This window comes from Stegostoma tigrinum, chromosome 5 (genome assembly GCF_030684315.1).
Source record: "Stegostoma tigrinum isolate sSteTig4 chromosome 5, sSteTig4.hap1, whole genome shotgun sequence".
NCBI classification, from domain to species: Eukaryota; Metazoa; Chordata; class Chondrichthyes; order Orectolobiformes; family Stegostomatidae; genus Stegostoma; species Stegostoma tigrinum.
Genome location: NC_081358.1, coordinates 120,431,616 through 120,503,704, shown reverse-complemented (window position 1 = coordinate 120,503,704; position 72,089 = coordinate 120,431,616). Strand labels below are relative to the sequence as shown.

The following is a 72,089-nucleotide window of genomic DNA, read 5'->3' as shown; positions in this document are numbered from 1 at the left end:
GCTTGTGAAGGAACATCAACTCATATTCCGCTTGGGAACCCTGCAGCCCAATGGTATCAATGTGGATTTCACAAGCTTCAAAATCTCCCCTCCCCACTACCGCATCCCAAATCCAGCCCAGCGCGTCCCCGCCTCCCTAATCTGTCCTTCCTCCCACCTATCCCCTCCTCCCACCTCTAGTCCCAAGCCCATTTCCTACCTACTGACCTCATCCCGCCCCCTTGACCTGCCCATCCTCCCTGGACTGACCTATCTCCTCCTGACCTCCCCACCTACACTCACCTTTACTGGCTCCATCCCCGCATCTTTGACTTGCCTGTCTCCTCTCCACCTATCTTCTCCTCTATCCATCTTCTTTCCAGCTCCCCTCTCTCCCTATTTATTTCAGAACCCCCTTCCCCTCCCCCATTTCTGAAGAAGGCCCTGGGCCCGAAACGTCAGCCTTCCTGCTCCTCTGATGCTGCTTGGCCTGCTGCGCTCATCCAGCTCTACACCTTGTTATTTCAGATTCTCCAGCATCGGCAGTTCCTATTATGTCTGTCGCTTCAAGAGTTTATTTTGTCCTTTAATTTTGAAGAGAGGTTGTAAAGCAAAAGCACCGAACTGTCCACTGAGGACAATTTGAGTGAATAGCTTGGCAGACCTTGGTTTTTTTTTAATAGGTTAAATGGGTATGGCCAGCTCTCTCTCTGGGTTTTGTTTCTTTCCAGTAACATCAGAAACCTTGGGGTCTCAAAAGAGTTGGAAGCTTCAGTGAATGTCTCCTTGTTGCTACTTTCTCTGAATTTTCTCTTGATGCTTTTTCCTCCTGGATTGGAGAACTGCCTGTGAGAATCTGTGTCTGAATTTGCCTTTTTGCCAAGGGTTGTGTTTATGGGATGTTACTAAATTGAAACAACTAATTAATAATAGTCACTATCTCTATTATATGGTTAAGTTTTTCAATTGTTGAGTTATTCTAAATTTCTCTTTCTTTTGTTTGTATTTTAAATATAATGTGTAAATAAATTGCATTTAGCTTGATGTTGAGTAGTTATGATCAGGCACTTCGTGTCTGGCACCTTAAAAATAATAAAAAAGTTAGGGCCTTAAAATATATTGAGGGGGCTGGTCTGTCCATAACATATCAAAGTGGCAAATGGAATTCAATCTGGAGAAGTGTGAGGGTGATGTGTTTGAAGAGCTTTAACAAGATGACAGAATTAACAATAAGTGGGAGGATTGTAACAGCTGCTGAAGAAGTGAGGGTCCTTAGTAGTGAATGTCCAGAGGTCTCTGAAGGTAACAGGAGAGGTTGACAAGGTGATTAAGGAGGTAAATGGATTTTTTTCCCTTTATTAGCTGATGTAAAGAATATAAAAGTAATGGAATTGCTCTAGACCCGTATACCTCATTAGCTAGATCACAATCAGAGCACTATGTGTTGTTCTGGTCACCTCATCCCAGGAAGGATGTGATTGCACTAGAGAGGGGACACAGGAGACTACTCTGGCTGTTGACAGGACAGGAAGCATACAGTTGTCAGGGAAAGCTCAACAGACTGAGGATTTTCTCCTTGGAACAGATAAGGCTGAAGGGAGATTTGATTGATATGTACAAAACAGCGAGGGGCCTGGAGAGAGTGGACAGGAAAAAATTATTTCCCTCACAAGAAGGCTGGGTGACTTAGAAACAGGGGTTTAAAAGTAACTGGTAGAAGTGTTAGTGAGGAGATGAAGAAGCATGTTTTGACCTAGAGGGTGGCTAGGGTTTGGAACCCACTGCCCATAAAGATAGTTGATGCGAAGCCCTCAAATCATTTAATTGGTGTCTGGAGAGAAGCCAGAGATCCTGTCTCATCCAGGGATACAGACCAAGTGCTAGGAAGTGGGATAAAATGGGATGGTTTGTCTTTCAATTACACAAATACAATGACAGAATAACCCCCTTCTGTGCCACAAATATTTATATATTTCTAAACATTTGCAGAGGAGGAATGAGCATGGATATGGGAGAGGGTGTGGGCGAGGCAGTAATTAATTGTTCCCTAGTGTTGTATGAGGCAGTTGCTGCCTGAAAGAGTGAATAGACATCAGGGATATAAAGGATTATTCCTCCAAGGAGTTAATCAATATTGTCAAGTGTTCAGTTTGAGTTGACCTAATGCTTAAAACCTTGTTGCTAACAAGAAAGTGCATTGACTCTTAAGCTGAGCCTGATGTCCCATAAGACACAATTATTTACCTTCGATAAAATGTAACCAGTTAATCAATACTATGTTATAAACCTTTGTGGTTTGTTGAGTTTGACCTTCTCTTCTGCCAAAGACTAAGTGTATGTAACCTTCCCCAAATGGTATCTACAGTTTCGACCGACATCAATCAGAAGGATTGGGGTCAATGAACTCACCCAAGGTAGCTACCTGCAGGCTGCGCTGGATTCTGCAAAGGCTATGGGCACTGAAACATTCAGGCAATAGGACTGAAAACCTGTGCTCCAGTACTTGCCACTTCATTAGCCAAGCTCTTCCAGTGCAGTTCAACACTGGTGTCTACCGACAGTGTGGAAAATTGCCCGGGTGTGTCCTCTGCGCACAAAGCAGGACAAATACACCCCGGGCAATTACTGCCCTATCAGTCTGTGCTCAATCGTCAGTAATGGGATGGAAGCTGTCATCAACAGTGCTGTCAAGCAGCATCTGCTCAATAATGCTCAGTGATGCCCAGTTTGGGTTCTGCCAGGGCCACTCAGCTCCTGACCTCATTACAGCCTTGGTTCAAACATGGACAAACATGAATTTCAGAGGTGAGGTGAGAGTGACAGCCCTTGACATTGACTGTGTGTGGCATTAAGGATACTGAGCAAAGCTGGAATCAATCGGGGATAAACTCTCTGACTGTTAGAGTCATATATGGCACATAGGAAGATGGTTGCGGATATTGGAGGTCAACTCCAGAACATCTCTGCTGGAGTTCCTCAGGGTAGTGCCCTAAGGCCCAACCATCTTCAGCTGCTTCATCAATGACCTTCCCTCCATCGTAAGGGCAAAAGTGGGGATGTTCACCGATGATTGCTCAATATTCAGCACCATTTGTGATTCCTCAGATGCTGAAGCAGTCCACAGCCAAATGATCATAAGATCATAAGATTTCGGAGCAGAATAAGGCCATTCAGCCATCAAGTCTGCTCTACCTTTCAATCATGGACCAGGTAAGCTTGGCAGTTTCCTTCCCTTAAGGATGTTAGTGAACCTGATGGGATTTTCCAACAATTGAGATTCATGGTCATCAATAAATTCTTAATTCCAGATGCTTATTGAATTCAAATGTCACCATCTGCCATAGCGGGATTCAAACATCGGTCCCCAGAACATTAGATAATAAAATGTGAGGCTGGATGAACACAGCAGGCCGAGCAGCATCTCAGGAGCTCTCGATTAACAGCCCAGCAATAACACCACTAGGCCACTGCCTCCCCCTGTCATACCCACCACCAAATCACCATAACTTTAATGATCAACCTCCACTAGTCAGACCTAGTTTATATATTTTCTCCCTTTCAGTACTCCACCCCCACCCTCCATCGTTTACTCATTCCTCCACACCCTGTTCAGCATGCAACTGGTTTCTGAAGAAGGGTCTCTGGACCTGAAATGTTAACTCTGCTTTCTCTCCCCTTAGATGCTGCCAGTTTTTCCAGCCATTCCTGGTTTTGTTTCTGATTTCCAGCATCCGTGATACTTTGATCTTTATTGTTTGTTGATTAATGGGGTGAAGAGTGTATGATCAGGGAGATATTCAGCAAGATGGATCAATTGTGGAAAGGATTTTGAGAGACAGGAGAAGGAGCATCAAGCATCCACCTGCACGATACCTGAACTGAGAAGTTGTATGCTTGTATCGGGACAGATATTGCCCGAGGAAGGAAAAGCCAAAAAAATTGGGTTGTTTAGCTGATGAGAAGGTTTGACAATGTAAATTTAGAGAAAATGCTTCCACTTATTTCTAAAGCCACAAAAGCCACTAATAAACCCATTCATGGATTCTGGAAAATCTTTGTTTGCCTGAAGGTGCCTGTACAGTCAGGGAGAAGTTGAGCACAAGGTTTCATTTCGAAAACCATGATCTCATACGTGAGATATTTAGAACTGTAGATGCTGGAGTCAAAGGTAATGCAGTGTGTTGCTGAAGGAACACAACAGGCCAGGTAGCATCAGAGGAGCAAGAAAGCTAATTTCGGGTCAGGACTGTTCTTCAGAAATGGCCTGCTGTGTTCCTCTGACTCCACACTGTGTTATCTCAGATGTAAGTCTGGTTAATTTTTACTGGGTGGGGGTGATCCCCATGCTGCTATTTGCTTCAGACTTGGACAACCTACCGAAAGCACATTGAAGAACCATCTCACATGTTAACATTCACTGCTCAGACCTAAAGGAGTTGGGATGTTATTGTTGAGGTTGTACAGGACACTGGTGAGTACTGTATCCAGTTCTGGTTGCCCAGTTGAAGAAGGATGTTATCACGCTGGAGCGGGGTTCAGAAAAAATTTACCAGGATGTTGCAGGGCATGAAAAGTGAGTTATAAGGAGAGGCTGGATAGGCTGGGACCTCTTTCACATGGAGGAGTGATGTCATAAAGGTTTATAAAATCATGAGGGGTATGGATAAGGTGAATGGCAGTTGTCTTTTTCTTTAGGATTGGGAATTTCAAAAGTAGCAGGTATATTTTTAAGGTGAGAGGTGAAAGATTGTTTAAAAAATCATGGGGGGCAACTTGTTTACACAGAATGTTGTTTGTGTGTGGAATAAACATCCAGAGGAAGTGGTGGATGCAGGTACTGTCACAAAAGTTAAAAGATATTTGGATACGTCCCTGAAAAAGTAATGTTTGGGGGGATACGGACCAGGAGCAGGCAGGTGGGAGTAGTTTAGTTTGGGATTATGGTCAGCATGGACTGGTTGGACTGAAGGGTCTTTTTCTGTGCTGTATGATTCAATAACTCTTATGACTCTACAGTGCCTTACAAGGTCCTCCAAATCAAGTGGCAAGAGAGTGGTCCAACAGGAGTGTCCAGCCCCAAGCCAACACACCAAGCATTGAGCAGCTCATCACTGCAAAGTGGGTTTGCTGGGCAGAGTGTACGTTTGTGACTGAAATCAGACTCGTGAAGAGATTGCTATATTCAGAATTCAGTCACTGCAGGAATGAATGATCCAGCAGATTTCAATCTGAGAGTGAAGCACCTGGAACTAATGCAAACAGTCATTTGCGTTCTCCCTTGTGATTTTCTCCAGCAAATCTGCTGAATGATTCATTGCAGACTTATGAGCATACCCTCCATCCCTCCCAACAAAAATGTACTTTTCACATTGATAGATCAGCAGAGTGGATGAATAATTAAATATCCTCTCACTCCCTGTCGCTAACACTCAAGGCAACATTGAGCAATTCTCTCCACATGAAACTGCACAAAACAAGCATCTTTATGTGGGAAGCAAAGCTGCAGGACTCTTTTGAGTCTTAATATTTTCTCCATGTTTGCAGTGTTCTGGGCTGACCACAAGCAAGGTTCCCTAAAACCACAATTAAACGGGTGCCAATTTAAAACTAAGATGAAGAGGAACTTTTCATCTTAGAGAGCTGCCAGACTTTGGAAATCCATGCCACAGAGAGTTGTGGGGCGGAGACTTTGTGTACATTTAAGGCTGAGAGAGATTCTTGTTCAGTTGGGAATTTTGGGCTATGGGAAAAGGGCAGGAAAACGGCTGTGAGGAACGTTGGATTAGCCATGAACCTAATGAATAGCAAAGGAGGCGTTGGGACTGAATAGCTTACTCCTGTTCCTATTTCTCATGGTCTTAATACATAATGTTTCCAGGTGGGATACCCTAAACTGTTAAGACCCCAGATGAAGAGAAGTAAACTGACTCCCATTCCTTATTCAGCCGCCCTCTCAGTTACAAGGTTAATATAGAAAAATCCTCTCCCTCCTTTCTTCTAAAGCCAAAAGGGGCTGTATTTCAAAAGAAGCCAGTTTAACTAGGTTCAAGTCAATAAAAGGAGTGAGTTTATTAATTATTAGAAGCAAGTGGAAAAAGAACTATAGAAAATCAGAACGGCAGTAGGCCCTTCGGCCCTTCCAGGCTGCTCTACCATTCAATATGATCATGGTTGATCTTCCAATTCAGTCTCTTGTTCCCACTTTCTCCCTTTGATCTTTTTAGCCCTAAGAACTCCTTCTTGAAACATTCAATGTTTTGGCCTCAACCAATTTCTGTGGCAGAGAATTCCACAGGCTCACCACTGTCTGGGTGAAGACATTTCTCATCATCTCAGTCCTAGATGGATTACCCCATTCCTAAGACTGTGATTCCTGGTCTGGGCTTTCTGCTCATCAGGAACGTCTTCCCTACATTTACCATGTCCTGTCCTGTCCTATTCGAATTTGATAGGTTTCTATGAGATTTCCTGAGTCTTCTAAACTCTAGAGAATATAGTCCTAACTGATCCATCAGTCTTGCCATCCCAGGAATCAGTCTGGTAAATCTTCGTTACACATCCTTCATCACCAGAATATCCTTCCTCAGATAGCCACACAATTTTCCAAGGTGGTCCGACCAAATATTGATGCAAAACACATACCCACAGGTTAGAAATAAGAGGTGATATCAAAATGTTACAGCCAGGAAAATAGTTGTGGTGAAGTTTCTGAAGTATTTGTGAAGAGCAGATAAGAAGACGTTGTGTTCATTTCTGGATTGCAGCAATACCATTGACATTAGCAAGTGAACAATCAGTTTCGGAGGTTTTGTAAGTTATTGAACTGCTTTTGTCTAGGCATTGGACCCACCCAGGATTTTCATCCTCCCACCATTGAATTTACACTTGCAACCATTTTCTCTCTGTAGCAGTCCCTTTTTTATATATATAAAAAAACACTATTTGGAATTGCAGACCAAAAATGACTGGGTAATTTTGGGGTTCTGACTCATCCTTGTATGAAAGGCTGTAGGCCCACAAGATGCCAAATCAAAAGGATTTTACAGGCCTCCCTCATTCTGCAAGAGGCGTCAATTTTCCTCCATATTCCTGCAAGGGATGTGGGTGCCATGATGTTTATCACCCCTTGAACTGATTGGCTGTCTAGATCATTTCAAAGGACAGCTAAGACTGAATGACACTGCTGTGGGTCAGGAATCATATATAGGCCTGACAAGGTGAGGACTGTGTTTTAATGATAACGGTTGTGTTAGATGTACAAAATTATCTTTTGATTCCAGTTCTTATTGAACTGAATCTATCATGGTAAGGTTCAAACCCATGCCTCCAGCACACCAGCTCTGCATTATGCCTTCCTTACATTTACTCCGTCCTGTCCAATTAGAATTTGATAGGCTTCTATGAGATTTCCTGAGTCTTCTCAACTCCAGAGAATATAATCCTGACTGATCCAATCTCTCTTCATACATCAGTCTTGCCATCCCAGGAATCAGTTTGGTAAATCTTTATTATACTCCCTCCAACACCAGAGTATCCTTCCTCAGATAGCCACACAATTTTCCAAGGTGGAAAATTCCACAATTTTCAGCGACCATGAGAGAATAGAAAATAGAATTGTTTATTATACTAGTAAACTCAAACCTACTGCACCAGACATCTTTCAGAAATCATTTGTGACTTGCTTTCCATCCTTGCTTTCAAATTCGTTGCTGGCCTCACCACCTTCCTACCTCTGTAATGTCCCCCAAATCCAGCCCTAAGGAAGGGTCCTAATCTGAAACATTGATTTCCATGTTCCTCTGACCTGCTGTGTTCCTGCAGCTCCACAATGCATTGAAAAGGACAAAGCTCACAGGTCCCAGCATTTACCTTATTCTGGCCTCTTGCCCATCCCTTATTTTTATTGCTTTGGCCTGGGCAGCTGCACCAATAGGTGTTGACTTGGATTTGTGTTTTCTTCAATTCTTTCACAAGATGTGAGACTCACTGACTGGGCCTGTATTGTTTGCCCAAACCTAAAAGTGATGGTGAGCTGTCTCCTTTAATTACTGCAGTCCCCTATGGATGGTCCAGGATTTAGACCCAGCTTGGATTCTAACTAAAGCAGTAGAGAATGAGTGGGTTGTCTTATGAGAAAGTATTGGATAATTTGAATTTGCTTCCACTGGAGTTTAGAGAAGTGAGAGAGATGATGTCATTAAAGCTTATACGATCCTGACTGGATGTGGAAAGAATGTTTTTTTTGTGGTTTCAAACAGGAGGATGCTGTTTTAAAATTAAGGATTGCCTTTAAGGAGAGGGATGAGGGTTTTTTTTATTTCAGTGTTGTGTGACTCTGGCATGGCTTCAGAAGCTGGAGAAGGCAAGATCACTGAATATTTTTAAGGTGAACATCAGGTAGGGAAATCAAGGATTAACAGGGATAGGTGGGAATGTGGAATTTAGGAGCACAAACAGGTCAGTCATAATCTTATTTAATAGTGGAACAGCTTTGAAGAGCATATGGTCTACTTTTGCTAATTTGTATGTTAAATTCTGGAATTCCCAATCTCAATCTCTCTCTCTCCTTCTTAAGATTCACCTCCTTGCCCAAGGTCACCTGCTCTGATATCACTCTTTGATCACTCTTCTCTTGTGCCTTTGGGCAACTTCTTTTTTTCACTCTTAAGAACTGGGCATTGCTGGCTGGCCAATATTTATCGCCTGTCCCTAACTGCCCTTGAGAAGGTACTGCTTTTTTTTGTACTGCTTTTCTGAACTGCTGCAGCCTACCTTCTATGGGTTGACCCACAACATCCTGAGGAGGGCATTTCAGGATTTTGACCCAGTGACATTGAAGGAATGACAATATATTTCTGTTTCAGAATAGAGAAAAGCTTGGGCATTAACTTGCAAGTGGTAGTATCCTCCTGCTTTGTTTCTGCTGTTCTCCTTCTAGATGGTAGTGGTTTGGAAGATGCTGTCAAAGGATCTTCATTGAATTTCTGCAGCACATTTTGTAATTAGTACACGTTGCTGCTACTGAGAATCGTTGATGGATCTAGTGGATATTTGTGGATGTGATGCCAATCAAGTGGGTTGCTTTTTCCTGAACAGTGTCAAGCTTCTTCAGCGTAGTTGGGGCTGTACCCATCCAGACAAGGGGGGAATATTCCATTACACTCCTGACTTCTTGTGCCTGCAGATGATGGACAGGCTTTGGGAATCAGGAGGTGTGTTACTAGCCACAGTATTCTTAGCATCTAACCCACCCTTGTAGCCACTGTGTTTATGTGGTGAGTCCAATGAGTTTCTGGACAATGGTAACTCCAAGGATGTTGACAGTGGGGGATCCTGTGATGACAATATTCCTTAAATGTCAAAGGATCGGGGTTACATTGTCTCTTACAGGTGAAAAGAACATAACATGGGAACATAAGAACCAGGAGCAGGAGTAGGCCATCTGGCCCCTCGAGCCTGCCCTGCCATTCAATAAGATCATGGCTGATCTTTTTGAGACTCAGCTCCATATACCTGTCCATTCACCATAATCCTTAATTACTTTGCTGTTCAAAAATTCATCTAGCCTTGCCTTAAAAGCATTCAGTGAGGTAGCTTCAACCGCTTCACTGGGCAGGAATTCCACAGATTCACAACCTTTGTGTGAGGAAGTTCCTCCTGACTTCAGTCCTACATCTCCTTCCCTTTATTTTAAGGCTATGCCCCCTGGTCCTCGTTTCACCTGCTAGTGGAAACAACCCCCCTGCCTCTACCTTATCTATTCCCTTCATAATCTTATATGTTTCTATAAGATCTGCAGTGTGCTGCAATTTTTTACCATTTAAAACATAGTCCATTTTGCTGTTATTCCCACCAAAATGGATGACTTCACACTTATCAACACTGTACTCCATCTGCCAGACCTTTGCCCACTCACTTAGACTGTCTATATCCCTCTGCAGATTTTTAGTGTCTTCTGCACACTTTGCTCCACCACTCACCTTAGTGTCATCTGCAAATTTTGACACACCACACTTAGTCCCCCAACTCCAAATCATTAATGTAAATTGTAAACAGTTGCGGTCCCAACATTGATCCCTGAGGCACACCACTAGCCACTGACTGCCAACCAGAAAAACACCCATTTACCCCGACTCTTTGCTTTCTACTGGCCAACCAACCCTCTATCCATGCCAATACATTACCTTTAATATCATGCAACTTTATCTTATGTAGTAGCCTTTGGTTTGGCACCTTGCCAAATGTCTCCTGGAAATCCAGATACGCCACATCCACAGGTTCCCCACTGTCCACCATGCAAGTAATGTCCTCACAGCTTTAAATTGAGGGGTGAAAGATATAGGACAGATGTCAGAGGTAGTTTCTTTACTCAGAGAGTAGTAAGGGAATGGAATGCTTTGCCTGCAACGGTAGTAGATTCGCCAACTTTAGGTACATTTAAGTCGTCATTGGACAGGCATATGGACGTACATGGAATAGTGTAGGTTAGATGGGCTTGAGATCGGTATGACAGGTCGGCACAACGTCGAGGGCTGAAGGGCCTGTACTGTGCTGTAATGTTCTATGTTCTATGCTGTCAATCAGGAACAAAACAAAGTCTCTAGAAAAGCTCAGCAGTTCTGGCAGTGTCTGTGAAAGAAAAAACAGAGTTAACGTTTCGGGTACAGTGACCCATTCTGAGGAATGGTCACTGGACCAGAAATGTAAGGTGTACAAAATGATCAGAGGTATACATAGAGTGGATAGCCAGAGGCTTTTTCCTAGCGTGAAGATAACTGTTACAACGGGGCATAGTTTTAAAGTGAGTGGAGGTAGATATAGGGGAGACGTCAGTGGTATGCTCTTTACTCAGAGAGTGGTAGGGGCATGAAATGCATTGCTGGAGAGGGTAATGGAGCCAACCTCATTAGGGGCATTTAAGCGGCTATTAGATAGGCATACAGACGATAATATAAGATAGGGGTGGATGTTGGATAGATCTTAGGTTTAGGGTAAAAGTTCGGCACAACATTGTGCGCAGAAGGGCCTGTACTGTTCTATGTTCTATGTTCTAATTCCACCAAATTAGTTAAACATGACCTGCCCCTCGTGAACCCATGCTGGGTGTTTCCAATGGGACAATTTATATCCAGATGTCTTTCTATTTCTTCCTTAATGATAGATTCAAGCATTTTCCCCACGACCGAAGTTAAGCTAACTAGCCTATAGTAACCTGCTTTTTGTCAACTTCCTTTTTTAAACAGTGGCATCACATTGGCTGTTTTCTAATCTGCGGGAACCACCCCAGAGTCCATTGAATTTTGGTAAATAAGTACGAGTGCATTTGCTATTGCCCCCATCACCTCTTCTAGTACCCTAGGATGCATTTCATCAGGGCCAGGAGACTTGTCTATCTTTAGCCCCATTAGCTTGACCAGCAATGCTTCACCTGTGATGGTCTCAGTCTAGTATTTGTGTGGTATAAATGTTACTTGTCACTTGTCAACCAAGACTAGATATTGTCCAGATCTTGTTGCAATTGAACATGGATTATTTCAGTATCTGAGGAGTCGTGAATGATGCAGAACGTAGTGTAATCTTTGGTGAACAGCCCCACTCTAACCTTATGACAGAGGGAAGATCATTGATGAAGCAGCTGAAGATGGTTGGGCCGAGGACACTACTTGGAGGAACTCCTGCAGAGATGTCCTGGAGCTGAGAAGGTTGACCTCCAGCAACCACGACCAACTTCCTATGTGTCAGGTATGAGTTTCACCAGCAGGTAGTTTGCCCCATGATACCCATTGATTCCTGTTTTCCTAGAGGTCTGCAATACCACACTCAATCAAATGCAGCCTTGATGTCAAGGGCTGTTGCTCTCATTCTCACTTTTGGAATTTAGCTCTTTTGTCTATGTCTGAGCCAAGGCTATAATGAGGTCAGGGGCTGAGTGGCCTTGGTTGAACCCAAAGTGAGTATCACTGAGCAGGTTATTACTGAGCAGGTGCTGCTTGATGGCACTAGTCCAAATATGTGCAGGTTAGGTGGATTGGCCATGCTAAATTGCTGTGGTGCCCAGGGATGTGCGGGCTGAGTAGATTAACCATAGGAAATACAGGGTTATAGTGATCAGTGTGTGGGGAAGGGGATGGGGGGGAATTGGTAGTTGGGTGGGATACTCTTTGGAGAGTCAGTGTGGACTTGATGGGCCAACCAGCCTGCTTCCACACTGGTAGGCATTCTATGATTCTGCTGATGATACTTTCCATCAATTTACTGATAATCGAGAATATACTGATGGGTCATAATTGGCTGGATTGGATTTGTCCTTTCTTTGTGTACAGGACATACTTGTGTAATTTTCCACATTGTCAGGCAGATGCCAGTGTCGTAACTGTACTGGAACAGCTTGGCTGGGGAACAGCAAGTTCTGGAGCACAAGAGTTCAGTAATATTTTGAGAATGTTGTCAGGGCCTACAGCATTTGCAGTATCCAGTGTCTCCAATTGTTTCTTGGTCTAAGACCATAAGGCCGAGTGGAAGTAAGGCCATTTGGCCCATCAGGTCCACTCCGCCATTTAAATCATGGCTGATGGGCATTTCAACTCTCCTTCCCTGCACTCTCCCCGTAGCCCTTGATTCCTTGTGAGATCAAGAATTTGTCGATCTTTGCCTTGAAGGCATCCAACGGCCCGGCCTCCCCTGCACTCCATGGCAATGAATTCCACAAGCCCACCACTCTCTGGCTGAAAAAATGTCGTCCTATTTCAGTTTTAAATTTACCCCCTCTAATTTTAAGGCTGTGCCCACAGGTCCTAGTCTCCCCGCCTCACGGAAACAACTTCCTAGCGTCCACTCCTTCTAAACCATACATTATCTCGTAACTTTCTATTAGATCTCCCCTCAACCTTCTAAACTCTAATGAGTACAATCCCAGGATCCTTAGCTGTTCATCACACGTTAAACCTACCATTCCAGGGATCATCTGTGTGAATCTCCACTGGACACGCTACAGGGCTAGTATGTCCTTCCTGAGGTGTTGGGCCCAAAATTGGACACAGTATTCTAAATGGGGCCCAACGAAGGCTTTATAAAGCCTCAGAAGCACATCGCTGCTTTTATATTCCAACCCTCTTGGGACAAACGACAACATTTCTTAATTACGGACTCTTCCTGCAAGTTAACCTTTAGAGAATCCTGGACCAACACTCCCAGATCCGTTTGTACTTCTGCTTTGCGAATTTTCTCACCATTTAGAAAATAGTCCATGCCTGCATTCTTTTTTCCAAAGTGCAAAACCTCACATTTACTCACATTGAATTATATCAGTCATTTCCTGGACCACTCTCCTAAACCGTCTAAATCTTTCTGCAGCTTCCCCACCTCTTCAGTACTACCTGCCTGTCCACCTATCTTCGTATCATCGGCAAACTTCGCCAGAATGCCCCTGGTCCCTTCACCCAAGTCATTAATATATAAGGTGAACAGCTGCGACCCCAACACTGAACTCAGCGGGACACCACTCGTCACTGGTTGCCATTCCAAAAAAGAGCCTTTTATCCCAACTCTTTGCCTTCTGTCAGATCTGCCTTCAGCCAATCCTCAGTCCAAGCCAGTAGCTCACCTCGAACACCATGGGCCCTCACCTTGCTCAGCAGCCTCCCATGAGGCACCATATCAAAGGTCTTTTGGAAGTCTAGATAGATAACATCTACTGGGTTTCCCTGGTCTAACATATTTGTTACTTCTTCAAAGAATTCTAACAGGTTTGTCAGGCACGACCTCCCCTTACTAAATCCATGCTGACTTGTTCTAATCTGACCCTGCACTTCCAGGAATTTAGAAATCTCATCCTTGACAATGGATTCCAAAATTTTACCAACTACCGAGGTTAGGCTAATCGGCCTAAAATTTTCCATCTTTTGCCTTGATCCTTTCTTAAACAGGGGGGGTTACAACAGCAATTTTCCAATCATCTGGGACTTTCCCTGACTCCAGTGACTTTTGAAAGATCACGACCAAAGCCTCCACTATTTCCTCAGCCACCTCCCTCAGAACTCTAGGATGTAGCCCATCGGGGCCAGGAGATTTATCAATTTTTAGACCTTTTAGCTTTTCTAGCACTTTCTCTTTTGTAATGCCTACCGTACTCAACTCTGCCCCCTGGCTCTCCCTAATTGTTGGCATACTACTCATGTCTTCCACTGTGAAGACTGACGCAAAGTACTTATTCAGTTCTTCAGCTATTTCCTTATCTCCCATCACGAGCCTTCCAGCATCAATTTGGAGCGGCCCAATATCTACTTTTGCCTCTCGTTTGTCTCTTATGTATTGAAAGAAGCTTTTACTATCATTTCTAATATTACTAGCTAGCCTACCTTCATATTTGATCCTCTCCTTCCTTAATGCTCTCTTTGTTTTTGTAGCTTTCCCAATCTTCTGATTTCCCAGTGCTCTTGTCACTTTATAGGCTGTCTCTTTTTCTTTGATATATTTCCTGACTTCCTTTGTCATCCATGGCTGTCTAATCCCACCCCGGATAATCTTTCTTTTCTTTGGGATGAACCTCTGTACTGTGTCCTCAATTACACCCAGAAACTCCTGCCAATGTTGGTCTACTGTCTTCCCCGCTAGGCTCTGCTTCCAGTCGATTTTCGTCAATTCCTCTCTCATGCCCCTGTAATTACCTTTATTTAACTGTAACACCATTACATCTGATTTTACCTTCTCTCTTTCAAATTGCAGACTGAACTCTACCATATTATGATCATTGCCTCCTAAGTGTTCCCTTACTTTAAGGTTTTTTATAAAGTCTAGCTCATTACATCGCACTAAGTTCAGAATAGCCTGCTTCCTTGTGGGCTCCATCACAAGCTGTTCCAAAAAGCCATCCTGCAAACATTCCATGAATTCCTTTTCTTTGGATCCACCTGCAACATTATTCACCCAATCCACCTGGAGTGAGTCAAAAATGGTTGAAGACTGGTATCTATGATGCTGGGGACCACTGGAGGAGACCGAGGTGGATCATCCACTCAACACTACTGGCTGAAGATTGTTACAAAGGCTTCAGCCTTGTCCCTTGCACTGATGTGTTGGGGTCATCCATCACTGAGGATGGGGATATTTGTAGAGCTTTCTCCTCTAGTGAGTTGTTTAATTGTCCACCACCATTCACAACTGGATGTGCCAGGGCTGTGGAGCTTAGACCTGAACGGTTGGTTGTGGGATTGCTTGCTGCTTTCACTGTTTGGGGTGCAAGTAGTCCTCTTCAGGTAGGCCCGGTGCTGCTCCTGGCATGCCCTCCTGCACTCTCCATTGAACCAGGGTTGATCCCCTGGCTTGATGGTAATGGTTGAGTGGGGGAATATGCCGGGCCATGAGGTTACAGATTGTGCTAGAGTACAATTCTGCTGCTGTTGATGGCCCTCAGCATCTCATGGATGCACAGCCTTGAGTAGCTAGATCTGAGCGAAGTCTGTCCCATTTCACATGGTGATAGTGCCACACAACATGATGGAGGTTGTTATGAATGTGAAGGTGTGACTTCGTCTCCACAAGGGCTGTGCGATGGTCACCCTTACTGATACTGTCATGGACAGATGCATTTTTGACTCACTCCCAGTTGAAGACACTGGATATTGCAAATGCTGTAGGCCCTGACATCATTTTCAAAATATCACTGAAGTCTTGCGCTCCAGGATGAGGTCAAGTATGCGTTCTCCCTCTTGTTGGTTCCCTCACCGCCTACTGCAGACCCAGTCTAGCAGCTGTACCCGGTAGGACCTGACCAGCTCAATTAGTAGTACCGCTGCTGAGCTGCTCTTGGTGGTGGGCATTGAAATCCCCACCCAGAGTGCATTTTGTGCTCTAAGCAAGGCTTCATGGGGTCCAGAGTCAATGTTGATGATTCCCAGAACAACACTGTATATCACTGTGCTGCCACCTCTGCTGGGTCTGACCTGGACATATCCAAGGACGGTGATGGTGGTGTTGGGGTCATTGTCTGTAAGTGAGAATGACTATGTCAGGCTGTTTCTTGACCAGTCTGTGAGACAGCTCTCCCAATTTTGGCTGATGCTGGAGAATCTGAGATATCAAGGTGTAGAGCTGGATGAACACAGTAGGCCAAGCAGCATCAGAGGAGCTGGAAAGCTGATGTTTTGGGTCTGGACCCTTCTTCAGAGAGAACTTCTTTTTGTTTTTCCAGCAACTTCTGGTTTTGTTCCTGCTTTATATCATCTGCAGATCTTTTGGCGTTTGAGAGTCAATCACTTTGCTGTGGGTCTGGAGTCATATGTAGGCCAGACTAGATGACGATGCCAGGTTTCATTCCCTGAAGGACATTAGTGAACCAGATGGGTGTTTTGGACAATCAACCGTTGTTTCATAGTCATCAGTAGATTCTTAATTACAGATTTTTAAAATTCAGAATCAAATCCTAGCATCTGCTCTGGCAGGATTTGAACCTGGGTCCCCAAAACATTCGCCAGTGTATAAATATTTGAACTCTGTATTTTTTCTATCTTGAAGCACAGAGGAAGAAGATATATGGGAACACCACCCCCTGCAAGTTTCCCTCCAAGCCACCCACCATATTTGGAAACATCCTTCAGTGTCCCTGGGTCAAAATTCTGCAATTCCCTCCCCATAAGGGCATGGACTGCAGTATTTCAAGAAGGCAGCTCACCAACACCTTCTCAAGTGCAACGAGGAACTAGCAATAAATGCTGGCCCAGCCAGCGTTCCTTTAACGGATTTGAACAAGATGCATTTTCTATGAGGAACAGTTCTCAGTGAAAGAATTGAAAAAAAGTACATTCTGCACAAAAATATACGTTTAAAAACTTGTCCTTTTTTTCCAGCGGGTGGGAAGACGCCTCTGTTGTCGGAGCTCATGTGCAGTGTAAACTGCTGCGTTTGCAGCAAGGTCTGGGAGTTCTGCAGAGCGGAAACTGGGAATTAACACTCAGGCGACTGGGAACACACGAAATGGGTAAGGGATAAGTCCGGATCTGATGCTGAACTGAGAAACGGCGCCCTCTACCGCCTTCCCTGCACTTCACTCTCTCTCTCTCTCTCTCTATGTGTGTGCGTGTGAATGTAAAACTTAAAACCTATTTTCTTAATTCACACGGTGGCAGAAGTTTAACGAAACAGGATTGGAGCAAAAAAAAGCAAATTGGGGATTTAAAATAAATCACCCAGGCGTCAAGCAGTTTGTAGGAAGGTTCTGAGATTGGTCTGTGTTTCTTGTGTGTGTGTTGGATGGGTTTGAGAGAAGTTAATCCTGAGTTAGAGAGATGGGCCACGGCACGGAGCAGGCTGGAGAATGAATCAGTCACTGGGTCTGACGAGTCCCAAACTGCTCGAATAAGAACCCAGACTGCTCAGGAATTCCTTCTGTTTACAGGGAAATATTTTCGAAGTTTGGCAAGTTCGCAGGGAAAGTTGTGCCTCTGAAACCCAGCGTTCCCCCTCAAGGGCTCCTGGTGAGTTATGTGTTCTACAGCCGTATGCGAATCACCTGGAGATAACCAGGTCTCAGTGTGTATCAGAAAGAAAGTGTAACCCCACCTGAGAGAGAGAGAGAGAGAGAGAGACGGAGACTGTAACCCCAGCTCAGAGAGAGACAGAGACTGTAATCCCAGCAAAGAGAGAGAGAGAGAGAGAAACTGTATTCCTGGCACAGAGGCTTAGAGAAATATCGGATTCCCAGCAGAGATAGAAAGACTGGATTTCCAGCACAGAGGAACTCTAATCCCAGCACAGACATACAGAGAGCTGTATTCCCAACACAGAGACTGGATTCCCTACGCAAAGATACAGAGAAAGATTGTATTCCCAGCAGAGACAGGTGACTGTATCCCTTGCGCAGAGACACAGATTGTATTCCCAGCACAGAGACAGAGACAGTATTCTCAGCATAGAGACTATACTCCCAGCATGATGACACAGACAGACTGTACTCCCAGCACTCTCTCACACACACACACACACACACACACACACACAGATTGTAGTCCAGTAGCGCGCAGAGACTGTACTCACAGCAAGGCGACACAGAGAGACTGTATTCCCAGCACAGAGACTGTATTCCCAGCAGAGACCTACACAAAGGTACTGTACCCCCAGCAGAGACAGAGAAGTGACAATGGCTAATAGATACTAATTCCAGGATAGTGTTCAATTAGACAGAGCGAGAGAGAGAGAGAGAGAGAGAGACTATAAAGCGTCCCATGAACCGGGGGAGGGGAGGTATGAATGCCGCTAAGAAATAGAGAGAAGGCTGCCAGGTCAGTCAGGAGAACTCCTCAGTCTATCTGTGTGTGTGTGTGCACATGTGGGGGACAGTGTGTGAGACACGGAATACATGCATCAACCCGATCAGTTTGATGGGCCGGAGCTCGACCTGATCACCCACAGAGAGGGAGGAGCGAGCGAGGGAGGTAGGAAACTGTGTGTGTGAGAGAGAGGGACAGCGAAAAAAGACGGGAGAGTGTGCAAATCAGGGAATAAAGGGGCGGCGGAGAGAGGGAGGTGTGAGTGTTGGATAGACTGCAGTCAGAGAGAGGGAGGGAGAAGGGTGAAAGAGTATGGGGGAGAGAGTACGTGTGTGAGAATTAAGGAAGAAAGAGAGAGCGGGGAGTGGGGTAGAAAGGCAGAGGAGGAAGGGAAAGAAGAAAACAGTCAGGGAAGGAGGAGTGAGAGACAGTGTGTGCGAGAGGAGAAAACACACAGAGTGGGGAGGGCTAAGAAAATATACGGGGAAGTAGGGAGGAGAGGGAGAATGTGCGAGAGAAAACAGAGAAGGGGAGAAAGGGAAAAGAGTAGGAAATAGGGAAGAGAGTGTATGACAGAGGAGAAAATAGAGGAGGGGAGAGAGAAGAGGAGAAAATAACCAGAGAAGGGGGGAAGGGGAGAGAGAGGGAGAGAGAGATGATGTGAAAGAGAGGAAATAGGGAATCGGAGAGGAGACAGAGTCTGTGTGAGTGGAGGAGAAGTGAAGGAAGGGGGAGGGGAGAGAGTGTGTGAGTTGAGAAGTGAAGGAAGCGGGGAGAGAGTCTGTGTGAGTGGAGGAGAGAAGGAAGGGGGAGGGGAGAGAGTGTGTGAGTTGAGAAGAGAAAGAAGCGGGGAGGAGAGAGCGAGTGTGTGAGTGGAGGAGAGAAGGAAGGGGGAGGGGAGAGAGTGTGTGAGTTGAGAAGAGAAGGAAGCGGGGAGGAGAGAGCGAGTGTGTGAGTGGAGGAGAGAAGGAAGCAGGGACGAGAGAAGAGGGAGAGGCAGAGTGTGGGAGAGGAGGAGGAGGAGGAGGAGAGGCTGGGGCACTGGGGGTCTGTGAAGTTAGTGCGGGCTGGGGTTGGCTGCAGTGGGTCTCTCCGGGGCTCTGTGTGTGTGTGTGTCTTGGGGTGGGGGGGGTGGGGGGGTGTGGGTGCTGTAGGTCTAATGCGGTCCAGCACAGAGCCACGGTCACACACTGTGCTGCCCTGAAGATGTAACATGGCGTTAGCTGGCGCCGTGTGCCTGTTCCTGCTGCTGCTGTGCCACGGGCTGGCCGAGCGGTCTGGCCGCTGGGAGAGGAGCGGAGCGTCGGTATCCGAGGGGCCGAAGCGGCTGCCTCACCCTTTGCTCTACTTCGACCCCCGCGACGTGAGCAGCCTGCGCCAGAAGTCCCACAGCAGCGGCCATTCGGCCATCACCCGGGCTATCAGGAACGCTGTTGGCACCATGTTGGGCAAACCCAGCTTCTACCTTCCCCCCAGTGACCACCTCAGCTTCTCTGCCAAGTGGAACGAGGTCTATGGCAACAACCTCGGGGTGCTGTCCCTCTATTGCCTTCTCTACCCAGAGGACCAGGCAGCTCTAGATTTCACCCTGGACTACATGGACCGGATGGCGAGCTACCCTCAGTGGCAGGTCAGGGTGGCACCCAACGACGAGGTGCCAGTCGCCCACTCCCTGACTGGCTTTGCCACGGCTTTTGACTTTCTCTACCCATCCCTGGACGCAGCCCGGAGGCAGAGCTACGTGGAGAAAATCCATGGGGTCACCAAGGAGCTGTACGAATTCTCCAAGTACCGAGCCTGGGGAAAGCACTATCTACATAACCACCAGGCGACCAACATTGTGGCTCTACTGGTGGGCGCTCTGGTGCTGAGCCCGCACCGGCCCCAGACTGCCCTGCTGTGCAAGCAGATCGCCGTCGATGTGATGGAGAAGACCATGTTCCTGCTCGACCACATTGTGGACGGCTCCCTGGACGAAGGCGTTGCCTACGGCAGCTACACTGCCCGTTCCATCACCCAGTACGTGGCCCTGGCTCTGCGTCACTTCCACCTCAACCACACTGGGAGCCCCTGGCTGAAGCAGCATTTCTGGTTCTATTATGCCACCCTGTTGCCTGGCTTCCAGAGGACTGTGGGCATCGCCGATTCCAACTACAACTGGTTCTATGGCCCAGAGAGCCAGCTCGCTTTTCTGGACAGGTTTGTGCTCACTTGCTGCTCACTAAACCCCTTCACGTGCCCCCCGATGCCAAGTCAAAGTAGAAAGCGGGTTGAGTAGGGGCTGGGATTTACAGAATTGCCATGGTACCAATGGATGGCATTCAGCTTGTCACAGCCGTACCAGTTCTACCACTGAATGCTAATTTCCTAACTTTTTCCATATCCCTACACACCATACCTATCCAAATAATCATTGAATGCCTCAACTGAACCAGCCTCCACCACATTTCCAGGCAGCACATTCCAAACTGTGTGGAGCAGATTTTGATTTTTGCTTCATTTACACATCACTTTAAACTATCGGTCTCTTACAAGCAGGAGCAAATCTCCTCTCAATCTCCATCTCTCCTCAAAAGTCCCAACTTCTTCAGTCTCTATCCTCATCTCTGAAAACATCAGAATCGAGATTGATAGATTATCAACATACTGCAGATGCTGGAAGTCTGAAATACAAACAGGTATAAATATATATATTTCTTTAAATAGAAAGCCAGAAAGTCTAGCAGCATCTACAGAGACATAAACAGACTTAAGTTTTCAGGTCTGATATGAGTCTTTTTCATTTCCGAAGAAGAGTCATATTGGACTCAAAATGTTACCAGTTTCCCCATTCACAGATACTGCTGGACCTGCCGGGTCTCTCATTCAGTTCTGTTGATATTCCAAAAATTCGTATTAGTGGGCAAAATCTATGAAAGGCGAAAGGCCCACACTGAGAGAGATGGAGTTAGAATACTGTTCATAGAGTCATAGAGATGTACAGCATGGAAACAGACCCTTCGGTCAAACTTGTCCATACCGACCAGATACTCTGAATTAATTGAGTCCCATTTACTAGCATTTTGCCCTCTTTGGTGCTGCTGAGATGCTGCTTGGCCTGCTGGGTTCATCCAGCTCCACACTTTGTTATCTTGGATTCTCTAGCATCTGCAGTCCCCATTATCACTCCTTCTAAACACTTCCTATTTGTATACCATCCAGATGCCTGCAATCTGTTGTAATTGTATCAGCCTCTATCACCACCTCTGACAGTTGAGTCGATCCATGCCCCCTTCCCCTGTGTGAAAACATTGCACCCCTAGTTACCTTTTAAATCTTTGAGTTCTCACTTTCAACCTGTCCCCTCACGGTTTGGGCTCCGCTACTGTGGGAAAAAGACCCTGGCTGTTCAAATAAAAACCGAAAAAAAAAACTGTGGATGCTGTAAATCAGGAACAAAAGCAGAAGTTGCTGGAAAAGCTCAGTCGGTCTGGAAGCATCTGTGAAGAGAAAGTCAGAGCTAATGTTTCAGCTCCAGTGAGGGCTCAGTTCTGAGGAAGGGTTACCGGACCTGAAATGTTAACTCTGATTTTTTTTCTTCACAGATGCTGCCGGAGCCATTGAGCTTTTCCAGCGAATTCTGTTTGTCCACCCTGTCCATGCCCCTCATGATTCTAAAAGGTCACCCCTCAGCGCTCCAGGGAAAATAGCCCCAGCCTATTCAGCCTCTCCGTGATGCTCAAACCCTCCAACCCTGCTAACATCCTTGTAAATCTTTTCAAGTTTCATATCTTTCCTATAGCGAGGAGACCAGAACTGAACGCAGTATTCTAAAATGAGCCTAACCAATGTCCTGTACACCCGCAATATGACTTCCCAACTCCTCCACTCAAGCCAACAACACACAAATTCAGGGCAGGCATAGGCCACACAGCCTTCAAACCTGTCCAGTCCTTCAATAAAATCATGTGATCTCAGATCTGCGTTCCTGCTTGCCTGCAACAACTTGAAGGATGGCACAGGCTGGAGCTGAATGATCTCCTCTGTTTCCCATTTCCAGCTGTTTTCACCTTCAAACTTATCCATTTCAGATCCTTTTAGTGAAACCACAATCACTGTGTTTTCAATTTGTATGAAGAGAAGCCACGTGATTATCCTGAATCCCAAAATATTTCTATTTAAAGTTATTCAGAGCTCAGCCTGGCATTTTCTGACTAATTGACACATTTTCATTCATGTTTTATTATTGGCTGCGTGGTTGTGTTGAGATTATCTAATGGGAATGGTTTTAGGAAAAACAAAGCATGTTTGTAGCTTCTTCAGAAGTTGCTTTGAGCTTGTGGGATGTGTTGAAGCAGTGGGAGTGCTTGACAGCACGACTAAAGGAAGGGAATGTAATCTTAAATTTGAAAGTTGGATTTGGCTAGATTCAAAATCACTGTGTCTAGAAATACAACAGACATGTCTCAGTGCCTGAATAAATCAGTGATTCAGAAGCATTGAGTGATTTGATATGTCGCAAGATTGTAGTCTGAAAGCATTGGTGTAATATTTCCTTGCTTTACCTTATTCTCTATTTCTCCTTCTCCATATATCTTTCAAATTTAGCTGCATTTGCCTAGCAAGAATTGGATAGCTGGGACTCAGACAGCTGACTGATGCCCACCTTGGGTTTTGCTTCAGCTGAAGTCGGTGAGATGTCATATTGTATGGGGATGTTAAAATCGGAAATGACCCCTAATCTCGCAGTTATATTAGGTTCATCTCCTTCCCAAGTCTACATTACTAACTACCAACTCAAAGAACAAGTTTATATTGCAGTTTTAATATTGTTGTGAATATCTTTTCGAAGTTGAACAAGTAGGAAACTCTCTCAAAGAGTACAGAAAGCATTGTGAGTCAGTTTCTTTTTATTTCAAAATATATTTTATTTATTAAAAATGTTACAAAGTCTCTAAAGCAGTTTGGATCTGTACAAATCAAAAGTTGCTGGAAAAGCTCAGCAAGTCTGGCAGCATCTGTGAAGAAAAAGTCAGAGTTAATGTTTCAGGTTCGGTGACCCTTCCTCAGAATGGAAGGAGGGTTTCCGAAAAAGGGTCACCAGACCCAAAATGTTAACTCTGAATTTCCCTTCACAGATGCTGCCAGTCCTGCTGAGCTTTCCCAGCAACCTCTGTTTTTGTTCCTGATTTACAGCATGCACAGTTCTTTCAGGACTTTTTGGATCTATACAATAGCATATGAAGAAAACAAACAAACATTGGAGTTTGAATTTATCCAACAAGTGATAACAGGGCAGTGGGAGTTTTAACATTGGCACCTAAGGGAGGAGATAGAGCCTGAATTTTAAAGATGGCATATTCAACGGGGCCTTCTGTATTGTCACTGGATAGTCCAGTTGGGTTGTAAAGTTTGGCCTCACAAACCCTTTTTTCATTTATTGGATCCTGTCATACATCTAATGACAGACCTTTCTTTCTGTCTGTTTTCCCCAAACTCCCTCTCTTTTAAAACTTGTTATGTTTCAGACTTCCTACACTTCTGATGAAAAGTCATCAACTCTGTGCATTGTTTTGCAGTTGCTGCCTGACCCAGCTGAGTATTTATCAACATTTGCCAATTATATTAATCTGAAGGATATGGGGAATGAGATATTTCTTTGACATGGAGTGCTTTGCGATACTGGGTTGTTTACACAGTGTGGAGCTGGATGAACACAACAGGCCAGGCAGAATCAGAGGAGCAGGAAAGTTGATGTTTTGGGTTGGAACCTTTCTTCAAATTTTGTGAAGAAGGGTCCCAACCCGAAATGTTAACTTTCCTGCTCCTCTGATGCTGCCTGGCCTGCTGTGTTCATCCAGCTCCACACTGTGTTATCTCTGACTCCAGCATCGGCAGTTCTTGCTACCATTGAGTTGCTTACTTTGGACTGGAGAAAGTTAGTGGAGATTTGATAGAGGTGACTTTTAAAAAGCAGTTGGATACATAGCAGAGAAAATAAAACATTTGCAATACAGTGGAAAAAGAACATGTGACCAGTGGCGTAGTTATTTTTAAAGAGTTGCACAAGCATGATGGAGCAATCTCATAATTTGCATTGTGCAGTTCTGATGGAAACACTGTGATTGTAGTACCATTGTGGCAAATATTTGATTGTTGATAATATTCTGAGCAGAATTTCAACCCTGCAATGTCATTGTTGCCTCTTGCAGACCAACCTTCATCACTCCAAATATTCCATTGACTGTCAATACTTATTTTTGAAACATTAGTGGTTTAGCTTGACCCTGAACTCAGGGATTCTCTCCCTAAACCTCTCCAACTCTCTCTGATCCTTTGTGATGCTCCATGTGTCCCGTGGATATCTTTGAGAAAACCTTTTGGTAACTTGTCATTTGTGGCTCGATGCACCAGTGACATGAGACATCTTATTACAATAAAGAGACAAAATAAATGTATGTTGGTGATGTGTACTTATGCCTTTAGTTTGCTTGACTATAATGGACATTGTGCAGCAACATAGAAAATGGGTGCAGGAATAGGCCATTCGGCCCTTTGAACATGCACCACCATTCTATATGACCATGGCTGATCATGCAATTTCAGTATCCCACTCCCACTTTATCCCTTGATTTCTTTAGCTGCAAGGGCCAATTTCAGCTCCCTCTTCAGTATATCTAACAAACTGGCCCCAACAGCTTTCTGTGGCAGAGAATTCCACAGGTCCATAACTTTGAGTGAAGAAATTCTTCTTCATCTCAGTCCTGAATTGCCTTTCCCTTATTCTCAGACTGTGTTCCCCAATGTCAGGAACATTTATCCTGCATCTAGCCTGCCAATCCCATCAGCAACTTTTATGTTTCCAAGAGATTTCCCCTCATTCTTGTAAATTCCAGCGAGTACCAGCCCACTCGATCAATGCCAGGCAACCTCATATGTCAGTCCTGCAATCCTGGGGGCCAGTCTGGTGAACCTTCGTTGGGTTCACTCAATAGTGAGAAAGAGCTTTCTCAGACTAGAAGACGAAAACTGCACACAATACTCAAGAAGTGGCCTCACCAAGGCCCTGTATAACTGCAACAAGACATCCATACTCCTATACTCAAATTTTGCCACTGTGACAACCAACATGCCATTAGCTTCCTCACTGCCTGCTGCATCTGCATGCCAACCTTCAGCAACTGTTCCAGCATGACACCCAGGCCTCGTTGCACCTCAATTTTTCCTAAACTGCCACTGATCAGATAATAATCTGCCTTCCTGTTTTGCAAGCAAAATGGATGACCTCACATTTATCCACATTATATTGCATTTGCCAAGTATTAGCTAATAGATATATAGAAGGCCAATTCGGGCCGTATAAGTTTGAGGCTTTTTGGAATTCTGTCATTGAAGGGCTTTGGTTGCTCAGGCGTTGTGTATGTTTAAGATGGAGAGTAATAGATTTTTCATTTTTAAAAACTTCAGGGGATACGAGGTGGGCACAGTAACATGGCATTGAGGTAGAACTGTAGACCTAGCTAAATAGTACAGTAGGTCTGAGGGGGTGAACAATCTACTCCTGTAAGGTGTTAGAGTATATTTGTAGCACAGGCTGTGGATGTTGTAGTTGGTTGTCTCGCCAAGCTGGTTTGTTCTTTCACAGACGTTTCACTGTTTAAACTGTTTAAATAACAGGCAGGAAAACACAGCACCGCTTCATCACCGAATGCGCTGATGATATTATCCAGCAGGGTAATGAAACGTCTGTGGAACAATGAACCAGCTCAGCAAGCCAACCAGCTACAAGATCTATTCCTGTTCCAATTTCCGATGTCCCGAAAGCAAAACTACCATGAAAGAGTCAACTGGAAACTCAGAGCGTATTGTGATAAATGTCATTATTGCTAAAATTTTCAGTGCCCTAGATTGTGAATTTCAGCAGATGGCTTCAAGTGATCCATGGTACGTGTATTTGAGACTTGTTCTTTGACTTCATTTTGTAGCCTAAAAGTTCTCCTGCCTCAGACTTTAATCAGAACCAGGTCTGTATGGTTGCTGTCAAACTGGTAAGTGGAGCTACATGCAAATGATCCATCACTTCCCACAGCAGAGAATATCATTTGGCATGCAGGTGCTTGTTAAACTGGGTATGAGGAGGGTGTAGCTGCCAGGATTCAGTCACGTTTTGTTCAAGACATTCATATTCTGACGGTGGTGAGAGACTCTGTCAGATGGATGAGCTTCACAGGTGTAGTTGGCTTAGCGCTGTAAGACCTTGCTCAATCAAATGCAATGTTTTCCCTCCAGTGGTGCTATGCACAATGTGTTCGATCAGCAGAGCACAGTCTATACTCTCTGTGTCTACAATTCAGAACATAGCAATTAAGCGTGGGAGTAGGCCATCTGGTCCTTTGAGCTATTTGGCCTTTTGTTATGATAACGGCTGATCAACACAATAATCCTGTTGTCTCCCGATACGTCTTTATGATCTAGAAATCTGTCTGTTCGTTTTAAAGTCATAGAGTCACAGAGATACACAACAAGGAAACACACCAATGGTCCAACTCGCCTATGCTGACCAGATACAGTCGGTTCTGCTAAAATGCATGTGGAGCTGGATGAACACAGCAGGCCAAGCAGCATCTCAGGAGCACAAAAGCTGACGTTTCGGGCCCAGACCCTTCATCAGATCTGATGAAGGGTCTAGGCCCGAAACGTCAGCTTTTGTGCTGAGATGCTGCTTGGCTGCCATGTTCATCCAGCTCCTCACTTTGTTATCTTGGATTCTCCAGCATCTGCAGTTCCCATTATCTCTGCTAAAATGCGTGTTTCTTTGGCACAAGTTGGCTTTAACACAGTTGAAGACTTGAGACTGCTATTTGTAGAAGGTGAACATTCCTGACCCGTATTGGCTATAACGCCAACGTTCCTGACCCATATTGGCTATAATGCCAATGTTCCTGACCTGTATTGGCTATAATGCCAACATTCCTGACCCGTATTGGCTATAATGCCAACATTCCTGACCTGTATTGGCTATAACGCCAATGTTCCTGACCTGTATTGGCTATAAGGTGAACGTTCCTGACCCGTATTGGCTATAACACCAACGTTCCTGACCCGTATTGGCTATAATGCCAGTGTTCCTGACCCGTATTGGCGATAACGCCAATGTTCCTGACCTGTATTGGCTACAACGCCAACATTCCTGACCTGTATTGGCTATAACGACAATGTTCCTGACCCGTATTGGCTATAACGCCAATGTTCTTGACCTGAATTGGCTATAATGCCAACGTTCCTGACCTGCATTGGCTATAACACCAATGTTCCTGACCCTTATTGGCTGTGTTGCGAACATTCCTGACCCATGTTGGCAGTAATGTGAATGTCCCTGACCTGTAGTGGCTGTAATGGGAATGTCCCTGACCTGTAATGGCTATAATGTGAACATTTCTGACCTGTAATTGCTATAATGCGAACGTTCCTGACCTGTAATGGCTAGAATGTGAACGTTCCTGACCTCTATTGGCTATAATGCAAACATTCCTGACCTGTATTGGCTATAATGTGAACGTTCCTGACCCGTATTGGCTATAACGCCAATGTTCCTGACCCGTATTGGCTATAATGTGAATGTTCCTGACCCGTATTGGCTATAACGCCAATGTTCCTGACCTGTATTGGCTATAACACCAGTGTTCCTGACCTGTATTGGCTATAATGGCAATGTTCCTGACCTGTATTGGCTATAATGTGAAGGTTCCTGACCTGTATTGGCTATAATGCGAACGTTCCTGACCCGTATTAGCTATAATGCGAACATTCCTGACCAATATTGGCTACAATGTGAATGTTCCTGACCTGTAGTGGCTATAATGTGAACGTTCCTGACCCATGTTGGCTGTAATGTGAACATTCCTGACCCGTATTGGCTGTGTTGTGAACGTTCCTGACCCATGTTGGCTGTAATGTGAACGTTCCTGACCTGTAGTGGCTGTAATGAGAACGTTCCTGACTGGTATTGGCTATAATGTGAACATTCCTGACCTGCAGTGGCTGTAATGTGAATGTTCCTGACCTGAAATGGCCGTAATGTGAACGTTCCTGACCTGTATTGGCTATAATGCGAACGTTCCTGACCCGTATTGGCTATAATGCGAACATTCCTGACCTGTAGTCGCTGTAATATGAACATTTCTGACCTGTATTGGCTATAATGTGAACATTCTTGGCCTGTATGGTTGTAATGTGAACATTCCTGACCTGTAGTGGCTGTAATGGGAACGTTCCTGACCCGTATTGGCTATAATGTGAACGTTCCTGATACATGTTGGCTGTAATGTGAACATTCCTGTCCCGTATTGGCTGTGTTGTGAACGTTTCTGACCCATGTTGGCTGTAATGTGAACGTCCCTGACCTGTAGTGGCTGTAATGGGAATGTTCCTGAGCTGTAATGGCTATAATGTGAACGTTCCTGACCCGTATTGGCTATAATGCGAACATTCCTGACCTGTAGTAGCTGTAGTGGCTATAATGCGAACGTTCCTGACCTGTAGCAGCTATAATGTGAACGTTCCTGACCTGTATTGGCTGTAATGTGAACATTCCTGACCTGTATTGGCTATAATGCGAACGTTCCTGACCTGTAGCAGCTATAATGTGAACGTTTCTGACCTGTATTGGCTGTAATGTGAACATTCCTGACCTGTATTGGCTGTAATGTGAACATTCCTGACCTGTATTGGCTATAGTGCGAACGTTCCTGACCTGTAGCAGCTATAATGTGAACGTTCCTGACCTGTATTGGCTGTAATGTGAACATTCCTGACCTGTATTGGCTATAATGCGAACGTTCCTGACCTGTATTGGCTGTGTTGCGAACGTTCCCGACCCATGTTGGCTGTAATGTGAATGTTCCTGACCTGTAGTGGCTATAATGTGAACGTTCCTGACCTGTATTGGCTATAATGTGAACGTTCCTGACCCATGTTGGCTGTAATGTGAACGTTCCTAACCTGTAGTGGCTGTAATGGCTATAATGTGAACATTCCTGACCTGTATTGGCTACAATGTGAACATTCCTGACCTGTATTGGCTATAATGCGAACGTTCCTGACCTGTATTGGCTATAATGTGAACATTCCTGACCTGTATTGGCTATAATGCGAACATTCCTGACCTGTATTGGCTATAATATGAACGTTCCTGACCTGTAGTGGCTATAATGTGAACGTTCCTGACCTGTATTGGCTATAATGTGAACATTCCTGACCCATGTTGGCTGTAATGTGAATGTTCCTGACCTGTAGTGGCTGTAATGTGAATGTTCCTGACCTGTATTGGCTGTAATGTGAACATTCCTGACCTGTAGTGGCTGTAATGTGAATGTTCCTGACCTGTATGGCTGTAATGTGAACATTCCTGACCTGTAGTGGCTGTAATGGGAACGTTCCTGACCCGTATTGGCTATAATGTGAACGTTCCTGACCCATGTTGGCTGTAATGTGAACATTCCTGACCCGTATTGGCTGTGTTGCGAACGTTCCTGACCCATGTTGGCTGTAATGTGAACGTCCCTGACCTGTATTGGCTGTAACGCCAATGTTCCTGACCTATAGTGGCTATAATGTGAATGTTCCTGACCCGTGTTGGCTACAATGTGAATATTCCTGACCTGTATGGCTGTAATGTGAACATCCCTGACCTGTAGTGGATGTAATGGAATGTTCCTGACTTGTAATAGCTATAATGCGAACATTCCTGACCTGTATTGGCTATAGTGCCAACGTTCCTGACCCGTATTGGCTATAACGCCAACTTTCCTGACCCATTTTGGCTATAATGCCAACGTTCCTGACCCGTATTGGCTATAACGCCAATGTTCCTGACCCATATTGGCTATAATGCCAACGTTCCTGACCTGTATTGGCTATAATGCAAATGTTGCTGACCTGTATTGGCTATAATGCCAATGTTCCTGACCTGTATTGGCTGTAATGTGAACGTTCCTGACCTGTATTGGCTATAATGTGAACGTTCCTGACCCGTATTGGCTATAATGCGAACATTCCTGACCTGTAGTAGCTGTAATGGCTATAATGCGAACGTTCCTGACCTGTATTGACTGTAATGTGAACATTCCTGACCTGTATTGGCTATAATGCGAACATTCCTGACCTGTATTGGCTGTAATGCGAACGTTCCTGACCTGTATTGGCTATAATGTGAACGTTCCTGACCCATGTTGGCTGTAATGTGAACGTTCCTAACCTGTAGTGGCTGTAATGGGAATGTTCCTGACCTGTACTGGCTATAACGCCAATGTTCCTGACCTATAGTGGCTATAATGTGAATGTTCCTAACTCATATTGGCTACAATGCGAATATTCCTGACCTGTATGGCGGTAATGTGAATGTTCCTGACCTGTATGGCTGTAATGTGAACATTCCTGACCTGTAGTGGCTGTAATGGGAACGTTCCTGACCCGTATTGGCTATAACGTGAATGTTCCTGACCCATGTTGGTTGTAATGTGAACATTCCTGACCCGTATGTGCTGTGTTGCGAACGTTCCTGACCTGTAATGGCTATAATGTGAATGTTCCTAACCTGTAATGGCTATATTGTGAACTTTCCTGACCTGTAGTGGCTGTAATGCGATTCTGGCCCTATTAGTTTAAATGTTGTGGCTGTTGCACAATTTTTTTATAACGTGAGTTCACGCATGAACAGAACTATTGCGTTATATCAGAACCAACTGTAGTCCCATTTGCAAACATTTGGCCAAAATCCTTCCTTTCATGTCATCCAGGCTCCTTTTAAATGTTGTAATTGTACCGGCTTCCTCCACTTTCTCTGGCAGCTCACTCCATACGTGCACCACCCTCTGCATGAAATTGTTACCCCTCAGGTCCTTTATAAATCTTCTCCCTCTCACCCTAAATCTGTGCCCTCTAGTTTTGGACTCACCCAAGCCCAGGTAAAAGACCTTTTCTATTTAGCCTATCCCTGCCCTTCATGATTTTATAAATCTCTATAAGGTCACCCCTCAGCCTCTGATGCTGCAGGAAAAATCGTGCCAGCCTTTTCAGCCTCTCCCTACAGCTCAAACCCTCCAAGATAACAAGGAGTGGAGCTGGAGAACCACAGCAGGCCAGGCAGCATCAGAGGAGCAGGAAAGCTGACATTTCGGGTCTGGACTGTTCTCAGGGTCCAGACCCGAAATGTCAATTTTCCTGCTCCTCTGATGCTGCCTAGCCTGCTGTGTTCCTCCAGCTACACATCTTGTTATCTCACACTCCAGCATTGGTAGTTCCCACTATTTCAAATGCTCCAAATCTGGCAGCATCCTCATAAATCTTTTCTGACCCCTTTCTTGTTTCGCAGCATCCTTTCTATAGCAGGCAGACCAGAATTGCATGCAATACTCCAAAAGTGGCTGAACCAATGTCCTGTACAGCTGCAATCTGACCTCCCAACTCCTATACCAATAAAGGCAAGCGTGCCAAATGCCCTCTTCACTGTCCTATCTATCTGCGACTCCATTTTCAAGGAAATATGAACCTGCATTCCAAAGTCTCTTAATTCAGCAACATTTCCCAGGACCTTATCATTAAGTGTGAAAAATATTGAGCGACTTGTCCTCCATTACCTCTGTAATAAAGAATCCCATAGAACTCCGTGAGCTGACCAGTCTGAGTGAATAAATTTCTCCTTGTCCCAGTCCGACGTAGCCTACCCAATACTTTGGTTGTGAAGTGCTGGCTAGGGGAAACATCACCCCTGTATCCAGGCTGACCAGACCAATCAGAGTTTTATATGTTTCATTGAGTTCCCCTCTCATCCTTCAAAACTCCAGGCCCACATTGCCCATCTTTTCATGTACACAGGGTGTAGAGAAAATCTAGTAGTTATGTCCAAACTGGATTAATTATCTGAAGGTAGGTACATTTATTTGAACAAAAGAAAGGTTTGCATTTGCCTAGCGTGATTTATGACCTCAGAATATCCCAATGCTGTTGCAGCCAATGAGGTATGCTTTGAAGTCCAGTCACCATTGCATCGTGGGAAATGAGGCAGCCATTTTACACCACACTAACTTCCACAAAGAACAGTGACCAGGCGATCTGTTTCGTTGATGTCGATGAAGGGATACGTATTGTTCAGGACTGACATGTTCTTCTTTGAGCAGTGTTGAAGAAATTTTTACATCCACCTGAGAGGGTAGTCAGGTGAAAGAGAAATCTTCAACAGTGTGCTGCTCCCTCAGTGTGGCCTCGCTGGTTGTCCTCAAATCTTTGGAAATGGGGGGTGAAACTGAAAGGGCCCTGACTGAAGATGTAGCAGCACTACCCAATGAACCATTGATGACAGCAACAATGCTACATTAGAATCTATTACACTACTTTCACTTTTGCCAAATGATGATAAAACTGCTGTTACGACCCAGTTTGAAATGGTTTTGAACAGTAAGGGAATCAAGGGTAAAAGGCAAGAAAGTACAGTTGAGGATTATCAGATCAGCCATGATCTCATTGAATGGCGGACCAGACTCATTGGGCTGAATGGTTGACTTCTGCTCTTATGTCTGACGGTCTGAAGCAACAAGAAAATTTGGAGATCCGTTTTAGACGGTAAATTTGGATGATGAGGCCCCAGAGTCCAGAATTTCCTCTGGAACAATCAACATTTCTCTTTCCTCCTTTCAGACACTTCCTAAAGCCTACCTCTTTAGTCCTAGCTTTTGAACATCAGCTGTAAAATCCCCGAATGCAGCTTAATGGGGAGCTTTGAAGTGCCACCCTGTAGAAAGCTGTGCTGTATAAATGCAGGCTGCATTTGTTGTAAATCGCTCCCTCAGGATTTATGTGGGAATAAGAATTTGCAACAGTCTTATCGTGCATAGGGTATCTCTCATGCATGGTGATAGTGATGGTTTAACCTGAGGATCACCACACCTCAGGTGAGAGAAGAGGAGAGGTTAGGAAGGAGAGTCCTTCATGGTAACCTCAGTTGGTGTGGGAATTGAACCTGCAGTGTTGGTGTTACTCTGCATTGCAAACCAGCCATCCAACTCACTGAGTTAACTGGCCCTAGAAGATGCTATATTAATAGCAAAGACAATTAATTTTATGAGCGGGACTCAAATGCGCGGTGGCGTATGTAAATATTTTTATAGCACAGAAACTGGCCATTCGGCCCAGCCATAACAGAACAAGGACAAAGAACAAAGCAAATTACAGCACAGGAACAGGCCCTTCAGCCCTCCAAGCCTGCGCTGATCCAGATCTTCTATCTAAACCTGTCACCTATTTTCCATGGATCTGTATCCCTCTGCTCCCTGCCCATTCATGTATCTGTCTAGATACATCTTAAATGACACTATCGTGCCCGCCTCTACCACCTCCGCTGGCAACGTGTTCCATGCACCCACGACCCTCTGCGTAAAGAACTTTCCACACATATCTCCCTTAAACTTTCCTCCTCTCACTTTGAACTCATGGCCCCGAGTAATTGAGTCCCCCACTCTGGGGAAAAGCTTCTTGCTATCCGCCCTGTCTCTACCCCTCATGATTTTGAAGACCTCTTTCAGGTCCTCCCTCAACCTCCGTCTTTCTAATTAAAATAATCCTAATCTACTCAACCTCTCTTCATAGCTAGCACCCTCCATACCAGGCAACATCCTGGTGAACCTCCTCTGCACCCTCTCCAAAGTATCCACATCTTTTTGGTAATGCAGCGACCAGAACTGTACACAGTATTCCAAATGTGGTCGAACCATAGTCCTACACAACTGCAACATAGCCTGCCGTCTCTTGTACTCAATACCCCGTCTGTTGAATGAAAGCATGCCATATGCCTTCTGTACTATGCCCGCTGTTTACATGCCACACTTGCCTCCCATTCCCCCGACTTCTTCACATCCTCACAAATCCCTGTCATCCTTTCTTCTTCATGTTTTTATGTAGTTTCCATTGTAAGCAGTTATGCATTTTTCTAAAAATAAGTTTTCACCAGATCTAGGTGTCTCTGGCAGGGCCAGCGTTTATTGCCTATCCTTAATTGCCCTTAAAATGGGGCAGTTTGGTGTCAATCGCATTGTTGTAGGTCTGGAGTCTCATAGGCCAGATCAGGTAACGTTGGCAGGTTTCCAATTTTTTTTGTAGCAATTGAAGATAGCTACATGATCACCATTCCTGAGACTTACTTTCAGTTCCAGTTTATTTTATCAATTTGATTTAAAATCTACCTGGGCGAGATTTGGACCCATTTCCCCAGGACGTTAGTCTCCGGACTATGAGACCAGTTGCTTGTAATCCCTGTTGGATTTATTTGTTGCTATCTTGTATTGATGGGCCTAGTTCTGGTTTCCCACGCCAGTGGAAATAGCAAAGTCAGAATGTCAAAAGCCTCCCATTATTTCCTCATGCAATTCGCGGAAATCAAAATTTTGGAAGAAGGAGATCCTCAAGGATGGAGAGTGCATTACTGTTTCATGGAGAAGATAATGTGGATCGTATTTGTGGACTTGCGCGGAAGGTTGACAACAATGGTCCTAGAGGTGAGGATTATCGGTCATGCAGATAGATTGCAGAAGTATCAGCACAGGGCAGCACAGTGACTCGGTGTTTATCACTGCTGCCTCACAGCACCAAGGACCCGTGTTCAATTATGGCATCAGGTGACTGTTTGTGTAGAGTTTGCATCTTCTAGCCACGTCTATGTGCGTGTCCTCCGGGTGAAGTCTAAAGATGTGCAGGTTGGCTGGATTGGCCATGCTAAATTACCCATCGTGTCCAGGGATGTGCAGGCTAGGGGAATTAGCCATGGGAAGTGCAAGGTTGGAGAGATAGGGTAGCTGGAGGGATTTGTGTGGGATGCTCTTCAGAGGGTCATTGCAGACACCATAGGCCACATGGCATGCTTCCACACTGCTGGGGTTCAGTAATTAAAAACTGCATTTTCCATGGCAAGAGGATATTGAGAGATTTGATGATTTTTATTTGGACACAGAGATGAAAGGGTTATGGTGATAAAGCAGAGAAGTGGACTTGAAAAGATCAGCTAGGAACATAAGATTCTATTAGCAGAGCGGTATCAGCAAATTTGGATATCTCACTTTTTAGACCATTATGCAATTATCTGCCCTTAGCAGAGAGATCAGTAAGAAGGGGTCACGAATTTAAGAAAATCAGTAGTTGGATTACAGAGAGGAGTCGTCTTTTCATCCAGAGAGTAAAGAGAACTTGCCTTGTAAGGCAGAACCCCTGGTCATGTTTAAAAAGTACCTGGATGTGTCCTTGAGGAGCTATGTGGCAGATTACAGTTGGAAAGTGAGAACTAGTTGCCTCAGCTCATATGCAATCAGCACAGACATGATGGGCCAAATGGTGTATTTCTGTGCAGGAGATTTTCAGTATTTCAAGCATTATTGAAAGGTGGGAAAGGCTCAAGGGGCCATGTGGTGTGCTCCTGCTCCTAAGGCTAAGGTTTGTAACTGAGGACCTGCCCCACAGTCAGCCTCAGGTGTCTGAATGGCGTGGGCAGAGGGACAGTGCAGCTATGAGTACATGTGCCTTGCTCCTTTGTCACTCCTTTCCTTCTCCTTACTGATTGACACAAGTACAAAATACTCAATCCATTATGGCAGGGCAAGGTAAACTAGGTTGCTTTTACAAACTCCAAAACGTCTGTGCAAGCAACAACACTTGAGATCTCCTGATCCTGTGTGATCTGTATTGAGGTATAGATGTTCTCCTGCTTAGCTTGTGTTCCAGACTAATCTCTGTTACATCAGCAGCAGTTGCACTTGTGCCCAGAAATCTTTTTCATGCCCAGCAGCTTGGAATGGAGCATAATCAGATCAGATAATATGTACCACACACCATTGCTGATCTCCCCGTTGACCTGAACTCTCACTTACCTTGAGGCTCGATGGTGGCCCTAGCTTGTGAATGAAGATATATTGAACAGATTGGGAGTACTACAACTGTGTTCATATCAATTAAGGATGAAAGATTGACAGAATCGATCTTTAATCTTGTCCTTTCATCTTATTGATCAAACACTTAATTGAAACAAGCTGCATTCCTGCTCCTCAAGGATAATTAGCACTGAGCCCACTAGCCACTGAGTCATCTAGCAAGGAAACAGACCCTTGGGTGCAACCAGTCCACGCTAATTGTGATCCCAAACGAAACTAATCCCACCTGCCACCACTTGGCCCATATCCTTCCAGACATTTTTTTATTCATGTATTTATCCAAATGTCTTTCGTATGTTGTAACTGTATCTGCATCCACCACTTCCTCTGGAAATTCATTTCACGCAATTAAAAAACCTGCCTTTCATATCTTTTTCTAAACAATATACGTCTTAGTCTTGAAAACCCCCACCCGAGGGAAAAAACACCTGCTGTTCACACAAATTGCATTCAGCGATTAGCGCTGTATGATGCCCTTTGACCTGGCTCTGTTAGAATTATCAACCAGTTATTACAACATCACCTCTGCTCAGAAGAAAATTGTGGTTATATTGCAAACGGCCATATTTTCCTTTAGAGTTTCTTCATATTTTAGATATGCAGTTTATATTGGAGTTTGAGGGAGGGGGACTTTATAGAAGTTTAAAAAATCATGAGGGCCTTGGATAAGGTGAATAGACAAGGTCTTTTCCCTGGGCTAGGGGACCCCAAAATGAGAGAGCATAGATTTATGGTGAGAGGGGAAAGATTTAAAAGGGAGCTGAGGGACAACATTTTCACACAGAGGGTGGTGCGTGTATGCAATGAGCTGCCAGAGGAAGTGGTGGAGCTTGGTACAATTACAACATTCAAAAGGCATCTGGATGGGTATATGAACAGAAAGGGTTTAGAGGGATGTGGACCAAATGCTGGCAAATGGGACTGGATTAATTTAGGATGTCTGGTTGGCATGGACAAATTGGACCGAAGGGTCTGTACATTTATATAAGCCTGTGACATCATGACATTTCAACTGAATGTGCGTCTTCATTTGTTGAGCAACAATCCCCCAGGCTTTCAATCAATTGAAATTGATATTGCATTCATACTGTGAATTAATGTTTGAATCCTGCTGGAGTCTGGTTTGACATTGATTGATTTGAATTTAGACTCCTTTCTCCAAATATGGAATTAATTTGTTCAAGTGCTCTAAATTCATAACAGATTGAGCTCATTCCCTTATGTGATGAAAAAATCCCATGAAGTAGTGTACATGGGGAGTTGGCAGATAGAAAGGAAAAGAGAAAATGCTGGAGATGCTCAGCAGAAGGTTGAAGTGTGCAATCTGGGTTTGAGGGGGGACTTTATGAAGCTGCTTACTGTCGAGAGAAGATCTCCAAAGGGAACAGGAATCAGGACCTGTCCTTGAAATAATGGCTTGATGCTTGTTGATGGGATCATGATCAAGATGGAGGCAGGGGGAAGGGTCAGACAGTTGGTTTCTCTGACAGATTATGTTCACCAAGCAACAAGGACACCTCTCACACATTCACAGCAGGTTTGATGGCAGTCTCAGTGTTCATCGATGATAGAATCTCTACAGTGTGGAAACAGGCCCTTTGGCCCAACAAGGCCACTCCAACCCTCAGATCATCCCACCTCGACCCATTCCTCCATAATCTGCATATCCCTGAACACTACAGGCAATGTAGCATGGCCAATCCACCCTAGCCTGCACACTTAGGACTGTGGAGGAAACCAGAGCACCCAGAGGAAACTCGCACAGACATGGGGAGAACATGCAAACTTCACACAGACAATTGCCCGAGGGTGGAGTCGAACCTGGGTCCCTGGAGCTGTGAAGCAGCGGTGCTAACCACTGAGCCACCATAGTGCCCTAAAGCTGACAGTTGTACTCAAGCTAGGGTTGGTCCTAAGAGCGCAATAAGTTCAGATGGAAAGAACTTTGGATTAAGAACATGATAACTTAAGAACCAGGAGCAAGGTTAAGGTTTGTTGGTCTTTTTGTTGTCTAGCTCTTGTGCCTGTGTTTCCTGTCTCTTGGAGTCTGGACAAGGTGGGGTGGAGGGCTAGAAGGGAGCGAAGGTGAAGATGTGGAAATTGGAGAAATTAACTGGAGAAGGCGTGCCAGCCTTCATCGTGAGAGGATTTGAGTACAGGAGTAAGGATGTCTTGCTGCAGTTATACTGGGCCTTGGTAAGGCCTCACCTTGAGTATTGTGTATGGTTTTGGTCTCCTAGACTGAGGAAGGACATTCTTGCTATTGAGGAAGCCCAGCAAAGGTTCACCAGACTGATTCCCAGAATGGTAGGACTGACATATTTGGAAAGACTGATTGAGTAGGCTTGTACTCGCTGGAATTTAAAAGAATGAGGAGAAACCTCATAGAAATGTATAACATCCTGTTGGGACTGGACAGGCTTGACATGAGAAGAATGTTCTTGATGTTGGCAAAATCCTGAGCTGGGGTTCATAGTCTAAGAGTAAGGGGTAAGTTAATCAGGACTGAGATGAGGAGGAATTTCTTCACTTAGAGAGTTGTGAATCAGTAGAATCCTCTACCACAAGAAGCTTTTGGGGCCAGCTTATTAGATATATTCAGGGGGGAGCTGGACATGGTCCTTGTGGCTATAGGGATTGGGGGCATGGAGAGAAAGCGGGAGGGAGATACTGAAATTGCATGATCAACCACTATCATATTGAATTGTGGTGCAGGCTTGAAGGGCTGAATGGCCAGCTCCTGCAGTTATTTTCTATATTGCTGTGTTTATAGTATCATCCTCATAACAATCACCCCCACACTTTTTCTCACTCAATCCCTCACGCTCTCTATGATTAATCTATGCCTGCCTGTTCCATTCACCTGTTGTCTTCCTGAGGCCTGTTACATTCCTCCACATTGTTTTTCCAAATCTCCCACTTTTATTTTCAAACCATCCAGTTTTGATGTTGTGCACATATGCCAAGAATACAGAAACAAATTCAACAGTAATTTCTGAGTTTTATCATTTTCAATCATCCTATAGTCGAAGAAATAAACAGAAATTGCTGGAAAATCTCAGCAGTTCTGGCGATGTCAGTGGACAGAAGTCAGAGTTAATGCTTTGTGTCCAGTGACCCTTCTTCAGGCCATCCCGAAGTATGACACACCTTAACGCTAATCCCTTTCTTTCCTCTCTACACAACCACTTCTTAACCATTCTGTTATATTTCCTTTTATACCCTGAATTTTTCTATTAAATCTCACGTAAGACACAATTATCAAAGACCTTCTGAAAAATCCAAATGTGCTGGAACTGATGCATTCCCCAAATTCCTGTGTAATTGATTGTACCTTCACAGAATTCATTTCCATTGTGAGTTTTAACAATTCACTATTCTATTATGTCATTATGATCCTAGCATTTCTAAATGATACCTCATTTTTATCTTGTGTGATGAGAACATTTTCTGAATCAAGACCTTTATTACTGCTTCTGCGATTTTATCAGTTCAAAGAACAAAGAACAATATAGCACAGGAACAAGCCCTTTGGCCCTCCAAGCCTGTGCCGATGCGTTTTGCCCTTCCATACTAAAACTGTCTTCACTTACAGGATCCATATCCCTCTATTCCCTTCCCATTCCTGTGTTCTTCCAGATGCTGCTTGAACACTGCTATTGTGTCTGCTTGCACCCCCTCCTCTAGCAGCACGTTCCAGGAACTCACCACACTTTGTGTGAAAAATATACCTGACACACCTCTTTTAAACTTCCTACCTCGAATCTTGAACCTGTACCTCTTAGCCATTAACCCCTCCACCTGGAGAAAAAGCCACATACTTTCCATTCTATCCATGCCATTCACAATCTTATAAACTTCTATCAGGTCGTCCCTCAACCTCCTACATTCCAGTGAAAACAAACCCAGTCTATCCAACCTTCCTTCATCGCTAAAATCCCCCATACCAGGCAACATCCTGGTAAATCTTTTCTGTACCCTGTCCAAAGCATCCACATCCTTCTGGTAATGTGGTGGTCAAAACTGTAATGTAATATTCCAAGTGTGGCCAAACTTTAGTTCTGTAAAGCTGCTGCATAACTTGTTTATCTTTATGCTCAATGCCCCTTCTAATGAAGATAAGCATGCCATAGGCCTTTTTACATCCTTATCTACCTGCACTGCCACCTTCAGTGATCTGTGGACCTGCACACCCAGATCCCTCTGCATATCCATACTCCGAAGGGTTCTGCCGTTCGATGTATAATTTCCACTCTTGTACTGTGGATATTTTCCGTAATGAACCTGTTCAGAAATGTAATACCTCTCTGGAACAGACAGGGTTTGAACTCAGATCACCTGGCTCAGAGATAGAAACACTACCACCTACACCACAAGAGCCCCTCAAAACTGACGCTTCATCTGGGCCATAATGCGCAAAATGACCTGTTGCCATGTGACGTGGTTGTTAATCTGACAAAAACAGTGCCTGCAATTGTTAACAATTTTCAGTTGTATTAAATCACAGCTGATACTCCAGTTCAGCCCTAAGAGAGAGCTACATTGTTGGAGCTGCTGTTTTTGAATGCAACGTGAAAATGAGGCCCTATTTGACCTTTCATGAGCATGGGAAAGACTACATTGTGCTGTTTCATTGATCGGGGGAGTTCTGAGTGGTGATGCCCTGCTGAATTATTTACCCCTCCACAGCAGGCCAGCTCAGCATTATCACATTGCTGTTGGCAGGGAGCTTCCAGGTGTCCAAACCAGCTGCTGAATTTCTGAAATTACAATACTTCCAAAGTGTTTCATCAACCGTAAAGTTGTTTTGGCACAGTCTGCAGTCTTGACAGGTGCTATATAAATGCAATATTTTGTTTGTATAACATTCGTATCAGATCTATGGTCATTCTAGCTCCCTGCACTGTATCAGCTCCTGATCTTGATGAAGGATACTGCCACCATCCTCATAAATGTAGCAAAACTACAGCGCCCAAGTATGATACAGGGAAGCCGCTTCCTGGTCTAACTAGAAGAGTTTCTTTTTTATTCGTTTGTAGATTGTTGGCTGTCACTGGCTGGGCAGCATTTTTTGCCCATCCCTAGTTGCCCTTAAGAAGGTGGTGCTGAGCTGCCTTCTTGAACCTGTGCAGTCTATTACATGTAGGTAACCCAACAGTTCTGCTTGATGGAGGGAGGTGGGGTAAGTGGTTCCATCATTTTATATTCCAAAGTCTGGATACTCCATGGGGAACCCAGAGGTGGTGATGTTCCCATGTATCTGCTGCACTGATCATCTATAAAGTGTTTTTGGATATATGGCTGGGTCTGTAGAACACATGTCTTTAGTACTAGTGCCAGAATGTTGTCCGGGCCCTCAGCCTTTACATATCTAATGACTTCAGCTAGTTCTTGATCTGATTTATTATGGGTACATGTGCCTTGGTAGAGCAAGAAGTTTCGGTTTGCATGCAGTGCAGGCAGATCATACCACACAAAGTGCATTAGGGTAATAGGACTGAGCGAAGAATACAATGTAACAGCTGCAGAGAAGGTGCACAGAGAACAAGATCAACATTAAATTCAAAATTTGAGACATCCGTTCAAAAGTCTAATAACAGCAGGGAAGAAGCTGTTCTTGAATTTATCTGTATGAGTATACAAACTTTTATATCTTCTGCCTGACAGTAGAGGGTGGAGGAGAGTCTGATTGGTGTGGGAGAGGTCTTTGATTCTGTAGGCTGCTTTTCTTAGGCAGCGCGAGGTATGGATGGAGCCAATGGATGGAAGGCTGGTTTGCTTGTAGAATTGGACTGTGTTTACAACTCTCTGTAGTTCCTTGCAGTCTTGACAAGAATAGTTGCCTTACCAAGCTGTGATGCACCCTGATAGGACCCTTTCTCTGGTGCATCGATAAAAATTGACAAGAGTCTTTATAGACCTGATTAGCCTCCTGAGGAACTGTATACCACTGTGCCCCCACACTCTCTGCTGGGTCTGTCCTGCTGGTGACACAGAGGGTTGGCTAACCAGCAGAAGGCATGGAGTCAGGGTAAGTGGGTCATTTTCTGGGTGGCAAAACATAACTAGTGGTGTGTTACAAGGTCCGGTCCTTGAGCCTCAACTTCATACAATCAATATCAATGAAGATGGATGCAGGTGTAAAATGTTCTGGTTGTGAGTTTGCTCGCTGAGCTGGAAGTATAGTTTTCAGACGTTTCGTCACCATTCTAGGTAACATCATCAGTGAGCCTCCGACGAAGCGCTGGTGTTATGTCCCGCTTTCTATTTATAAATAGAAGAAATAAATAGAAAGCGGGACATAACACCAGCGCTTCGTCGGAGTCTCACTGATTATGTTACCTAGAATGGTGACGAAACGTCTGAAAACTAACCTTCTAGCTCAGTGAGCAAACTCACATCCAGAACCTCAATCTGAGCTACAAATCTTCTCAAAACTCACTAGGTGTAGAATGTATCATGGCCAAAATTGCAAATGGCCCTAAAATAGGTGGAAAAATAAATTGAAATGAAAAACTAAGATATTTACAAATGGGCTAAAATTTGTCAGATGGAGCTTAACACACGTAAGTGTGAGGTTATCCATTTTGTTTGGAGGAAAAGGACGGTAACTTATTCTCTAAGTGGAGAGAAGCTTCATTGTGCTTTGGTGCAGAGGGATCTGGGTGTTCTCATGCATGTATCACAGGAAATTAATATGTAGGTACTTTGGATAATATGGAAGGCGAATAGAATTTTGGCATTTATTTTTAAAGGAATAGAGTATAAAAGAAGGGAAATATTGCTGCAATGTACAAAGCATTAGCAAGACTGCACCTGGAGTACTGCGGACCATTTTGGTCCCTTTACTTGAGGGGGATGTAATTGCTTTGGAGATAGTTCAGAGGATGCTGTCACTGGATTGATCCCAGAAACAAGGGGTTTCTCTTATGAAGAAAGATTGAGCAGTTGAGGACACCTTGCCTGTAGAAGAATGAGAGGAGAGCTGGTTGAGGTACAGATGATGCTAAAGGGGATTGACAGCGTACATGTGGAGAGAGTGTTCCCTTTTCTGGGGTAATCAGAATAGACAAGGGGCAGTAGATTTAAAACAGACATGAGGAGAAATTGCTTTTCTCAAATCTTGTGAATCTGTGGAATTAACTATTCCAGACTGTGGTTGATGCTGGGACATTGAGCAAATTTAAGGAGGGAAGAGACAGATTTGGGATTAGTTGTGGGTTGAAGAGTTATGGGGAGGGGCAGGAAGGTGTAGTTGAGGTCAGATGAGATCAGCAATGATCTTATTGAATGGTGGAGCAGGTTTAAGGGGCTGGATGGCCTATGCCTGCACTTTGATCTTAGGAGGATGGTGACATCTGAGACATTGCCTGTCAGGTATGACTCTGTGAGTATGACAGAGTCAGGCCATTACAGTCTGAGACAGCTGTCCAGTTTTGCCACTAGCCCCCAGATGTTAGTAAGGAGGACTTTGGAGAGTTGATATTTCTGGCACCTTAGTCAATGCAAAAAGTCAGAAATCACACAACATCAGGTTATAGCTCAACAGGTTTCGTTGAAATCACCAGCTTTTCAAGCACTGCTCCTCGGTCAGATGAAGTGACTTCACTTGACGAAGGGGCAGTGTTTCAAAAGCTTGTGATTCCAACTAAATCTATGAAGTCTGTTGGATTGTAACCTGGTGCTATGTGACTTCTGAGCTTTGTCCATCCCAGTCCAACACCAACCTCCACATCTTCGGCAATGCAGGCGATCCACCGATAAAACCAAAAAGCTTGCTGGGCTATTTTGATTCAGTTAATTGTTTATTGTAGTCCCACGGTTGTTGAGTGTCAAATTTATGTGACTTTCTATACTAAGTGCAGTAAGTACTGATCATTATATTGGATGTAGATAAAGTCAGGCATTCTGTTGGAATGGAACAATGAATCAATGTAATGACTTAAAAATGTAGATGGAAAGGTTTGCGTGTTTTCTTCAGTGTGTCCTTTTTAAATGAAAGGAAACAGATGTGGCAAATTACAAAACTGTCTGCTCTTCTGTCAGACAATGTATAAATGATTGAAGACCATAAGACCATAAGACATAGGAGTGGAAGTAAGGCCATTCAGCCCATCGAGTCCACTCCGCCATTTAAATCCTGGCTGATGGGCATTTCAACTCCACTTCCGTGCACTCTCCCTGTAGCCCTTGATTCCTTGTGAGATCAAGAATTTGTCGATCTCTGCCTTGAAGGCATTTAATGTCCTGGTTTCCACTGTGCTCTGTGGCAATGAATTCCACAGACCTACCACTCTCTGGCTGAAGAAATGTCTCCTCATTTCCGTTTTAAATTTATCCCCTCTAATTCTGAGGCTGTGCCCACAGGTCCTAGTCTCCCTGCCTAAAGGAAACAACTTCCCAGCGTCCACCCTTTCTAAGCCATACATTATCTTGTAAGCTTCTATTAGATCTCCCCTTAACCTTCTAAACTCTAATGAATACAATCCCAGGATCCTCAGCTGTTCTTCGTACATTAAACCTACCATTCCAGGGATCATCCGTGTGAATCTCCGCTGGATACGCTCCAGGGCCAGGATGTCCTTCCTGAGGTGTGGGGCCCAGAATTGGACACAGTATTCTAAATGGGACCGAACGAGAGCTTTATAAAGTCTCGGAAGCACATCACTGCTTTTATATTCAAACCCTCTTGAGATAAATGACAACATTACATTTGCTTTCGTTATCACAGACTCTACCTGCAAGTTAACTTTTAGAGAGTCCTGGACCAACACTCCCAGATCCCTTTATACTTCTGCTTTATGAATTTTCCCACCGTTTCGAAAATAGTCCATGCCTGTATTCTTTTTTCCAAAGCGCAAAACCTCACTGAAGAATGTGGTGGGTGCAGTGCTGCATGGGCTCAATGTTGGGACCACAACTCCTTATAATTTACAACAAGGACTCCGAGGGGAGTGAAGACAGGGTGGTCAAGTTCACAGAGATAAGGGAGATAGGGAAGCAGAGTATATTGTAAAGAAGGCACAAGGAGCTTGTAGGTGGATAGAGATAGATTGAGTGGGCAGCTGGGAGTGGGAAAAAGTGAAGTCATTTCCTTTGGCAGAAAGAATGATACAGCAGAGTGTAACTTAAATGGAGAGTGACTGTGGAATTCTGAGGTGTAGGGAGATTTAGGTATTAGAACATAGAACAGTACAGCACTGTACAGGCCCTTCAGCCCACGATGCTGTGCCAAACTTTTACCCTAAACCTAGGTCGATCTAACCTCCACCGCTATCTTATCCAATCATATATATACCTATCCATATACCTATCTAATAGCTGCTTAAATGCCCCTAATGAGGCCAACTCCACTACCCTCTCCAGCAATGCATTCCACGCCCCGACCAGTCTCTGAGTAAAAATCTATCTCTGACATCTCCCCAATATCTGCCTCCACTCACATCAATACTATGCCCCCTCATAATAGCTACCTTCACCCTCGGAAAAAGTCTCTGGCTGTCCACTCTATATACCTCTGACATTTTGTACGCCTCTAATTGTGCATTCTTGTGCATTAATCACCCAAAGTTAGCACATAATCAAGAAGGTGAATGGTATGAGAGGAATTGACGGAGTAAACAGGGAGAAACTGCTCCCCTGGGGTGGGTAACCAGAGAAATTAAGGGAAAAATTAAAAGGCTGGACTTTATGAGGAATGAGTTACCTGCCTCCCTCTCTCTCTGTTTTCTCCTCTCCCCCTCTCTCCCTCTCCCTGTCCCTCTCTCTCTCCCAGCTAAAAGTCAGCCAACAGCATGTCAGGATGAAGTTGTTGTGATGATATATTGAGGCTTGGAGTGCAGCTAGAGGGGAGACTGCTCGTTTTATTTCATGTGCCCATTCCCCAGACTGGGCTCCAAAAATGTTGGCTGGGAAAGAACTCAACTGAGGGTCTTATTTTCTATTATCTTTTCTATATTTAATAATGCTCTTAAACACACACAATGGTTAATTTTTCACTACGGTACTTTTCATAACTGCTGCCTGTAAATCATGTTTTCCAGTTGATTAATTTATAAGCAAACTGATTAAAAGCAATGCAGACTACCAAAGGTGAGGGAGAAGTCAGGAGAAAGGGAGGGGTTTAAACCAAATGGAGTTGGAAGGGGCAGTAGGGTTTGTTAGGCTCTGGAATGCATGGTCTGAAGGGTGGAGGAGTCACAAGAGCACAGGATATAGGAGCAGAATTAAGCCATTCGGCCCATTAGAACATAGAACATAGAACATAGAACAGTACAGCACAGAACAGGCCCTTCAGCCCACAATGTTGTGCCGACCATTGATCCTCATGGATGCACCCTCAAATTTCTGTGACCATATGCATGTCCAGCAGTCTCTTAAATGACCCCAATGACCTTGCTTCCACAACTGCTGCTGGCAACGCATTCCATGCTCTCACAACTCTCTGCGTAAAGAACCTGCCTCTGACATCCCCTCTATACTTTCCACCAACCAGCTTAAAACTATGACCCCTCGTGCTAGCCATTTCTGCCCTGGGAAATAGTCTCTGGCTATCGACTCTATCTATGCCTCTCATTATCTTGTATACCTCAATTAGGTCCCCTCTCCTCCTCCTTTTCTCCAATGAAAAGAGACCGAGCTCAGTCAACCTCTCTTCATAAGATAAGCCCTCCAGTCCAGGCAGCATCCTGGTAAACCTCCTCTGAACCCTCTCCAAAGCATCCACATCTTTCCTATAATAGGGCGCCCAGAACTGGACGCAGTATTCCAAGTGCGGTCTAACCAAAGTTTTATAGAGCTGCAACAAGATCTCACGACTCTTAAACTCAATCCCCCTGTTAATGAAAGCCAAAACACCATATGCTTTCTTAACAACCCTGTCCACTTGGGTGGCCATTTTAAGGGATCTATGTATCTGCACACCAAGATCCCTCTGTTCCTCCACGCTGCCAAGAATCCTATCCTTAATCCTGTACTCAGTTTTCAAATTCGACCTTCCAAAATGCATCACCTCGCATTTATCCAGGTTGAACTCCATCTGCCACCTCTCAGCCCATCTCTGCATCCTGTCAATGTCCCGCTGCAGCCTACAACAGCCCTCTACACTGTCAACGACACCTCCGACCTTTGTGTCGTCTGCAAACTTGGTGACCCATCCTTCAATTCCCTCGTCCAAGTCATTAATAAAAATTACAAACAGTAGAGGCCCAAGGACAGAGCCCTGTGGAACCCCACTCACCACTGACTTCCAGGCAGAATATTTTCCTTCTACTACCACTCGCTGTCTTCTGTTGGCCAGCCAATTCTGTATCCAAGCAGCTAAGTTCCCCTGTATCCCATTCCTCCTGACCTTCTGAATGAGCCTTCCATGGGGAACCTTATCAAATGCCTTACTGAAGTCCATATACACCACATCCACAGCTTGACCCTCATCAACCTTACTAGTCACATCCTCAAAAAACTCGATAAGGTTTGTAAGGCATGACCTACCCCTCACAAAGCCGTGTTGACTGTATTTGATCAAGCCATGCTCTTCCAGATGGTCATAAATCTTATCCCTCAGAATCCTTTCTAACACCTTGCAGACGACAGACGTGAGACTTACCGGTCTATAATTGCCGGGGATTTCCCTATTTCCTTTCTTGAAGAGAGGAATTACATTTGCCTCTCTCCAGTCCTCAGGTACGACTCCAGTGGAGAGCGAGGATGCAAAGATCTTCGCAAGTGGCGAAGCAATTGCATTTCTCGCTTCCCAAAGCAGCCGAGGACAAATCTGATCCGGGCCTGGCGACTTGTCAATCTTAATGTTTGACAAAATTTTCAGTACATCAGCTTCCTCTATCTCTATCCATTCCAGCATGCACACCTGCTCTTCAAAGGTTTCATTCACTACACAGGTCGTTTCTTTCGTAAAGACAGAAGCAAAAAACTCATTTAGGGCTTCCCCTACCTCCTCAGGCTCCACACACAAGTTCCCTATGCTATCCCTGATCGGCCCTACTCTTTCTTTGACCATTCTCTTATTCCTCACGTAAGTGTAAAATGCCTTTGTGTTTTCCCGGATTCCTTCTGCCAAGCCTTTCTCGTGCCCCCTCCTGGCTCTCCTCAGACCATTTTGACCATTGAATCTGCTCTACCATTCAACCATAGCTGATAGGTTTCTGAATCCTATTCTCCTGTCTTCTGGCCAAGGTCCTTGATTCCCTTACTAATCAAGAACCATCTAGCTCTGCCTTAAAGACACTCATTGACTCGGCGTCCACAACCTTCTGCAGCAACAAGTTCCAGAGATTAACTACGCTCTGGCTGAAGAAATCCCTTCTTATCTCTAATAAGTCGTCCCTTCACTGGAGGCTGTGCCCTTGGGTCCTAATCTCTCCCACTAGTGGAGACATCTTCTCCATGTCCACTGTATCCAGGCCTTTCAGTTTCAGTGAGATCCTCCTCATCCTTCCAACCTCCATTAGGACAGACCCAGAATCCTCAACCATTCCTCATATGACAAGCGCTTCATCCCCAGGATCATCCTTGTAATTCTCCTCTATAGTCCCTCCAAGGCCACATATCCTTCCTTCGATACAGGGCCCAAAGCTGTTACAATATTCCAAATGCCATCTGACCAGAGCCTTATACAGCTTCAGGAGTACATCACTGCTTTTGTATTCAAGTACTCTTGTAAATGCAATGTTAGCATTCATTTTCTCCTTAACTGCTAACTGAGCCAGTGTGTGAACCTTAAGAGAATCCTACACTAGGATTCTCTGTTCCCTCAACACTTCAGATCTCTGAAGCTTTTACTCGTTCAGAAAATAGTTTCCACCTCTAGTCTTCCTGCAAAAATGCATAACCTCACACCTGTCCACATGATTCCATCTGCCACTTCTTTGCCCACTGTCCTAGCCTGCCCAAGTCCTTCTGCAGAGATAATGGGAACTGCAGATGCTGGAGAATCCGAGATAACAAAGTGTGACGCTGGATGAACACAGCAGGCCAGCAGCAACTCAGGAGCACAAAAGCTGACGTTTCGGGCCTAGACCCTTCATCAGCTCTCTGATGAAGGGTCTAGGCCCGAAACGTCAGCTTTTGTGCTCCTGAGATGCTGGTTGGCCTGCTGTGTTCATCCAGCTTCACGCTTTGTTATCAAGTCCTTCTGCAGCCTCCCCACCTCCTCAACATTACCTGTCCATCCACCTACATTTGTACCATCTGCAAGCTGAACCATAATGCCCTCATTTCCTTTGCCCAGTTCGTTAATGTATAGCATGAATAGGTGCGGTCCCAACAATTATTCCTGAGGAACTCCACTTGTCACTGTTTTGCCATTTTCAAAAAGACCCCTTTGTCCTCACTCTCTGTTTTATGCCAGTCAGATAAACCTCTAACCATGCTAATGCCTTGCCCCTAATGTATGGGCTCTTATTCAGCAGGCCTCTCATATGACACCTTGACAAAGGCCTTCTGGAAATCCAAATGGATCGCATCCACTGGTTCTTCTTTGTCTAACTTGCTCCTCCCTCCCCAGAGTGGTGGCACGGTGGCTCAGTGGTTAGCACTGCTGCCTCACAGCAACAGGGACCTGGGTTTGATTCCACCCTCGGGCAACTGTCTACGTGGGTTTCCTCTGGGTGCTCTGGTTTCCTTCCACAGTCCAAAGATGTGCGGGTTAGGTGGATTGGCCATTCTAAATTGCCCATAATGTCCTTGGGTACATAGGTTAGGTGGATTAGACATAGGATATGCAGGGTTACAGGGATAGGGTGGGATGTTCTGAGGATGGTGCCAGTGAGAACTCAATGGGCTGAATGGCCTTCTTCCACGCTGTAAGGATTCTTTGAAAAAGAATTCTGACAGATTTGTCAGGTAAGACTGCACCTTGACAAAGCTGCACTCACTTGGCCCTATTTTACTTTGCACATCCAGATACTCGGCAATTTCATCCTTAAAAATGGACTTTTATCATCTTACCATCTACTGAGGTCGGGCTAACCGGCCTATCATCTGCCTCCCTCCCTCCCTTCTTAAACAGGGGTGCTTCATTAGCTGTTTTCCAGTCCTCTGGGATCCTCCCCAACCCCAGTGATTCCTGAAAGACCACATCAATTCCTCTCCAATCCCCTCCTCTATCTCCTTCAGTCCGGGTGATTTATCTGACCTTTCAGTTTCACCAGCACCTTCTCCTTGGTAAGGGTCACTGCACTCACTTCTGTCCCTTCATTCAATTGTATTTTTCTTCTCCTGAAGATCTGGTACGCTGTTGGTGTCTTCCTATGTGACAGCTGATGAAAAATACCTATTCAGTTCCTCTGCCATTCCTTTGTTCCCCGTTACTACTTCTCCAACCTCATTGCCATTGACCCAATGTCCGCTTTTGAGTCTCTCTTACCTTTTATATATTAAAAAAAACTCTTGCAATTTTTGTTACATTACTAGCTAGCTTACTAGCATCTTTCCTCTCACTCGCACTTGTTGCTGTTCTAGTTCTCCTCCGTTATTGATTAAAGGCTTCCCAGTCCTCTTGCTTCCCACCATATTGTATACTTTTTCCTTTTGCTTTTATGCCTTGATGGCAGTCACAGCCACCTGACACTGACCACTGACAGATTTTCAGACTTATTATTTGAAAATATTTCTCCTGTTTCATTCAATCTGAAAGTAACCTGGAATAGATAGTCAAATTAGGAGCTATAACTAGCCAATGAACTTTTGGTTTTCCTGTGACATCACTCCTTTGTGGCAGGCCCTTGATCCCAGGCTTTTACTTCCCTTGTCAAAGACACCTCTATCGCTGTTTACATGACACAAACTTCAAAGATATATATGTACCTGCACCCCTAGGTCCCTCTGTTCTGCAACACTACCCCAGGCCCTACCATTAATGGTATAAGCCCTAGCCCTGTTTGTTGTGCCAAAATACTTCACATTTGTCCAGATTAAACTCCATCTGCGATTTTTCAACCCAGTGGCCCATGTGATCAAGATGCCTTTGTAATCTTAGATATCCTCCTTCACTGTCCACGATATCACCAATTTCTGTGTTGTCCACAAATGTACTAACCATGCTGTCTCTATTCTCATCTAAACCATTTATATGAATGACAAACAAAAGTGTACCCAGCTCCAATCCCTGTGGAACACCGCTGGTCGCAGTCCTCCACTCTGAAAAACAATCATTCACCGTCACTTCCTCCATCCTGCCGTTAAGCCAATTTTGTGTCCAATTGGCAATCTCACTCTGAATCCCATGTGATCTAACTTTATTAATTAGTCTACCATGTGGAACCCTGTCAAAGGCTTAACTAAAATCCAAATGAACAATGCCGACCACTCTGCCCTCATCAATCTTCTTCACTACTTACTCAAAAAAATTCTTCAGGTTTGTGAGACACAATGTCCCTCATGCAAAACCACGCTGACTATCCCTAATCATTCTTTGCCTCGCCAAATATAAATCCTATCTTTCAGAATCACTCCCAAAGACCTACCCACCACTGAAATTAGACTCACAAAGGCACAATCTTAGCCCCTCTCCAGTCCTCCGGCACCTCACCTGTGGTTATAGATGATACAAATGTTTCTAAAACAGGCCCTGCAATTTCCTCCTTAACTTACCACAAAGTCTTGGGATACACTAGATCGAGTCCCTGAGATTTATTCACCTTTATGTTTTCTAAGACTTGCAGCATTTCCTCTTCTGCACTGTGAATTGCTTTCAAAACATCAATATTTATTTCCCTGAGTACTCTACCCTCCATTTCTTTCTGTACAGTAAAAGCTGATGCAAAATATTTGTTTAATATCTCTCCCATCTCCGAAGGTCCAATGCAACGATCTTTAAGGGACCCTACTCTCTGTCTAGTTGCTGTCTTGCTCTTAATGTACTTGTAGAATCAGTTTGGATGACTTGCCAAGAGTTGTCAGATCCCACTGTTCTCCCTTCCATTTGTTTCAAGTAGAGGAGGCTGCCTGGAAAATTACTGGATGTTTGGCAGATGACCGGTGAACCGTTTTTCACACAGATCTTGCTGGTTGTTGGTGTGTCTGACTCAGGGAACTGGCAGTGATATCCAACAACATTGCTAATTCCCTGTGACTATTTTCTCATGTTTCGCTTCCTGTCTGAGAGTTTTCACACAGAGCAGTCCTGCTGAAGACATGGGGGAGACTGTGTAGAATAAACACAGCGAGACGGGCCTGGGGATTATCTGGGATTTGGCTCACTCAGACGGTCCATGCTTCAGAGGAATTAGCTTATGCACAAAGACTAAACAGGCTGGGACTGTTGCCTTTGGAGTTTAGAAGATTGAGAGGTGATCTCATTGAAACATTTCGGATTCTTGACAGGGTAAAGGCTGAGAGGATGTTTCCCCTCTCTCGGGAGAGACTGGAAGCAGACGGCATAGCTTCAGAATTAAGGGGTGCAAATTTCAGACTGAAATGAGGTATTTCTTCTCTCAGAGGGTTGTGAGTCTTTGGAACTCCTTGCCAAAGAGAACGATAGGGGCAGAGTCCTTGTGCATACTGAAGACCGAGATAGACTCTTGATCAGTGGGGGAATCAAGGGTAAGGGGGAAAGGCTGGGAAAGTATAAGGTCAGGGTGGAGATTAGATAGAACTTAGGTTTAGGATAAAAGTTTGGCACAACATCATGGACCAAAAGGCCTGTACTGTTCAATGCTCTAAAGTGGACGTTAGGAGTTTTAGGTCAGCATGATCCCATTGAAGGCTTGAGGGGCTGAATGGCCTACTCCCATTCCTACTTGTGATGGTTTATGTGGTTGCCCATTCTCCCATGTCTAAGGTTGGTGTATGTTCTGTGTCGTGCAGGTACGTGCTGAGGAATGGCAGTGGAAACTGGCTGGCCAAGCAGATCAGGAAGCACCGTCCCAAGGATGGCCCGATGGAGCCCTCCAGCGCCCACAAGTGGTGTACGCTCCACACCGAATACATCTGGTATGACCCAGAGCTGACCCCGCAGCCGCCCGCCCATCACGGCACGCCCCGCCTCCACATCTTCTCCAACTGGGGGGTGGTCACTTATGGGGGCGGCTTGCCCAATGAGCCGGGCAACACCTTTGTTTCGTTCAAGTCGGGGAAGCTGGGAGGGCGGGCAGTCTACGGGATTGTCCACGAGAGCCCGTACTCATGGATTGATGGCTGGAGGAACTTCAACCCAGGCCACGAGCACCCGGACCAGAACTCCTTCACCTTTGCCCCCAGCGGCCAAGTCTTTGTGTCGGAGGCTCTGTACGGGCCCAAGTACAGCCACCTAAACAACGTGCTGGTCTTCTCACCATCTCCCAGCAGTCAGTGCAACCAGCCCTGGGAGGGCCAGCTGGGGGAGTGCGGCCAATGGCTCAACTGGATGGTGGGTGAGGCTGGCAACTCGGCGGGTGAGCTGGTGACCGCCACACAGGACGGAGGAATGCTGTTCACCAGCGGAGAGGCAGCTCCCGCCTACTCCTCTGCCATGGGCCTTCAGAGTGTCTACCGTGCCGTGCTGCTTCTAAGCCCCCAGGTCCTGCTGGTCGTAGACCACATCGAGAAGCGTCAAGGCTCCCCGCTCCAGCTAGTCAGTGCCTTCTTCCACAACCTGGACATTGACTTCAAGTACGTGGCTCACCGGGTGGCTGGTCGCCTCAATGGCGCAATGATGGACGTCTGGGACGCTCAGTTCGCCATGTTCTGGCTCGACCACCGCGGGGGAAGCCCAGCCCCCCGCATCCAGGAGGCCGAGCAGGTGGCGGAGTTCAAGAAGCGCTGGACCCAGTATGTCAATGTGACCTTCCCATTGGGCGAGCGGTTCACCCGCATCGCCTACGTCTTCCATGGGCCCTGGGCCCGTGTCACCGACTGCCGCTTCACCGATGACTCAGCACGCGGCCTCAGGCTGGCGCTGACCGTCAACGACACCGAGCTGCTGGTCTCCGTGGCCACCCAGCACAGCGACCCCACCGCCCGCTTCCGCTACCTGGGTTTCGGGGGCTATGCCAAGGTGGAAGCAGGACAGCAGGTGACCAGGTTCGGTTTCGGGACAGCTCCATCCGGGGGCCCCGGGAGGCCCGTGCCCACTTTCCTCCGCTTCGGGCCTGCATTGAGGAGCCTCCTGGGCGCCGGCCTGTGCCTCGGCCTGGCGCTGGTGGCTGCCCGTTGGAAACTCTGCATCTCCTTCGGGCGCATGCTGCGCCTGGCCTTGTTGGCGCTCATCACCCTGTGGTTCCTTGAGCTGGTGGCACTGTGGGGCACATGCTCCAGGCCCCCATGCGGAATGGCCTGGACCGGGGCTGCGGACAGTGCCGAGGGAGGGGGAGGACCGTCCGAGCAGTGGGATGAGGGCCTGGGGAAAATGTCGCCGGTGGTGGTCACCTCGCTGCCGGGCTCCGGGGCCGAAATCCTGAGGCACCTCTTCGCCAACAGCACCGATTTCGTCTACATCAGGGTCCCGACGGAACACCTCGACCTGCCCGAGGTGGAGTTCGAGTTTGACTCCTTTGTCGATGCCTGCGAGTGGAGGGAGTCGGACGCGCTGGCGGGACGTTACCGTCTGATCCAGGGCTGGCTCCAGTCCCTGGTGCACAACACCAAGCTGCACCTCCAGAACATCGCCCTGCATGGCCCGCCGAGAGGAGCTCCATCAGTCAACAACAGCCCCCCGCTCAGGAAGAGGAAAGCCCGCAGGAGGGCTGACCAGAGCTCCAAGTTTAAGGAAAACCTGGAGAGGGACGCGGAATACGTCAGGGGGCTGCGGAGGCACCTTGCCTCCTATCCCAACGCCCGGGTGGTCCTCAGTTTGAGCAGTGGGAGCTGGACGCTGAAGCTGCCGTTCGTGCAGGCCGTGATTGGATCTTCAATGAGGGCCCTGTATGTGGTGAGGGATCCTCGTGCCTGGGTCTACTCCCTGCTCTATAACAGCAAGCCCAGCCTTTATTCCCTGAGGAATGTGCCCCAGCACTTGGCCTTGCTCTTCAGAGAAGACCAGCGAAAGGAGCGATGTGACCCAGACTCCGGCTACGCCTTTGAGTACGAATCCCTCCGGAGGCAGCTCTCATCGACAGCCAAAGACCCGGTGATCCTCCTGGCTCACCTCTGGCTCGCGAACACCAGGGCGACGCTGAGGGTAAGCAAGAAGCTGTCACCCGGCAACTACCACCTGCTGAGATTTGAGGACCTCGTCGAGGCCCCTCGGGAAACGGCCGAGAGAATCTACACCTTCCTGGGTTTTGTCCTCCCCCCGGCTGCCCTGAACCGCATCCTTTTCGCCACTTCGACCAATCTGTTTCACCTTCCATTTGAGGGCGAGGTCTCTCCCAGCAGCCTCCATGCCTGGAGGGACAGGATGCCCCAGAAGGACATCAGGCTCATTGAGGACACTTGCTGGTCAGTGATGAGTGAACTCGGCTACACCAGGTCGACCAGCTGAGAGCGCTGCTCACCAGGGCGGTGGGGCTGTCTCCAAAGTCTTGGCATAAAAACGTTGGACAGGCCAGGAAAGTCCCGGCCAAGTTGGACAAATTGGCGTCTCAAGGCCCAGAACAACGGGGTGTGTTGCGTTGTCTGCTGGGCACAGTGCTTTCAAAGTAATTGTAGCCCATGGGATCTTGCAGAGGGAAGGGTGGACTTGGTGGGGGACTTTCAACACAGGAGGAAAGGCAGAGACTGGGGCATATTTTTGGGAACGGGATGGAAAGATGGAAGTAACCTTGCAGCATGAATCATTCATAATGTGATAGCATTAATCGCATTGAGCTAAAACGCAAGGCTGTGCTGTTCAATTGAACCCATTAAGTGATAATTAGCTGCAGATGCTATTCCATTTCTCCGTCGCTAGTTCTTGTGCTCCTGGGCCTGAGACCCGTTTGCCAAATTGTCTAAGAAAGCGATCTGGCCTGGCTGCTCCTGAAAAGAGGGAATTTTACGAGCAAAAAAATTTAAGATCTCTGGCTTGGTGGGAGTTCTACTGTCCTCCGCAGTGCTCGCGGTTTATCATTTCCAAGAATGGCAGTATTGGAGTGCACCGTGGGGAAGCCTTGAAAAATGTACCCAATCCATAAAACTTGTGTTTGCCAAAATAAGTTGAAACATTGGCCAATATAATGAGTCTTAAACTGTTGTGGGCAGTGAGGGTGAGTGATTGATCAATCGGAGAGGCCTCGTTCCAAGTAAGGGTAATGCCACAATGAATGAACATTGATAGGACAAGTTTCTGACACAGCGTGTGATTTGGCTTTTTGGGTTAGAGCTTGTTTGTTGTACATTTCTTGAAGAAGTAAATGTCACAGTCGCACACTGTTCCCAAAATGCTAGTGAGAAGTTTGAACCAAAAGATTTGTCTTTTTTTCTCTTCGGCTCCCTGCCTCTCAAGACATCATTGAAAAGCAGAGGAGACAGGACCTTGACAGGAAATGCTACCTTTTCTAGCACTGACACAATGGGACAAATGGCCTCTCTGTGTTGCTATTAGTTAGATTCAATGGGTAAAATTCCCCCAGGACTCTTTCTGTTAAAAGTGTTGTGGGGGGCAATGAATAACTCGCCAGTCCCTTACTGCTAAGAAAACACATCCAGTCAGCTCCCAGAATGAGGGCAAGCTTTCCAGCCAATCGTAGGCCTCAAAGCTGTCCTGAGATGTTGCTAACCAATAAGAGGCTAGCAATGTCTTGGACTAACCCCTGCCCTACCTGCCCCATTCTGGTATGGCTTGCCATGAGAGGATCCAGTGATGGTAAGGCAAGTAGATTTTATACTCATCTTATGGAGTTGGGGGTCATAGTGACGGGGTTCAAGGGGTTGAGTCCGATCCTCTGATGGCTCCCCACCTTGATATAACTGGGGTCCCCACCCTCAGCATTCTCTGGCTGTTACATGATTTCTCAGTCAGGAATCCAGCTGCCATACCCATCCACTGGACCAGGGTTGTGGGGGGTGGGGATGTAGGTGGCAGCTGATTGGAGAGGCAGTGCGTTGAGGTCCTCAATTGGCCAATAATTGGTCATTTTGGAGGCTTCATGGTATCATGTTATGGTGAAGAAAGAGGCCATTTGGTCCATCATGTCTGCACCAGAAGATCAAATGAGCATCAAGACTGACTACCATCCTCCTGTCTTTTTTTCCCATATCCTTGCACCTTATTTTGTATCCGAACAACCATCCAATGGCCCTTTTGAATTGAACCAGCTTCTGCCACGTTTCCAGGCAGTGCATTCCATACCCTAATTGTTTACTGTGTGAAAATGTTATTTCTCATAACACCCTTGCTTCGTTTGTACATCAGCTTCAAACATCTGCAATGGTGTGATTTGAACCCATGAGTCCATGTTCCCCTGAATATTAGCATGAGTCTCTGGATACTGAATGCAGTACCATTACTGCAATGTCACTGCTTCAACCAAACTGCAATGCTTTTCCTGAAATGGTGCTGGAAATAGAATCAAAAGGATCTTTTATAAAGCTATTACGAAGGGGCATAGTTTTAAAGTGAGTGGAGGTAGATACAGGGCAGACGTCAGAGGTAGGTTCTTTACTCAGAGAGTGGTCAGGGCGTGGAAGGCATTGCTGGAGAGGGTAGCGGATTTGGCCTCACTAGGGGCATTTAAGCAGCTATTAGATAGGCATTTGGATGATAGTATAAGGTAGGGGTGGAGGTTAGATATACCTTAGATTTAGGGTAAAAATTCGGCACTACATCGTGGGCCGAAGGGCCTGTACTGTGCTGTACTGTTCTATGTTCTGTGTTCTAAAGGTGTAGATAAATAGTTGGAGAGGACGTGTTTAGAGGACAGTGTGGAATGAATGGAGCAGCAGAACTGGTTGGTTAGTTCTCAAGGAAAAAGCACAGCCTCGATAGGCAGAATGGTTTTGTCCTGAATGCGATTGTTTTGTAACAGTAAGTATATGAAAATATCAGGCAGAACTTGTCAGATTCAGAGCTTTGCTTGCTTTTGGAACTGGCTAGGCATCTTAAATTTATTTAAACATAAATGATAGAAATGTTGAAGTCAGCAAGGTCAAAAAGTACCTCTTCAGGTGGATAAGATGCATTGAAAGCATTGTGTGGGGCAGATAAAAATTAACATCAGGTTGTTTGCTAACAGACTCAATTTCATTAGTTTCTACTAGGATTATGGATAAGAAATTAGGAGAGCGTAGATTACCTGGAAACATTACTTTAGATCAATTGATTACGGAATTAGGATTAACTCATGGACAGATCGTATCCTGTTGGCCATATTACTTGACTCGACCCTATTAAATGTCCCACCAATCTCTCCATTTAGACATCTGTTGTTTGCTTAATGTCATAGAAAGCAGCCCACTTGATTGGCACATCCACTCCCTCCACCACCGATGCTTGGTAGTGGCAGCATGTACCAACTACAAGATACGCTCAGAAATTCACCAAAGATAATTAGATAACTCCTTCCAGCCCCATGACCACTTCCATCTCGAAGAGCAAAGGGAACACCACCCCCTCCATGTTTCCCTCTACCCCATTCACTGACTTGGATATATATCGCCGTTCCTTCACTGTCACTGGGCCAAAATGTTGGAATTCCCTCCCTAATGTTATCGTGGGTTTACCTACACAAACAGGACTGCAGCAGTTCAAGAAGGCAGCTCACCACCACCTCAAGGCCAACCAGGGATAGGTAATAAATTTTCACCCAGCCAGCAACACCCACATCGCCTGAGTGAATATTAAGGAAATTATTATTCTAATAAGAATTATTAGAAACTTATTAGCTAATTAGAAAACAGATAAACTCTTCATATCCAGATTGGATGATTCTTGGCCACTCAGAGTGACAAACCAGTAACATTTGGAAGTGAATGTGCTGTTTATATGGGAATCAAATCACCCTTCTTTCCCAATATCCAATATTCTTACAATTAATAATCCAAAGTCTTCAAAGATTTTTTTTTGTTTCCTTGTGATTTTTCTCCAGTGTTGTTCACTGGAGATGGACCAAGATGGTGCTGGAGGTTGGCCACACAAGACTTTGGCCTACAGTCTCCTTTCACAACCCTCTGAACAAACAAACCACGAGCAGCAGTAAGAAATGCAGCCCCTCAAGCCTGCTGTGCCATTTGATAGGATCATGGTTAATCTCAACTTGGTCTCAACTCCATTTTTCTGCCATTGCTGTCTCACTCATTACTAATTAAAAATCTGTCTGTCTCCTCTTTAAATTTATCCAGTGTGCTGGTGCCTATTGTTCTCTGGTAGTGAATTCATGAAAGAAGTGATACCTCCTCACGTATGTTTTAAATCTTCCAGCCCTTATCCTAAAACAAAGTCATCTTGTCCTAGAATACCCCAAGAAGAGATACATCCACTCTGTATTTACTTTATCAATCCCTTTTAGCATGGTGTATACCTCAGTTAGATCTCCTCACATCCTTCTAAACTCTAGCGGATATGGATCTAGGCTGTTCAAACTCCCCCGAAAAGATTAACCTATCATCTCTGGAATTAGTCTGGCGAACTTTCTCTGAAATGCCTCTAATGTGATTGCATCTTTCCTCCAGGAAGGGGGACCAAAATTTTAGTTGGGTGGAGGATATCTCTAGACATTCCCAGAGGGATGCTATTTAGTCTGTAACCTTCCTGTTCAGTTATCTTACTCATTAATCTAAGTAAAAAGTTGTATCTGCCTGAAGATTAAAGATGCAAGGGTTTTGTAGGTACATTGAATGTAAAGCTCCCACTTGGGTTCCTGCCTTACACCAAAGCTGATACCTGGTGTGGAAAGATGGTTCTCAGTCTGGAATCATTGCTTTCTGAGCAAAGGTTATACAGGTTGTGAATCTACTCACTGGAGTTTAGAAGAATGAGAGGTGATCTCATTGAGACATATTAGATTCTTCAGGGGCTTGACAGGGTAAATGCTGAGAGGATGTTTCCCCACCATGGGACAGCCCAGGACCAGAGGGCATAATCTCAGAATAAATGGGTACCAATTTAACATTGATCTGAGGAGGAATTTCTTCTCTCAGAGAGTCAAGAGTTTTTGGAACTCCGTGCTACAGAGAGCTGTGGGGACAGAGTCCTTATGTATATTGAAGGCTGTGACAGATAGATTCTTGATCTGTCAGGGAATCAAGGCCATGGGGAAAGTGCAGGAAAGTGGACAGGGCAAATGTTGGGTCAGCCATGATCCTATTGACTGGCAGAGTAGGGATTGAGGGGCTGAATAGCCTACTCTCATTCCTATTTCTGATGGTCTTATTTCTGGATGGAAGCTGTGGATAAGAATTCCCATGCAGGTTTTGTTGGATCAGGAGTTTCTGCCCACACACCTTAGGGAAACAGCAAGAGACAGGACCTGACAGCAAGCTCTGAGGAGGGCAAGGTAAGACCAAAGTGAACTAGGGATGGAGGGGAGGGAAAGAGTGAGGGAGTGAAGCTACTGGATGGTCAGCTGCTTACATTGATAATTCATGCTCATACATTGTGTGTGTGTGTTAGTGTGTATGTGTGTGTTAGTGTTTGTGTGTGTACATGTGTGTCTGCGTGTGTGTATATGTGTTCGTGTATGCTAATTTTTGTGTATGCATCTGTGTATGTGTGCATATCATGTCTATTTGCATGTATATGTGTGAGATGTACATGTATATGTGTGTATGCTTATGTATATATGTGTTAATGTGTGTGTGCGTGTGTGTGTGTGTGTGAGAATTGGGCAGCTTGGAAGAATATTGAAAGGTAATCAATGTCTCCATCAAATATGGAGCGTGGCCCCATTTCTAAGCAGAAAGGTACAGGCATTCACACCCGTCTATTTAGCTTCCTGATAGTCATTCACCAGTGATGTCAAATGTAAATATGACAAACTATCTTAGAATCTTATTGATTCTTAACCCTCAGGAAAGATGGAAACCTGTGGGCATGGAATGGAGGACAGCAGTTGAACTTCAAAGTGCAGAGATGTCAAACAGGTGACCAAAAGCAAGGCTCAACACCCTATACTCCTAGTCTGAAACTATGTGGGTGCAGTATGAGGGAGTTAGTGCTGACATTCTGCTGTGGATTTGTGTGTCCACTGTGTCCAAATGACCACATTTCAATGAAACTGAATCATTGATTACTTTTCTTGGACTTATGAATTGAATAGCAGTATGACCAGACCCCAATTCATTCTGGTTCCAGATGGGGTTCTTCAAACTGCTAAGCTTCCAGGCGAGAAGGGAAGAGTTCGTTCTCCCTCCTTTACTCATTTCAGTCCTTGATTGGTCCCAACAAGGTTTCTTTAGCAAAGGTGGCTCAGTGTTAGCACTGCTGCCTCTCAGCACCAGGGACCCAGGTTGGATTCGAACTTCAAGCGACTATCTGTGTGGAGTTTTCATATTCTCCCCGTGTCTGTGTGGGTTTCCTCTGGGGGCTCCAATTTCTTCCCACAGTTCAAAAATGTGCAGGTTAGGTGGATGGGCTAAATTGTTGGTTGTGACCAGGGACGTGGGTTAGCCATGCTAAATGTGGGGTTGCAGGGTCTGGGTGGGATGCTCTGCAGAGGTTCAGTGCAGACCCAATGGGCCAAATGGCCTGTTTTCAAATTCTAGGGATTTTATGAACAGCCCTTGGTGCTGACCTGCGTCTCCCCCTCCAACAGACAGACAGCAAAAAAGCAGTTGGGCTGAATGGCCTTTTAACCCCTGATGTAGAGTCCTTCTAACAATGGCAGTGTTTTTTTCAGTACCCATGTAGTAAAGCCCCTCTGTCTTCCAGGAGGGGTGGAATGATAAAAATCGCAAGTGCCTGGAAACAGATTTATTCATCGTGAGCCATCACTGACTCTGATGTTCTTGTCAATGTTGTGCAGATGTGGCCATGCACTTGAATAATAAGCCCATACCAAACAAATCAAAACACACGCTAACAAGTGGCAGAGCAATCAATAGACTGTGGGAAGTCTTTCACGCTTAGAATGGAGATCACCGAGAATTAATGGCAGAGAGAGAGATACAAAATGTATCCAGCTTGGGTGAGCAATGTTATGCTTATTTTCAAATTCACTCACACAAGGTGCAAAATATAATGAAATGCAGCTCATGACAGCGGCCTAACCCAGAACAGAATGACCTGATTAACAAGCAGCCTTAAAAAAACAGCTATCAAATAGTAGCTGCACTGTAATTATTGAAAGACAGTAATTACCAACAGTTTGTAATAAGTGAAACAGGATGGTGTGATGATGGGAGCTGGGAAGGAGATCAAATATAATGTCTTCTGAGCCTGAGTATGATATTGGATTGATTCCCTACAGTGTGGAAACAGGCCCTTCGGCCCAACAAGTCCACACCACCCCTTGGAGCATCCCACCCACACACCCCGGAACACTACGGGCAATTTAGCATGGCCGATCCACCCAGCCTGCACATCTTTGGACTGTGGGAGGAAACCCACGCAGACACAGGGAGAATGTGCAAACTCCGCACAGACAGTCGCCCGAGGCTGGAATCAAACCCGGGTCCCCCGGTGCTGTGAGGCTGCGGTGCTGACCACTGAGCCACCGTGCCACCCTAAGTCTTGCAGAAAATAAATGACAAATGAGAAACAGTTTGTCCCACATCATAACAACATGCAAAAATGCCAGTCTTCCAAGGAACAGCAATTTACAAGAGGCGGGTGCTAAATGGTCTCCAAGCTGATTGGTAAAAGTTTCGCTGTAGAGAACACTGAAATTTTACGTTCTAGCACCTGACCTGGTGAGTACGAGATGAAAAGCTTTTACAACATTTAGCATCAATACTCAAGCAGTGTGATAGCTTAGTCAGGACCTTACTGACTGGTGCAGCAGAATCAAGGAGTAGTTTCTCATAATATGCGAGCCGCCAGGGGAGGTTTAGTGGACTAGCAAAATGTCATAGAATCCTTGCAGTGCGGACAGAGGCATTGGCCCATCAATTACTGATTCTCCAGCCCACCCAGACCTGCACCCCTCTTGCAACTCTGTAAGCCCCATGACTAATTCACTGGTCTGAACATTCCTGAACACTATGGGGCAATTTAGAGTGGCCAATCTACCTGACCTGCATATCTCTGGACTGTGGGAGGAAACCTGAGAAAACCCATGCAGACACCAGGAGAATGTGCAAACCAACACACTCACCCAAAGCTGCGATTGAAACCGGCTCACTGGCTAGCCCTGCGAGGCAGAAATGTCCTGAGGAAGGGTCACTCGACCTGAAACGTTAACTCTGATTTCTCTCTTCACAGATGCTGCCAGACCTGCTGAGCTTTGCCAATAATTTCTCTTTTTAGTTTCTGACTTCCAGCATCCACAGATCTTTCAGTTTTTAATGAGATAAGATTCACTTCGCTTTCTGTGCTGAAATTTTGGTCAGTTAATTATTGTTGTAATAGTTGTGAAATGAGGCTTCACGCTACGCAGTAAATGCGAGGAAAACTCAGTTTTTAAGGGACTGTCAGTGTCAGTATGAGAATTAAACACAGCTAGGAGATAGTTGACACCACTCCCCCTTTTCAGGCTTCAGATTTCGATGGCCAAACAGACCCCGCTAATGCAGTTGAACTCTCAGCTACATTAGGAGGGGTCTCTCAAGTGGGAACGGGGTGTCTTTGTCACCACTAATTCCATATCGCAAACTGAAAGATCAGGTATCACTCTCAATCCGTTCCCTTTTCTCTAATTCGGGCCGGTTTACCACTTGATGGGAGGAGTTAAAATCAACGTGGGAGTCAGCCATGGCTTGTCAGAGGGAAGTAACGAAGGGTGCCAGGGAAGGGCAATTGAAATCAAAATAAAAGGGGCTGGTGTAACACGGGGCTGGTCATGTGTGCCTAGGTTTCACTAATTCATCATTTGTAACGTTTCCTAGTTCATTGGTGATCATTTAAAAATAAGATCACCCATTTAATCGGAGAAGAAAACATTCCTTGCTCTCAAGAGGGTTTTGTGGGTCTTTAGAATTCTCTTTTTCAGCAGGCAATGGGAATGCAGAAGGGAGACAGATTCTTGGTTACCAAGGAGATGAAGGATTATCGGAGATCGGCAGGAATGTAGAGGTGAGGTTAAAATCAGACCAGCCATGATGTTATTGAATGAAGGAACAGGCTCAAAGGGTTGAGTGGCATACGCTTGTTCCTTATTGACACGACGCCAAGTGACGATCATCGACAGGCTCATATTGAGCATCACTGGCAGTGAGCTGTATTTTTGCACGTACTAACCATGCCTGTGTGAAGAAAGTGCAGAGTCATTTTGAGAAAAGCAGTTCTCGATTTATGAGCAAATGTTCAGGAATGATGCCCAGTCATCTTTGAAATGCGCCGACAACGAGTGAAGCCTCTACCGTGAATGTGGCAGCTCGTGGTTCAATGTAGTTCAATACTTTAAAGTCCTGTCATTGTATGAAAAATAATTTATTTCTGGACAACAGCTTCAGACCCTGTCAGGGATTCCCAGTTTTCAGATATCTGCCTTCGGATTCGTGTCCCTGGTAAGAGGTCTGACTTTCAGGTCTTTCTGATGTTAATTTCACAGGGTTCATGGGCCACAGGTATAAACAGTCAGCGAATTGTAGCAATTTTCTGGTAGTTGGTGTTAGGTTTGTTAAGAATCAGTAGTTTAGATATGATATCCCAGTTAATTAGGCGGAGAATGGTCACAATCGTGCACTATGAGTGGTTCTGCAATCGTGAAGCTGTCCTGGAGAATAAAATAGCAGGGGCAGTGGTTTATCGTGAAATCTTTGTCTTTGTTGCTTCCTTAGGCTGATGTCCCTGAATCACTGAATGATTATGGTGCAGATAGAGGCTATTCAGCCCATTGTTCCTGCTGTTCTATCCCTAATGTCAATCTCCTGTCTTTTCCCCATGACCTTGCGCATCATTTCTATTCACATAACCATCCCTTGAATACTCCAGTTGAATCTGTCTTCACCACATTTCCAGACAATGCATTCAACTCCCCAATTACTGACTATATTTCCTCACTTCATCCTTACTTCCTTCTCTGATGACTCTAAATCTTGTCCTTGCCCTTATTCCTTTTACGAGTGGGAACAGTTTCTCTCTACTCTGTCCAGTTCACTCATGATTTTGAAAACCTTTATCAGATTGTGCTCTCAGCTTTCCTCCCTTCTATCCCAACCTCTTCAATCTGTTCTCATCACTGAAATTCCTCATTCCTGGAACCAACCTCTGCACTTTCTCTGATGTTTCACATTCTTTCCATAATTTGACAGCCGCAACTGTACACAATCTTCCAGATGAGGTCTAACAAGGGCCTTGTATCTGGAGGAACTCCCCATCTTCTCTTAAGATAGCTATTCCATTCCTTAGATCCGCATGCGCTCTCTCTCTCTCTCTCTCTCTCTCTCTCTTACACTGACACCTATTGATGCACCATAGTTTGCGAGCTGGCTATCTATTTCTTGTGACTGTCTAAATGCTCTTGCCCAATGACCCAGGTCATTGAAGCTAGGATGAAGGATGATTTCTGTCCCTTGTCCACATTTATCTGAGAGTTAGTTTATCACTTGATCTAAAAATAAACTTGTTTTAGTTTCCTAAACACTACACTGATGATACAGTGCCACAATAAATTGTTGATGCTAGTTTAATGGGGCATCATGACCTCATCAACTTCTTATAATTCTTCCCTTTGTTTTCATACAGTAGAATTTTGGAAAGTTAACTACTGCTGTTCTAGCAGTCAAATGAAATCTCCTGCCACACAGTAAATATTAGGAATATTCAGCTTTAAAGGGACTGCAGTTTGTAACACTGATGTTAATTGTTCCTGGGTGTTCATGTCTATGAGATTTTCTTTTCTCTCATGCATTAAATGAGCAGGAGAGAAACTGCCATCTGATCTCTCATGCGAGCTTGTCATTCTATGTTGCCCATCTTCCTGAATTATTCCAGATTTTAACCTTATTTTCTCCCTCAAACACAATGAGTAACTGACACAAGTTATGATTGAAACAAAGAAAATTAAAATAAAAATCTTTGGTAGATACTCAGCCAGAGTTTGGAGAATCCGAGATCACAAGGTGTGAAGCTGGATGAACACAGCAGGCCAAGCAGCATCTTAGGAGCAGGAAAGCTGGCATTTTGGGCCTAGACCCTTCATCAGAAACCTTGTTATTTCGGATTCCCCAGCATCTGCAGTTCCTATTATCTCAGAGTTTGGAGCATGTTGTTTGGCATGGGTGCCTTAGAAAGAATGTCAAGTTTTGGAGTGGGCATGGAGGAGGTGTTTCAGCATGGTACCAGGGATGTGGCATAGTGGGTAACATTACTACTTCTGGTCTGGAAGGTCCAGGTTCAAGTCCTCTGTCAGGGCCTGTTAGCCATAGAAGATGCATTTGCCATGTTGCTGCACAAGTCAGGTTTGTAAATCCTTCCAATATATCTGATAGCGGGCAGTAAGAATGGGAGTGCTTCCTGGTCAGCCGACAACTTCAGTATGTCACCCATAAGAGAGGTTCAATCCATTGGGAACCTATTGCCCAACTCTCAGAATTGAGGATGGGAGAGAATATACATGGAGAGAAACAGAGTGTGAGAAAACTGAGAATGTCCTCCTCAGAGTGGATGAATAGAGATGTTCAAAGGAAGGGCTTTGATGGAATGTATTAGGAGGGACAGTTTATATTGGAAGAATATTTGCTCTGCAGACGGTGCAGACTTATGGTCATTGACAGAGTATCCAGACAGGACCAGAGGAGAAGTTAGACAGTTGTTGAAAATATAAACGATAGATTTCACAGATGTGCAGAGAAAAGTAAAGCTACCGTAGCCTTACCAAACCATCACAGAGAGAGGTAACTGGTGGTGGTTTAACCAGAAGGTCAGCACACCTCAGAGAGAGGTTGGGAAGGAGAATTGTTCATTGTAAACTGAGCCAATTCAGAAACTGAACCCACCTTGTTAACATCACTCTGCATTGCAGACCAGCCGTCCAGCCAACTGAGCTACCTCACCATGCATTGTTAAGTAGTTACTTTCAAAATGGGATTGGATATTTTCTTGAAAAGGAACGAGATGCCAAAGCATGACAGTGGGAAAAACCGGAGAGTGCATCAAAGGACCAGCAAACATGGATTGAATGGCCTCCTTTGAACCGTAATTTGATCCTTCCAGCTGCTTATCCTCATTCTGAATCACAGGGTATTCAAAAGCAGTTACTCAGGGGTCACAAAATAAATAGAGATAATATGGTGTAGAGCTGGATGAACACAGCAGGCCAAGCAGCATCATAGGGGCTGGAAGGCTGACACTTTGGGTCCAGACCTGTCATTAGATTTCTGAAGAAGGGTCTAGGCCCGAAATGCCAGCCTTCCTGCCCCTATGATGCTGCTTGGCCTGCCGAGTTCATCTAGCTCTACTCCTTGTTATCTCAGATTCTCTAGCATCTGCCGTTCCTCCTATCTCTAACAAAATAAATATTTTGAATAAACAATGGGAAGGTGGAGATTTAGAACCTGTGACTGAACAGAGTGAGTGTGTGCCAGAAAATTGTCACATTTAGGAATAAAATCACCTTCTACTTCATAAGGACCAGAACCCATAATATTCTGGGCAATATAAAGCTAATGTTGACTGCAAGCCACTTCACAGAGTCAGTGTTTGAGGCACTTTCTCCAAACCAGAGTGGATCATAACTATTGTTTCACACTCTGCGCTAATCCCATTTTCACAAGAGCTGACAATCAGTCTGTCTTTAAGTTTTTCTGCAGTTGTATCAGATTTCCAGCATCGCAGTTTTGTGCTTCAGACTCTTTTTATTAATCACTAGTGGGATGTGCATATCATTGGCTGAGCCAACATTTATTGCCTGTCCCTAGTTTCTCTTGAAAAAGTGATGATGAGCTACCTCTTTAACCGCTGCTGTCCATGTACTGTAGATACTCTCTTAATGATCTTAGAGAGGGAATTCCAAGATATTGTGCCAACTATACCAAAGGGATGATACTATATGTTCTAAGTCAGGATAGTGAGGAACTTGCAGGTAATGGTGTCCCCATGTATCTGATGCCCTTGTTCTTTTGGATGGCTGTGGTCATGAGTTTGCAAGGTGCTGTATAAGAAGCTCTGGTGAAATTATGCAGTACATCTTGTAAATAGTACACACTGCTGCTACTGAGCATCAGAAGTGGAAGGAGATGACACATTGTGGAATTGGAGGAACACAGCAGGCCTGGCAGCATCAGAGGAGCAGGAAAGCTGATGTTTCGGTCAGAAAACGAAGGGCCCTAACTCGAAACATCAGCTTTCCTGCTCTTCTGATGCTGCCTGGGCTGCTGTGTTCCTCCAGCTCCGCACTGTGTTATCTCTGGCTCGAGCAACAGCAGTTCTTACTATAACAGAAATGGAACGAGTGCTTGTTTGTGGATGTGGCGTAAATCTTGCAGACTGGTGATGGTTTAACCTGAGGGTCGCCATGCCTCGTGCAAGGGAGAAGGTTGAGGAAGGGAATTCTTCATGATAACTTCAGTGCTGGAATTTAACCCACACTACAAATCAGCCAACGGAGCTAACCAACTCCAATTGCAACCTTACAGAGAGAAGGCAGTAAATTAACATCAAGCAGTTAGGACTCTTAAAAAATAGCAATATGGCTGCTCATAATTGATAGAGTATTCCCATTCCACTGCCACTTTGTATTCAGTGGTCCTGTAAGATTGTGAACTAATGCCCCTGTCTACCAGGTTAATATATAAAGTCATGGCTGAGGGTGATCCCTTTTCACTTTGCCAAGGACATACAGTTGCCACCTGTCCAGGGATTGCACTGGAGTCTTCAAAGACAAACCTCTAGGTCATGGATGCAAGAACAACTGGAAGAAACTTATAGGGATGACTATTTTAAAAAAAAGCTTATTTAAAATTGAAATGGTCTTTGATAGGGGTCATGGAGAGAAAGGGTTGTTTCAGTGAATATGGAGTGAATCCACTTGCATACCAAAGACTATGAGTGACATCTGATTGCTGACTGACACTGCAATGGCATGCCTGGCAACCTCACACCAGATTGGCAGAGTGTGACAGTGTGGCATTCTCCACTGATCCTGAGGGAAGAGGACAACCCTGCCCTTCTTCCATGCATCGATCAGGACCCTGTTTGCAATGCAGGCGCATCAATTTCCCCACATCTGCTGCATCCAGGGCTAACATCAGGAAGAGTGCAGGCTAGGTCTGGACTGGCAGGGCTTGCTGTTGGCACCAAGGAAGCTGGGATATCCCAGCTGTGGTGAGTTTCTCTGGGTATGGGAATTAGACAAGAAGGACGCTATAGGAGTATGGCAGTCAGTTGGTGAGATTGGGACAAAACAGTAAGAATTTTGCTTGGCCTCACACAGAGAAACCCCCCATTTGAAACTCCACAAAACTGACACTTATCCAAAATATCACACGATTCACCCCAATGTTTCAGGGTGAGTTGACCTGTCTGTGTTTCAGCACAATCTGTTTTTAGTTTTGCTAAATGACCTATCCCTGAGTATTTTTGGCATTTTTGGTGTACATTTCTGATATTTCCAGCATTCATAGTGTTCAGTATTTTGTATTTATGTTTCACTTTATACCCTTTATGGGTCATTTAACTTGACGTTTAACAGAATAATATCTGAATCTTGTTTGACAGTCCTGAGCTGAATATGTGTTTCTGCAGCTTCCTGTCCTTTCTCTGCCAAGGCAGAGAAATGCTTCAATAATTAGTCCCCAGTTAACTCTGCATTTACTTTTTTTAGACCACTTTGCACACAGGACATTCCTGGGTTATGGCCATAAATGGAAACCAAGCATTAGCACGGGGCTATCTCAGGAGCTCACCATACCAAAGACTATGAGTGACATCTGATTGCTGATTGGCCTTGGGAAATTGCAATGGACAGGGTCGCTGACCAATGGCAGGAGTGTTTGGGGAGAGGTGGAGACAGTTGGTAATGCGATGAATTCTCCTGGAATATGTCTAGCCTAACTTGGCAACTGTCCCACTGGAATAAGGAAGACTGATGGAAATGAAAAGGGAACTTCAAATCCAGGAAGCAGTGAAGACGCATTGTGATTGCTGGTGTTTTCCTGGCCGAGCAGTCAACAATGGTAACTCAGTAGGTCGCACTGCTACCTCACAGCACCAGGAGCCTGCGTTTGATTCCACCCTTTGGACTCCTGTCTGTGTGCAATTTGCCCATTTCTCCCGTGTCTGCATGGGTATTCTCCAGGTGCTCTGGGTCCCTACCACAATTCAAAGATGTGCAGCATAGGTGGATTGGCCATGCTACATTGCCCATAGTGCCCAGGGATGTGTAGGTTAGGTGGGTTAGAAATGGGAAATGCAGGATTACAGGATAGGGTTGGTCTTGGTGGGATGCTGTTCAGAGGGTCGGTACAGATTCAACAGGTTGAATGGCCTGCTTCCACACTGTGGGGATTCTATGATCCTGCTTGATTAGGAATCTTGAAACAGAAATGGCACCATGTAAAACAAAACCATCATGTTTCAAATTTTAGTTTAAATAAGTAAGGAAACTAGTAAACTCTTCTGCAAAATTGTATTTTGAAATTATAATTTATTTTAAGATTAAGTTGATATCAGCATTGAATCTAATATTTAGCCTAGTCTTACCAACAGATGTTTAACTGTAAAGGAAGGTTACTATACATCTCCCTAACTTATGCCACGTATTCAGCAGATTCGCGATGAAAATTATTCTGACAGTAACTCACAGATCACATCCAGATGTGCAAATTGAAGTTTCTTCCATGCAGTCTCTGTTAGCTCTGTCAGGTACAATTCCAAGCCAAATTCCAGTTTGAGACAATTTCTCGATTGTTTCTGGGCAACTAGCAGAACAATAATAAAATTTCTACCCTGTGATCCATCCTGTTTTAATTGTTATCATTAGAGATCGACATCAAACTCAAGTGAATTACCAATGTTATTAAGTGTGACACAGGCTGCTAAATGATAACAAGAATATATTTTATAACCTCACACCAGCAGGACAAATTGGAAAATTTAAATTCCATTGGCATTAGAGGTAACATTAGACGCTCTGTTTAGCAGGAAAGATTGAAAAGCCTTGGAGCTTTTTTTCACAAAATGTGACCTAAACATCTTTAAAATTATAAAGTATCATGCCGGATTGTCTAAAGTGTTTCCACTTGAGGCAGAGTCTAAAACTAGGGGGCCATAAATGCAAGGTACAAATGTGTCTGCAAATGGCAAATAGACCTCAATGAAAGTAACTGTGAAATGGTGCACTTTACGGTAAATACTGTGGTGTATATAGCAGGGAAGCGGTCTGCTCTGCTGTTTATAATCCATTCAAATGTGCATTCTATGGAAGCACTGGAGAGAGTAGAAGAAAGATTGAGAAGGATAATAAAGTCAGACTGGACGTGTCAATTCTCTCAGAAAGAGAAGGTTAAGAGGTGATCTGATTGACGTCTTCCAGATTATGAGGGGATTGAAAAGGACAGACAGAGAGTGGGGGGGGGGTGGAGTTTCCATTTGTTTCTGCAAAACTGGACAAAATCAGTATGAGATCATTACAAATAAACATCCTTTGGGAGAGGCAGGTGAGGATGTGAAACGTACAACTACAGGGAGCCATTGAGAGGCATATGACAGTGATAAGGTGAAGGGGACATGAGGGGGAAAGCCACAAGGGGTAAGGAAACTGAAGGATGTGCTGATGGAAGTGTCATGCAGTGAAATGAGTGTAGACCAATGTGAACTGCACAGTATGACTGCGTAATTCATTTCATGTGAAACTTGGGTGTAATTATGAAATAGAAAATGTTGAATTGATGGCTGTAAAAATCAGGGGAGAGGTGAAATTGATTTTTCATTGCAGCCTGGCATACAGTCAAAATGTATTCAAGAAGAGCAAAAGGGATTAGAGGGTATGGGGAGAAAGTAGGAACAAGG

General features: G+C 45.0%; 1 protein-coding gene across 1 annotated transcript; it reads left to right on the top strand.

The window, feature by feature from the left end:
- Window positions 1-19,414: 19,414 nt before the first annotated feature.
- On the top strand, window positions 19,415-56,471 carry LOC125452121 (dermatan-sulfate epimerase-like protein). The gene is made up of 2 exons (XM_048530141.2): window positions 19,415-20,441; window positions 53,015-56,471. Exons 1-2 carry the CDS (start codon window positions 19,456-19,458, stop codon window positions 55,605-55,607), a joined length of 3,579 nt encoding a protein of 1,192 aa, XP_048386098.2. The 5' UTR covers window positions 19,415-19,455; the 3' UTR covers window positions 55,608-56,471.
- Window positions 56,472-72,089: the final 15,618 nt, after the last annotated feature.

What these genes read in the sequence shown, in the direction of transcription:
- LOC125452121 (XM_048530141.2), top strand. Translation starts at nt 19,456, where the DNA reads ATGGCGTTAGCTGGCGCCGTGTGCCTGTTCCTGCTGCTGCTGTGCCAC. An exon ending in CAGCTCGCTTTTCTGGACAG is followed by an intron (nt 20,442 to 53,014) that starts GTTTGTGCTCAC and finishes TGTGTCGTGCAG; the next exon opens with GTACGTGCTGAGGAATGGCA.